This window comes from Arvicanthis niloticus, unplaced genomic scaffold, assembly GCF_011762505.2.
Source record: "Arvicanthis niloticus isolate mArvNil1 unplaced genomic scaffold, mArvNil1.pat.X pat_scaffold_886_arrow_ctg1, whole genome shotgun sequence".
Classification (NCBI taxonomy): Eukaryota; Metazoa; Chordata; class Mammalia; order Rodentia; family Muridae; genus Arvicanthis; species Arvicanthis niloticus.
Window position 1 is genome coordinate 1 of NW_023046463.1, and position 53,502 is coordinate 53,502.

Here is a 53,502-nt window from a genome sequence, read left to right on the forward strand (position 1 = left end):
TCCTGGAGTTGGGAGGAGCATCTCCCACTTTCTTTAGCTGTTGCACCGGCTGCGTAACCTCCCCTGCCCAGCCGTCTTTCAAACGGATTCAGGATCCCCCAATTCGCATGCCAGCACCAGATTCCTCACGGCAGACCTATGATGCTCTCAGACAGCTCTAGGTCTTGCTCTTGCTTCAGCCAAGGCAACCCTACACTACTGCTGCGCTGGCTGCGCCTTGCTTCCTTCCCACACCCCCACCAGATACCCCCAAAGGAAGAAAAAGCCAGAAGGAACAACCGCCTCCTGCTGGTGGATCAAGGTAGAACCTACCAATGACCTCGGAGAGTGTGACAAATCCTCGCACTCCAGCAAGAGACCAGAGACTTCACCAAAGTCGTCCCCTCCCCGCCCCCCCCCATCCCCCTTATGGAACAGAAAGCCATGTTTTTAAGCAGAGCCAGGGAAACCCAAGCCCCTCCCCTCTCTGGAGTTTCAGACCAATAAAGGAGGTGAAGGGGGACAAAAGGACTTGTTCTCTTGTGCCACAGTGGGAGGGATAAAGAGGTGCTCTCTGCACTCAGGGAGTCTCATTGTGACGCTGGGGCCCTAGTGGGAACAATAAAGAGGTCTGAGATGGAGGGTTCTGGGGCAGTCTGCAGGGTTCAATGATGTTTCCTTTCCATCACTCCCTATCTGGCCCTCTAGCCCTTTGGGGCAACTACCAGGAGGTCAACAGAGTTTTATTCAAAGCTGGCGATCTTCTGTGCCTGACCTGGGGGTCCTCTGGGCAAGGTGCTTAAATTCCTTGCCTGCTAGATTTGTTTTTTGTTTTTCTTCTTGCTATCTGCAGCAATCCTCCTGAGTACCACCCCTCTCTAGCCCATCCCCCTTCCCACTGCTTTGTGAAGCAGGGACTGAACACAGTTCACAGCCCAAGAGGTAGACAGGTCCTTAGTCCAGCTTTGGCTGTGGAAGCTGGCTTCTTGGGGCTCAAGAGGCCCACCGAGGCAGTGCAGGGTCGGTGCAGGGACAGATCTGGGCTGTCAGCAGCTAGGCTCCACATAGTTCCCTGGAAAGAATCCAGTGCCCTCTGAGCTGACACCCTCACACCAGCCATCCGAGTAGCGTCGAGTGACACAGATGACGGTGCCTTCAGAGAAGGAGAGCTCATTGTCCTTCTGACGGGTGTATGGGTACAGTGTCACCACTGTGGGGCAGGAAGAGAACCTTGTGAGTTGTCCCATCAGACACACACACACACACACACACACACACACACAGAGAGAGTGATACAGGAGCTATAATACCAGGCCATAGGGGCTTCGAAACAGTCTATTCAATACCAGGCCAGATGCTCTTTCCTAGCAGGCTTCAGAACTCAGCTAATCAGAAAGGAAGGGGATGGAGAACAGAGTAGGCTCACACCTTGACAGGGAGAGCAAACGCCCCTGGGATGGAGAGGTGAAGGCCAAAGCAACAGAAGCCAGAAACCTGCCAGTGGATTTAGTGTCTTTCAGTCCCAAGAGTACAAAAGTACCTTTTTCCAAGTAGGCAGCAGGGACCCAGCTGGGCTCATCGGGTCCAAAACCTGGTGGGGGCGGAGGCAGCAGCCCCAGTTCATCCCCCTCCACAGCTGGAGGAGGAGGCAGGAGCAACTCTGCTTCTGGGAAGGAAGACAAAAAGGTAACATGGGCCACCCCTACATCCTTAAGATCTAACCAGTTCCTGTCATCACTCATAATGCCTCTAGCCCACTGCTGGTGCTTAGCACAGGGTAGACAGATCCGGCCTGACAACCCCTAGGCAGGTGGCTGAAGCTATAAAGGTCCTGTTAAGAGAGAACCAGGCAGTGGTGGCACCCGCCTTTAAACTTGGGAGGCAGAGGCAGGCGGATTTCTGAGTTCGAGGCCAGCCTGGTCTACAGAGTGAGTTCCAGGACAGCCAGGACTACACAGAGAAACCCTGTCTCGGGGGGGGGGGGGGGGAGAGAGAGAGAGAGAGAGAGAGAGAGAGAGAGAGAGAGAGAGAGGCTTCGAACACAAGGCTAGTGTAACATAGTCTCGGTTCACTGCTTCCCTGGGGGTTCCTGGGGAACACAGGGCTGGACGAGAGACTCAAGGTGAATATTGAGAAGGTGGGACACATCTTACCCGGAGGGCGCGGGGACACCTCCAGCGGAGGGGGAGGGGGCGGCAAGAAGACCTCAGCAGACAATGGTGGAGGAGGTGGGGTTACAGGTGCTACAGGTGGAGGAGGTGGGGTTGCAGGTGCTACCTGTCCCTTGGACTGGGAGATCCCACTGGCACCTTCCGCACTGCTAAAAGACCAGACCATATGCTGATAAGGGACTCCTTCTAACCCAGCGTCCCCGAGGGTCCCCACCCCTCCTAGCAAAATCTGCCCTACAATTATTTTCCCCAGCCAGTGGTTTTTAGTTTTCTCAACCACAAGTCTGCTTGGAAGCCTCCTCTCAAAATCTACCTGCTGTCTACCCACCCACTGGACTCAAACGCTCACCCTGCTGAGGCCAAGGAAGAGGCAGAGGAGGCAGCGGAGAGCTTGCCATCGGGCACTGCCGGGAGCTGCACCGGCTCAGGGATCCGGGGTGGTCTCCTAGGGGGTGGAGTGGGGTGGCATAAGGAAGGAGGGGTCTCTGTTGAGCAAGGCTTAGGGTTGAGGAAGGGCGACTCGCAGAGGGAGAAGCTGGGCGCCAGGCGCAGCAGCATCAAGGCGTCAGGTGCTGCGGGTGAGGGGTGGGGGGAAGCAGCTGAGAACCACTGCTGAGTGGCTGGGCAGGGCTGGTTCACATGGCCTGAGGCCTCACCCCAGCGTGGCGGAAGCAGGTGTAGCAGTCGCCTTTATGCTCTTGCGAGACAGGGTCCCGGTCCGTGACAGCTGCGTGCTCAAGTCCTGAAGGGAGGATAGGGGTGACATCTGGGACAAGGGGAGCCATTCTTACCCTCATCTCTGAGAGGAAATGGGGGAGGGGAGGGCGACAACTGGGAGGGCCAGCCAGACTCAGCAAGTTCCTACTTCCACTTCTCAGCCCTCCTCCCACCCCACCCCTTAAGCCTGCAGCAGGTCCCCCAAAGCCATCCCACAGAAAGAAACCCGCAGCACAGACGTGCGTCTGAGGGCCACTTCCTCTGCATAGCCACAGTGACTGAGTTGGCCTTTGCACCCCCACACTATCTCAAATTCCCAGGGACCTGGGTAGCTTGGTGGGCCTTAGTTCTGATTAGGCTTTGTACTCTGCCAGGAGCTGAGTAGTCGGTGGAGACAGAACACACATCACACGAAACTCATCGTTTTTTCATAAACCTATGGAAGTGACCTCCCCAAATTCAAGGCAGGGGGATGGCAGAACCCAAGACACTTAGGAAAGTCTCAACGATAGGGTGCATCTCCCAAGGCATGAGACACCTAGGTAACTGGCCCCCCTCCCCCTCCCGCATGAGCACCTGGGGCTCATGGTCTCAGTCACCCTGCCCCACTAGAGACAAGACGTGAGAATAAAGGGTAAGTTGGAGGCTGGGCACATAGCTCAGGGATGGAACTTCTGAGTTTATAGAAGGCCTGGGTTCCATCCACAGCACCACCAAAAGAAAAACAAAGATAAGAAGGCTGGACAGGAAAGAGGGAGGTATAGGGACCTGGGAACTGAAGGAAAGAGTTATTTTCTCTTCTGGGGATCTGGCATAATATCAAGGGGTTAAGACCCAAGAAAGTGTCTAATCTAATCTGACATGAAGCAGTAGGGACAAAATGTGAAAAGGTCCCCTCCACTAACTCTGCTTTCTGTTGCTGCCTCCTGTGTCCCTACCACCAGCATTGTGGAGTGACTTCTTAGAGCCATGACCTCAAACCCCCAGACAGAGGAAGTTGCTGTTCTCATGTGGCTGAGGAGTGGTTCTCATGCATGCCCTGACACCCTTCCCCCTCTTCCCCGTCACATACACACACACACACACACACACACACACACACACACACACACCACACGACCCACTGGGGGTGGGGGCAGAGGCAGTTCATCATCTTCCAGAAGCAGTGTCTGAGTGCAGGGTAGAGGGTAGTCAAGGACCTTGGGAGCGTATGGAGTTTTTAGGCCGTGTGTCCTGGGGTGTGAGAGGAAGGGTTGTGAGGTAGCTTAGAAAGAGGAGAGACAGGAGGGAGTGACACGGCAGGACAGGGTGGCAGCAGGGAAGAGCAGGGTTTCCCTTACCTTGATCCCATGGCCAATGTCATCTAAGCAGGCAAAGTTGAGGGTTTTCTGCAGTAGGGAGCGAGGGGAGGCAGGCTCTCAGGAGGGATGACCTTCTGGCTAGGGGGCAGCCGCATGACAGTGGCCAAAGTGCCAATCTCCCTTCTGGCTACCTTCTCCATATGCATGTTCACCATCTGCACGACAAGGTGGGAGGTGGGAGGAGACCGTGAGAAACAGGCTGTTTAACACCATTCCTTCATTCCTTTTAAGAGAGAGAAAGCTAATGCAGAGGCAGAGGCAGAGAGGCAGAGAGGCAGAGAGGCAGAGAGGCAGAGAGGCAGAGAGGCAGAGAGGCAGAGAGGCAGAGGCAGGGCAGAGGCAGAGGCAGAGAGAGAGGCAGAGAGAGAGGGAGAGAGAGAGGCAGAGGCAGAGAGAGACAGAGAGAGGCAGAGAGAGGCAGAGGCAGGGGCAGGTAGATCTCTGTGACTTTGAAGGTAACCTGGTCTATATGATGAGTTCTAGGCTAGCCAGGACTACATAGTGAGACCCTGTCTCAAAACAGAGGAGGAGGGCTGGAGAGATGGTTCAGTGGTGAAAAGCACTGACTGTTCTTCCAGGTCCTGAGTTCAATTCCCAGCAACCACGTGGTGAGCTCACAACCACCTATAATGGGATCTGATGCCCTGTGCTGGCGTTTCTGAAGATAGCTATGGTGTAGTCATATAAAATAAATCTTAACAAACAAGGGAGGAGGAAAGAACGGGAGGTAGGGAAACCCAGAGAGAGTGTCATGGCTGTTCAGCAATTGGAGAAAGAGTAACAGGAGAGGAGGGAGCCACTTTAGATTGACTTCCTGGTAGAAGAGAATGAGAGTTTTTATTAGTTGTGCAGGAACCAGAAGAGAAGGGAGAAAAACACCCCTGGAGTTTCTGGGAAGCAACGAAGGACAGGGCAGGCTTTGGTGCAGAAGGGCGCACTGTGGAGGTGGCAGAGAAGTGTAACTAAATCAGCTCTCTCCCCTTTAGGGGACTAGTCTGTGAATTAGCTTCCTCTTGGAATGTGCCTTGAGGGGTGGGACCTTGGGTCTTCAGGAAGAGGAAAACACACCCCATACACTGACCCCTTGGGGACATACGGTCAAACCAAAAGTGTAACTCTCATAGGCTTTGTGGGGTCAAGGATCCAGGAAGGAAGGCTGAAAGTATTTATGAACCAAGGGTAGGTATTTATGAGCCAAGGGTAGGGACTCTACTGGGTTGGCAGGAACTCTTGTGGGGCTGAAGATGGGCTTGCCTAGCCTGAGTGGAGGGCATTTATTAATCATTGAATGTATTCCAAGGAAGACAGGATGGCCTTTGGTCTGTCCTGCTCTCTGCAGGTACTATGGAGAGCAAACAAAGCTTTTAGACATCTAGCATAACATTCAGAGAGAGAGAGAGAGAGAGAGAGAGAGAGAGAGAGAGAGAGAGGTCTACTTTCAGAGAACTTGGTGTCTTAATGGGGTAGCAAGAATCCCACTAAAACATAGCCATGATAGAAGTCTCCACAGTTCAGAACGTGCCAACCTTTTGCAGTTGAGTTGACAAGGTGGACAAGGAGAAAATGAAGGGAATTTTGTCATAGAGGCTATTTCCCCCACTGAAGAGTGGGGATGGGAAGGGGATGCCTTCCCACATCCTTACCTGGCCCAGGGTGCTCATCTTGGCTTCCACCTGCCGCAGGGCAGCACCCTGCAGATCCAGCATTCGAAGAGTATGCCCGGCCAGGTTACCCACTTGGTAGGCCACACTGGCCAGGGCCTGGGTGGTGAAAGCCATCGTCTCTTCCAGTGCCTTCCGCTTGTCTGTGGCCTGAAATACACACAGCCTTGGCCCGAGGCCAGCACATTCCACTGCTTCCTTGGCATGGAGGATGGAGCCCAAAGAGAATCTAAAGAAGGCACGAGCTGAACTTGGAGAAAGCTGTGGTCCTAAGATGCCTGAGGTAGCTTCCAGAAGGATGGTGTTGTAGTGAGAGGGACTTGGGAGGACAATGCAAAGAATACTGGGAAAGCACGTTGCAGCCTGAGGGAACTGGCTGTGGGGGTCGGGGCAGGAATCCTATCCTTCAGTGAGGTGAGGACAGAGTTGAGAGGACCCTATTGCCTTCCTCAGCAAGTGTTTGCAGGCTGGCTGGTGAGGGGAAGGGGAAGGGAATGCTGGCTAGAGGAGACATTCAGCCACTTAAAAACCAACCAGCCAAAACCAGGCTCTTACCTGCAAACCAAAGTCCCCAAACCGAAGTGACAGTCCCCTACTGACCTCACACTTCCTTAGCCCCAACCCTCAGGAAGGTGTGTGGGAACTGAAAGAGGGGCACCGAGTCCCAGAACCAAATGACTTCATCCTCTCCTTCCCTCTGACAGCTTTCTAACATGCTTCACTTCTTTTCTTTCTTTCTTTCTTTCTTTCTTTCTTTCTTTCTTTCTTTCTTTCTTTCTTGAAACAGGGTTTTATGTAGTGTAAGCTCAAATTCTCTATGTAACCTAGGCTGGCCTTGAACTCCTGATCCTCCTGCCTCCATCTCGCCTCCTAAGTGCTAGGATTACAGGTGTGTGCCAGCACAGTTGGCTTTATTATTGTTGTTGTTGTTATTGTTATTATTATTACTATGTTTTTCAAGATAGGGTAGCCTGGCTGTCCTGGAACTCACTCTGTAGACCAGACTGGCCTTGAACTCAGAGATCCACCTGCCTCTGCCTCCTGAATACTGGGATCAAAGGCGTGCAATACCGTCACCCGATCATTCACAGTTGGCTTTAAAGTACTGTCCTCTGCCTTCCACACACATCCCTTGCTTTTCTCCAGCCACACTAGATCCTGGTGTGCTAATCCCTAGCAAGAGAGATTGTTCCTGCCTTGGGGCCGTGATGCTTACACTGCTTGGAGCTCCTTTCACTAGATAGTTCCAGCTTCTCCCCTTCTCTCAGCGCCCTGAGCTTTTACCCAGCCCACCTTTATGACATATATCATATTTGCCCTGTTCTTTTTTTTTTCTTTTCACCCCTCCCCCATCCAAATATAAATAGCATGAAAACAGTGAGCTGGTCCCTTCTGTTCTGCATCCTATGCTGACATAGTCCCCAACACAGAGAAGATGTTAAATAAATGTGCATTTGTTGGCTGATTGACAGGTCAAAGGGGAACCAACCCTAGCTGGGCAGCTTCCTACTGCATGCCGGACACTGGCCAGTGCCATACTGCCAGTCAGTGGGAAAGGGATGGCCAGAGAGTGGCTAAAGACAAAAAGGATTTGTGTGTGTGTGTGTGTGTGTGTGTGTGTGTGTGTGTGTCCCAAACCAGACCTTCATGGCTGGGTAAACCTTTTTGGGTCTCTTGCTTCACCAGCAGCTTCCTCCTTCCCCATCAATCATGAGCTTGCTGCACTGAAGCCTGTCCTTTTGGGTGGTGGAGGGAGGCAGAGGTGAATCCAAGGCAAATTAGAAGGGGCAGTGTGCTGACAGGCAACACTGGGTGCCTGTGGCCTCCTGGCTTGGAACTTTGTGTACTCCACAGAACCCATCACTGGTGCTATCATAGTTTTCTTCCATTAGATTCCTCTGCAGTCTGCTCATGCAATCTGAACTATAACCTTCTGGAAACCGCCCCCCCCCCCTCCATGGTCTTTCCCTTTCCTACTTTTCTTTTCTGACAGCAGGAAAGTGATGTTCATTTGAGTGCCGATTTACATGTCATCTGCATATGCAATAAATTTTACATCTCATCAGCATATGCCACCCAAAGCATTGGCTAGGCAAAGAAGCTAGAGAGGACTGCAGGCTTTGCTCTAGGTCTTTGTTTCATGGGTAAGAAGACAGGTCCCCTCTGCCTGCTACCCAGCCCGGCACATGGACTTTGCAATCCAAACAAGAAAAATATCTGTTGGGCCCAGCTCTGTGTTCTTCTAGTCCAGATGTTTCTAACTCTAGCTTTAATCTTGGCCTAAAGTCAGGTCTGGAGGAACAAGGGTCTGGGATCCTTCACTTAGTCTGTCATGCAAATGACCCTGTTTTTTACACTCAGTCAACCCTGACTGAGAACCCTATAGCTGACCCATCTGCCTCCTGCATGGGCTTCTGACACTTAGTTGGGGAAAGATGGGATGGACAGAGGCCTTATTAAAGACATCGTCCACAATTTTTCCTCTGTAGACAGGCAGAGAGGGTTATTAATTGTATGGTCTAGGGGCCAGTGCTCTACACAAAGGAATCCAGGGATTCCAACCTGGGCCGTGGGGCTTCTGATACCCTGAGTGTGTTTGCAAAGGCTGTCACCTGGATAGAATGGGACTTCATCGCTTTTATCCTTAAAAGCATGTGCCTTTTATCCCTGTGAAATGAAAACAGGAACAGCAGCAGCTACATTTATTCTGCCCTTAAAGGATGATGGGCCCTGGGCAAATGGTTCAACTCATTGTTCCAATTAATACTTATAACCAGTTTGGAGAAGGTATAGAGTTTAAAAGGAACCTCATCTCACCCCCCAAATGGTGGCACAGGCCTGTAATTTCAGTCTTCTGGGGGGATAAGGGAGCTGAAGCAGGCAGGTCATAAATTCAAGGGCAGCCTGAGCTACAGAGTGGCAATATTGGAAGGAAAGAAGGAAGGAAGAAAGAGAGAGGGAGAGAAAGAGAGAGAGCGCCCGCTCAATGGGAAACACACCACATGTTCCTAAGTCGATAGGTGGCAGACCCTGTGACTCAGCTTTGCGGCATCAGATCCTGCGTGCGTGCGTGCACACCAATTGCACACATGGGATTACACCCACTAGCAACCACTTTGAGGTGTGGGAAGACACCACTGGAATGGAAAGGGGCTGTCTCCATGCCTGCATACCTAAGTGCTAGGTGGGCAGGACTGGTATATAAGCCACAAGCCAGATTATCTATCTACAGGCTGGTCACACAACACCCTGAAATGACACTCGAGGTAGCAGTGTGGCCTAAAGGGTTAAGAGCTGAGCTCAGGAGTCAGATTCCTGGCTGCTCTTTTATTTGGGATTTTGCTTTGCTGTTTTGGGTTGATTAGAGGTAGTGTCTTGCTATGTCATCCTGACTGACTTGGACTCACTGTGTAGACTAGAAGACAGGTAGAACTTTCTAAGATCACCCTGCCATAGCCTCCCAAGTTCACAGGTATGGGCCACTACAACCAGCTAGTGATCGGAGTTCGAATCCTGTCTCAGTGACTACCTTGGAGTCCTCTGGAAATACAATCTAACCCTTTCCAAACCTCAGCTTTTTCAGTGAAGTGTGCATAGTGCTTACCTGGCAGGACTGGGGAAGGGACAAGGAGAGGCTGTGGGAGGGTGCACAGAGAACTTGGCTATCATTGCCTCTTGGCTCTGCCATTTCCCATAGGCCTTCGGCTCTCTTGTCTCCCTAGCCTTCTTACTACAGGAGGAGGCCCCTGGTGTGGTCTCACAGTCCGGCTAGGCTCTGAGGCTATGGCCTGAGAACAAGAGGTTGCAGACTTGGCCTGTCACTCTTAGTGGAGCAGAGGAAGAGGACAAGGAGTGTAGATAAACTCAAGCCACACCGGGCAGTGGTGGTGCACGCCTTTAATCCCAGCACTTAGGAGGCAGAGGCAGGCGGATTTTTTAGTTCAAGGCCAGCCTGGTCTACAGAGTAACTCAGCCAGGGCCACACAGAGAAACCCTGTCTAGAAAAACAAACAAACAAACACCCAAAAACAACCCCCCCACCCAAAAAAAAAAAAAAAAAAACTGAAGCTATACACTGTATCAGACAGATAGTAGGCTGGGTGACTCCGGACAAGTCACCTTTCCTGCCACACACTCACACACACACACACTCACACACATCAGCGCACTAGTGCACAACAAGCTGCTGGTTTTCACATTCCTAAAACAGGAATTATAGTCTTCGTCTCACATGGTGGCTGTGAGGATTGACAACGGAGCAGGAGGGCAATCACAAAGTCCTCTCTGGCCCTCTTCTTTCCCCAGGAATCAATGTTATGTTGACTGAGACTACTCCAAACTGAAACAAAATGACTTGACACCAAACAATGGCCAGGTAAGGTTGTGGGAGCCTGTAATCCCAGCACTGAGGGAAGGCTTAGACAAGAGGACTGTAAATTTGAGGCTAAGCTGGGCTACAGGAAAACTCAAGGGCAGCCTGGGCTATAGTGACCTCAAGGCCAGCCTGAGCTACAGTAAACTCAAGGCCAGCCTAGGCCATACAGCCTAGGCCTGTCTCAAAAACCACACATAATGTAAAGGTCTGAGGCTGCTCTACAGTGCCCTCTCTGTCATTTCTCAGAAGCCAGACTGAGTCCCCTGCCTCTGCAGCATACCCCATTCTCTCCACAGGATCTGCTCCGACTCTCCTCTGTTCTCTCTCAAATACTAAGGAACAAACCCCTTTCCCGTGTGTGGGAAGTTTTCTGATTCCCCAGAGCTAGCTTGAAGACAGTAGCAGCACCCATGAGAGGATGAGCTGAGGCAAGGTGGGAGAACCGATTACAGATACAGTGATGTACACATATCCTCTACCTCTTGAGGCTACGGCCTGAGAACAAGGGCTGTGGCCTTTGGGAAGCTTGGGATGATGCTGAAGCCTGAAGATGGCTCAGCCAAGGCGGGGAACAGATACCTGTCAGATGAGCCTGGCAGAGGCGCTGGGCTGCAGGTCCCCGAGAGGTGTATCCTGACCTGAGCCCTCTCCACTTACCTGCAAGTAGTTATTCCTCGCAGTAGTTGGCCACCCGTAGCAGGGCGCTGTGGTTGCCCCGCAGAGCCTCCCGACCCGTGGGGATATCAAACTCCTGCAGCTGCTGCAGCTCCGCCATGGCTCGGCCTCGGTGGGGTTCCCTGGGGAGACTGCTGGGTTTTAAGCCTCACCCTGCCCCTGATTGGCCGCTCTGCCTTCCCTCCCTCTGCTTTTGGTTTCCTCTGCGTGAGAGACCCAAACCTGCCTGCAAAGGGGTAGGCATGCTCATTCCGGGACAAGAGGAAGTCAGAACCCTGAGCCCTGGGCCTGGGCCTCTCTGTCCCCTGCTCAGGAGAAGGGGGAAGCCAGGGGCCTGGTGGGGGCTCAGTCTCCCAATCTCACCAGGCAAAGGAAGCCAAGGTCGGGGCATCTGTGATTGCTCCCTGGTCCTGGAGAGGAAGCTAGTTGATGGGGGGATGGGGTAGTAGAGACAGGAGGAAGGGGCTGGCCTGCTACGGGGGTGGATTTTCCACTCATGGAAGAGGGGAGGAAAGGGCAGAGGGTGGAGGCTTCCTTGGGAAGCTTGGGATGAGTCACCATGGGATCGGGGAGTGGAAGGTGTTTAGGATATGGAGATAAGTCATACTGGGGGGGGGGGGCGGCTGGCAGTACAGCTACAGTGATAAACAGCTCACTGTAGCAGCAAGAAGAATCAGGGTTAGACACCAGGAAGACACAGCTAGAGTTCCTGAAGAATTGTGGGCAAGCCTGTGAAGGGTCAGGTAGGAAGTCCCGGGACCAGTATTTTGTGCCTAATGAAGGTAGGAGAAGATGAAATTGACCAAATAGCCAGAATGAGGACTGAGCCACAGGAAGGCCTCGTCTGTGGGATAACACCAGTCCGGATGGATGTGGTGGGCTTGGGAGAGCACCGGTGGCCTGAGTGCTGAGCCGGGCGCATGTGTTAGCCGGGAACTGGATGGGCCCATAGGCCTAAACTTGAGTTCAAGGAGATGTGAGTGGGATTTGATCCTGAGTCTGGGATGGCTTTGCAGAAACCCTCCCCCTCCCAGTTTGTCATTCTCCTGGCAGAAGAGGAACCTCAACTAACCACACTGGCTCCTTAACGTTTCCTCAAGAATGTCCCTTGCTATTGGACAAATGTCAGCCAGGGTCGGAGCTCTGCTCTGCTAAATGTCATAGTGGTGTCAGGTGGTCCTGGGAGAGGCAACAGGAAGGAGCAGGCTGTAGGGGAGTGTTGGGGACTGAAGAGAAGGGAGTTCCACACTCCAGGGAGGCCAGGGAGGCCAGGAAGCAAAGGACACGGGATCAGGGTGGACACGGCCACTGGATACTAACTGTTGAGCATTGGAACTGAGGGTATGTCTTTATGGAGCGAATGAAGAGCGAGCCTGAAGACCGTTGATCGGTGAGATTATGGAACCCCCGAAAATAGCATGGGGAGGGGGCTTCAGGATGGGGAAAGCTAGGAGCTAATCCCATGGGGCGGAGCAGGCTTTGTGATGGGAGAAGACAGGCAGGGCAGGCGTACAGTAGGGATAGAGGGAAGCTGTGGAGCAGGGAAAGGGGGTGTGGTCACTAAAGAGAGGCTGATGTGTGCTCAGGGACCCGTGGTGGAGGTGGCCTGTTTTAGAACCTTAGTGTCTGCTGTGGAGGAGTGAAGGGCTGGGAGGCTCAGCCAGGATCAGGACTTAGAACCCATGATCAGCTTAGGCAGCAGAGATTTGGCTTTGCCACCATCTGCTTTATCTGAAGATTTTCAGCTGATGAGGCGCTAGGAAGTTCAAACACCATTGTGTCTGGGTCCTGGACTGGTGATTTGGAGAGAGCTCTAACAGGTAAGGAGCTTTGGGGCACTGGGCTGGGATCTAGTCTTAGCTTTACTAAGTTTGAGCACCAGGCCTGGCTCCCTCCTGGTTACCTGGAGTCTCGATGGTAATAATGTTATTGTCAGAAAGAAGAAGAAGAAGAGAATGTGCCCTGGTCATTATGTGCCAGGCAGTATGCTTCCTGTGCATTGTTGTCTTTTTATTTCAGATGTATGAATGTTGGGCTTGCATGGATGTACTGTACCACACACACTCCTGGGTCTCACAGAGGTCAGGAGAGGGCATTGCATTCCCTGGAACTGGAGTTATATAGATGGTTGTGAGGCACTAGGAGGATGCTGGAACCGAAACCTCATCCTCTGCAAGAGCAATAAGTGTTCTAAAAGTGGGATTAAGGATGTAAATCAATCAACAGAATGTTTGCCTAGCATCCCCAGTGTCCTGGGTTCCATCTCCAGTAGCACACAAATCAGGTATTGTGGTACATGCCTCGTAATTCCAGAACTTAGGAGGAGGTGGAAGGATCAGGAGTTCAAAGTCATCCTCAGCTTCATACAAGAGTCTGAGGCCAACCTGGGCTACGTGAGACGCTGTCTCTAAGAACAAACAATGCTACCACTGTTACACTCATTTGCTGATGGGGAAACTAAGACCCAAAGAATCCGTGTGACTTGTCTAAGCCTGCACAGGAGGAAGCAGCAGAGTTGGGGGTCACTGCTGGACTCTGTGGGGCCTCCAAAACTCCTAGTCTTAACACTGGGCATACTGTCCCCTGTCGGGACCTAGAGACAAGGCATCCCCGAGTCGTCACTTAGAGCAGTCGCTTCTCCATTCCAAAGTTTCCAGCTTAACCTTCATTTCCTCCTCTTTTTCTGTTTCCTCCATAGAGGGGGTCTTATTCAAGGGCAAAGATTGTGCCACCCCCTAGCTCACAGGTCACTTCTAGTCCTTCTAAGCCTTTGCTCTCGATAGAGCAAGGCGTGGAGGGTACATTGGGTGGAGGGATACGTTGTAGAAATGTTGACCAACGAGGAACCTTGATTGTTCCTGTCTAAGAACAGGAAGAGTGTAGAATCGGAAGGGGGAAGTGCTCATGGGTGTGGGATCCTGTCAGGACCCGGGTCTCCCTCGAGGGCAGGATGGCCCAGGATCTCAGTGAGAAGGAGCTGCTGAAGATGGAGGTGGAGCAACTGAAGAAGGAAGTGAAGAACCCACGTGATCCGGTGAGCATGCAGTCACTCTTCTTGGCTTCCGTATCTCTTTCTGTTCAAAACTTGAGGAGACACCAGGCACAGGATGTATCACTGGGTTGGGGTGGGATGTAGAAGATATTTGATGTCCACCTCATGTCCCTGGGCACAGGAGAGACACTGAGAGCGGCGTCTCCAGGCTGGGCTGGCATGATCTCATTAGGGGTTTAAGGGTTGGTCCAAGGGACTCAGCTTCCTGCCTGCCTCTTTCTCCCACCTCCTTCCTCTTTGACCTCATCCCTACCCGGCCCATCTTCCTCCGATTGCCAAGTCATGGATTCTGAAAAACGAACAAGAGTTGTGACCATGTTTTGTCATCTTACAGATTTCCAAGACAGGAAAGGAAATCAAAGATTATGTAGAGACCCAAGCAGGGGCCGACCCTCTTCTCAAAGGCATCCCAGAAGACAAGAATCCCTTCAAGGAGAAAGGCACTTGTGTGATAAGCTGATGGCCCACCCTCACCACCGTCACCCTTTCTCTGTCCCTCCTTAGCCACATCCAAGTGTATCTGGGATACCTAGGGATCAATGTTTACTTCCTCTTAGACACAAATAAGATGCTGAGAAAAAACAACCACAGAGTGGGTTCTCAGTCCTGTTCTCCAGCATCTTCCTCCACCTGCCTGCCTTTGCCTATTCGACAGTGATGGGATACAGGGATACAGGAAGGAAGTGTTAAGCAGTGAGGGACCTCCACTGGGGGGAATGTGGCAGGGAAGAATGTAGAATTGAAGGCATGGAGAGAGTTGGACAGCTGAGCAGGTGGCACATGTCCTCTAGAAGTGCCTGCAATGCCCCAAGGCCCCAGAGAGGCAGTCCTAGTGAGCATTCTAGTCTCCTAGAATGGCCCCACACCCATCTTTTCTTCTTATCTATGTAGTTTGAGCTAGATGATGGGATGAGGGCCATCCTGCCTCATGCTCTATTCTGATAGCCCCTTCCTAGTTATTTAGACCACAATGTAGGGATAGGAGCTTAGTTAGTAATGTGCTTACCTGGCATGTGGGAGACCCAGGGTTCCATTCCCAGCACCACATAAGCTGGGTATGGTGGCCTTTGTCTAACGCATCAGCAATAGAGAGTTAGAGACAGGACGCTCAGGAGAACACAGGAAGCTTGAGTGGAAGACCCTGTTTTCATTAAAATGAAACAAATTAAAAAAGAAAACAAAAAACCTGCCTAGCTGGGATGGCTTGAAGACAAGAGGTGAGGGAAAGAGAGAGAGAGAGAGAGAGAGAGAGAGAGAGAGAGAGAGAGAGATCCATAGGGTCAGAATTGCATTGTTTACAGTTTATATAATGTATTGAGTGTCTGTTATGCATAAGGCAGGATAGCCAGAAGCATGAGAAAGACTAGCTGGTTCTTATTTTCATGGAATTTGGTGGAGAAAAACCAAAAGAATTCTCAGTGAAGTCAATAGAGGTCACATACAGAATGGGAGCTTCGAGAGCGGTGGAGAAGCACACAATGAACGAAGTCAAGGCAGCCACCAGCAAAAGAGCACAGTGTAAAGAGGGAGAAGCAGAGAGGGAAAGCCAGGTAAAAGTCTTGAAGGATCTTTCTGTGGCACCAATGATAAATTTTCTTCGTGAGGGGCTGGAGAGAGAGCTCAGTAGTTAAGAGCAAATGCTGCTTTTGCAGAGGACGCAGTTTGGTTCCCAGCACCCACACTGGGAAGCTCACAACCACTTGTAACTACAGTTTTAGGGGATCTGACATATCTGGCCTCCAAGAGTGTGCATGCATGCATGTTCACAGACACGCACATGCACACACAAACACACACAATTAAAAATAAAGAAGTAAAATATAAATAAAAATTTTAAATAATTGTTTTTATGATTTGGGCATAGTAGAACATGTCTATAATGCCAAGACTAGGGAGATGGAGGGAAGAGGATGACAAATTCAGATCCAGCATGGGCTACATAGTGTGTTCCAGGCTAGCCTGGTCTACACAGGGAACCCTATCTAAAACGAGAGGAAACTTTCTTCTTTACCTTAAGGGTAAACAGAAGCGGAGGAAGGTATTTAAGCAGCCAAAGAAGCAGGCTCAGTTAATAGGTCAGTCAGGTGCTGCTTAGGGCTGAGAATATAATCACAGGCACAGATTTGAGGCTTTGTCAGCTGACAGCTACTGTCTGAAAGAATCATAGACAAACATCCATGGTACAGAGTGCTCCCTGAAATAAATATCAGAGAGGTCTGTGGGATGTTACAGGAACATCTAGGAGGGCTACCTAATCCAGCTGAAAGGGCACACTGAGTCCTGGAAGAAAGGATAGAGGAATAATTCCTTGGAGGACTGAGCACAAAAAGGCTTATGTTATGAATAGATGAGAGATGATCCTCCCAGGGAAAAGGACATTGCAAACAGAGACACAGGATGAAGAGGAAGAACCATGGTCTGGTGTCTGGCATGATGGCATGTGTCTTAGTCAGGGTTTTCCTTCTGTCAGCAGACACCATGACCAAAGCAATGTTATAAGGACAACATTTAATTGGGGCTGGCTTACGGGATCAGAGGTTCAGTCCATTATCAATTTTCATCAACATGGAACGTGGCAGCATCCAGCCAGGCATGGTGCAGGCAAAGCTAAGAGTTCTCTACATCTTCATCTGAAGGCTGCTAGGAGAAGACTTGCTTCCAAGCAGCTAGGGTGAGGCTCTTAAAGCCCATGCCCACAATGACACATCTATTCCAACAGGGCCACACCTCCTAACATTGCCACTCCCTGGGTCAAGCCTATACAAACCATCACAGCAAGCAATTCCAGCATTGAGGAAATTGACATAGTTTATTTTGAGGCCAGCTTGGGATACCTAGTGGGACTCTGTCTCAAAAAAAAAAATGTGTGTATACACACACACACACACACACACACACACACACACACACACACACACATATATATATATATATATATATATATATATATATATATATATATATATATAAATTCTTAGTCACTGTTCTCATTGCTATGAAAAAGACACTATGGCCAAGGAAACTCATAAAAGAAAGCATTTAGTTGGGAACTTGATTACATTTTAGAGGTTAGTCCATTTTCAGCATGGTGGGAGCATGGCTGTATACATGGTGCTTGAGCAGTAGCTGAGAACTTCACACCATGATCTGCAGGCAGCAGGCAGAGAGAGTCAGGGCCTGGTGTGGGCTTTTAAAACCTTAAAGTCCACCCCTAGTGACACACTTCCTCTAACAGGACCACACCTCATAATCCTTCTAATCCTTTCAAATAGTTCTACTCTCTGGTGACTAAACATTCAAATGTATGAGCCCATGCAACTAGTCTCATTCAAACTTTTTTTTAATTGTCATTTTCCTTTCTTTTGAGACAGGAAGTCACTATGTAGCTCCAGATAGTCTGGAACTTGCTATTTAGACTCCTGAGAGCTGGGTCTAAAGCTGTGCTTCCCCATGCCCAGCTCAAATTGTATTTTAATGCTTTGCTTCTTGAGATTTACTTGTTTTATGTAAATGAGTATTTTGCTTGCATGTATGTATGTATGTATGTATGTGTGCATGCATGTGCCACGTGAATGCCTATTTCCCTCGGAGGTCAGAAGAGGACATCAGATTCCCTGGAGCTGGAGTTACAGACAGTTGTGAGCCACCCTGTTGGTCCTGGGAACCGATCTGAGTCCACTGGAAGAGCAGCCAATGCTTTTATCTCCTGCACTATCTCTCCAAACCCAAGATCTATATTTTAAATGGAACAGCAGTCAGGTTGGAACTGAATGTCAAGAAGTCCTGGGTCCGTGGCAGATTGGATGATCAGAAGGGTCTTGCTTTTGGGCTACACAGCTTTATCTGCTGAGAATGACTTACTGATGTTAGTTACTGATGTTTCTGTTTTGTGTGTGTGTGTGTGTTTGTTTCCTTGCTTGCTTATTTATAATAGAATCTCATACCATACCCCAGGCTGACCTTAAACTCAGACCAACACTTCTGCCTCTACCTCCTCAGTGCTGAATGACAGGTGTGAACCACCACACCTAGTAGTAATTTGCTCTTGACAAGATTGCAAGTGGAAAGAGAAGGTTGGAAAGGAACTAAGAAGTGGTTGTTCTTGGAAGAATAGGCGAGACAAACAGTAAAGGCCATAAGTAGTAGTGGGGATGGCTTGAAGAGTTTCCTTGGGAAGTAAAGTTTACCGAGCTTGATATCTGATTGGTGGGGAGGAGAGCATGTATTCACGAATAACAGCTGTATTAGTCAGCATGAGCTAAAGGAACTGAACTAATAGACTGTGTGCAAAGGGAATTTGCTAGCTGGTTTATAGCATAAGGGCTGGGCATTCCAACACTGTCCATCGTAGGTTAGAGAAGCTGGTAACATTGTAGCTACTCGGTCCACAAAGCTGGGTGCTTCACTGTGAGAAGACTGAAAGCTCTCTGGAGAGCAGCCAGGTTTCATTTAGTCCACCTTGGAAGGCTGAAGAAGCCTTTGATACCTGCAGAAGGTAACAATGTCAGAAAGAAGAAGCTAAGGCAGGTATCACTGCATTTTCTTATTCATCTTTCTAACTCAGCCACCATTTAGAAGGTGTTAATCTCGTATCATCTCCCCTCAGTTAATCCTTTATGGAAACTGCCAGAAACACCTAAAGTTGTGCCTCCAAGGTGACTCAAAATACCTCCAAGCTAAAAGTGAAGACCAAACAACAGCAATTAAAGGTCAGTACTGCTGAGTAGGATAGCACACACCTTTAATCCTAGCACTAGGAAATCAGAGATAGGCAGATCTCTGTGAGTTCGAGGCCAGGCTGATCTATAAAGTAAATTCCAGAACAGTCAGTACTAATTATATAGATTGCGCTGGTCTTGAACATAGACATCTAATCTGCTTCTTCAGTGTTGGGATTAAAGGTATGTACCACCATGCCCAGCAATGATTAAAGAATGGGGAAAGGCTGGAGAGATGGTTTTTCTGGCTACGAGCATTTATTGCTCCTGCAGAGGACCCAAGTTCAGCTCCAGCACCGGCATGGTGGCTCACAGCTACTTGTAATTCAAGTTCCAGGAGACCTGACATCCTTGGTAGCTAGGATTTCTATCCCAAGTATCTCAACCAAGTAGCTCCTCCCCTTCTTCTTGGCCAGGGTCCCAGTTAGAGGAGCCTTTTCTTTTGCACACCTTCACTCAGACTGTTGTACGCCACACGTTCTCTGAAGGCTGTGCTTTCCTAGCCACTCCAAAGCACAGTAAGAGTCACAAGATCTTCTGAGCTTCGAGCTCAGTCATTGGCCCAATACTGTTTTCTATTTGGGATATGTCTGTTTGCTTTGTTTTGCTGAGATATTCTCACTAGGTAGATATCTTAGTCAGAGTTTCTATTCCTACACAAAACATCATGACCAAGAAGCAAGTTGGGGAGGAAAGGGTTTATTCATTTTACACTTCCATTGCTGTTCATCACCAAAGGAAGTCAAGACAGGAATTCACACAAGGCAGGAACCTGGAGGCAGGAGCTGATGCAGAGGCCATGGAGGGATGTTACTTACTGGCTTGCTTCCCCTGGCTTGCTCAGCTTGCTTTCTTATAGAACCCAGGACTACTAGCCCAGGGATGGCACCACACACAATGGGTCCTCCCACCCTTGATCACTAATTGAGAGAATGTCTTACAGCTGGATCTCATGGAGGCATTTCCTCAAGGGAAGCTCCTTTCTCTGTGATAACTCCAGCTTGTGCCAAGTTGACACACAAAACCAGCTCAGGCTATGCTTACACATCAGATCCTCCTGCCCCAGCTTCTTGAATATGGAATTGACTAAAGGCATACACAGTATACAAGTGCACATACAACTTCTGTCTCTGTAGTACCATAAACAATGCCAGCTATCCAAGCACAGAACACATCTTCCACTTAATGGAATTGTGGTGCTGTGTCCTTCCTCTTGTGCCCAAGCCTCAGGTGAGCAGGTTAAAAGGATAGGAGTGGGGGATGGTGAGATGGCTTATCAGTAAAGTGCTGTCCTTGCAAGTTCAAAGCCAAGTTTTCAAAAAGGCAGGTGGTCTGTGGCAGCATGGTGGTGTATGCCTTTGATTCCACTCAGGAGGCAGAAGCAGGTAGATCTCTGTAATTTTGAAGGCCAGCGTGGCCTACATATTGAGCTACATGACAACCAGAGTGTTACACTAAGAACTTGTCTCAAAGAAAGATAGAAAGAAAAAGAGAGAGGGAGAGAGAGAGAGAGAAAGAGACAGACAGACAGACAGGACAGACAGACAGAAGGAAGGCAGGAAGCTGGCCACAGTAATGAACATTTGTAATTCCAGTTCTGGGGAGGCAGAAACACATGGAATGTTGGGCTCACTGGGCAACCTAGTTGACTTGCTGATTCCTGAGTTCTAAGCCAGAGACAGAGAAACTCTGTTTCAAAAACAAAACAAAATAAACACGTGACCAGCATCTGAAGAAAGATGTATTACCTCTGCTTACACATGCACGTACAGGCACAGGCACACACACCTCTCATACACACACTCATAGGTGCACTTGCACACACTCAAAACATGCACACAGGCACACACACACAAAGAGAAGGGGCATGATTATTCTGAGAGTGGGTCCCTGGTGGCATCCAGGCCACCCTTTCTGTCTTTGATTTCATAGATCTCTGAGGGTTTGAACCCTGAGAGGTTGGCACCATTGGTTCCTTAGAGCACACCAGCCAGTTCTTCCAATGACACCCAGCCTGGGCACAGTGGTGTCACCCAGCAAGCCTGGGACATTACACTGGGCCTTTCCCAAGTCCTCCCACCATGCTGCTGAAGCCACGGCTTGAAGATTCTGATCACATACCAAGAGGCCATCAGATCCTACCACCATTAGTTTCTTAGCTTTTTAAATTTTTCCTTTGGTAGTTTTATTTGTTTGTTTGTCTTATTTTATTTAGTTTTCTTGTTGTTTTTAAGACACCCTGACGGCAGTTTCCCCTACCCTCCACCCCACCCAGTTCCACCCGGCTCAGTGGTTTTATTTTGAACTATTTTAGATTTACAGACAAAGTGCAGAATTACAAAGTAACAAAATTCCCCTCTGTCCTTTCCCAAGCTGCCCAATGGTAACCTCTTGTATGACTATGACATTTATTAAAATAACGAGATTAAGAAATGGACATGGTGGTGCAAGCCTGTAACCCCAGCCCGTGGAAAAAAGAGGGTGAGGCACGAGGCCTGCAAGTTCTACATTGCGAGTTTCAGGTCAGCCAGGGCTACACCGTGAGACACTGCCTCACAAGAACAAGCAAGAGAGGGCTGGAGAAATACTTCACTGAGTAAAGATGTCTGCTGTCATGCTTGACAACCTGAGTTGGATCTCCACAAGTGGAAGAAGGGAATCAACCCTTGAGAGTTTTGCTCTGACACAGAGCAGTATCACAGAGAGGCCCTGAGATATTGACCTGTACACGAGTGAATGGATACCCACAAAAAAATGAACAAACAAACCCAAGAAACTAGCATCAGTACAGTGCTATTTATAAAACTCGAGACTTTGGATTTCTCCAGGTTTTTCACTAATGTAATCTTTCTGCTCCAAGATTCATCTATTGCCTTCTTCTCTCCCTCCCTTCTTCCCTCCCTTTCTTTCTTTCTTCCTTCCTTCCTTCCTTTCTTTCTTTCTTTCTTTCCTCCTGTCTTTCTTTCTTTCTTTCTTTTTTTCTTTCTTTCCTCCTGTCTTTCTTTCTTTCTTTTTTTTAGCTGGGAAGAGTTTTTTTGGTTAAAGACAACATGATCAAAGACATCATGGTTGTCTAGAAGACGTTCCATGGTCCACAGATATTGGCAGATACAACACTAACTCCTAAATCACTGTCTATTTCAGTGGGGACAATCTGTAGTTCTCTCTTTGATCTGCCACTAGAGAACTGCCTACTGTTTTCAGCATCTGGATTCACCCCCAAAGGGTCTAGTCTCAATATTTTCCTAGATCTCTTTGTCTTCAGTTCCTTAGTTATGCTCCATGACTTTGACCACCTGACCAGAACCTTTAAAAACTTCCCAGGAAGCAGAAATGACTTTCAGGGACAACTGAGAGCAGCAGTTTCCAGAGAAAGGGGAAGCAGTATAATTCAGCCATCCTCCCAGATGTGGTTAGAAGAAGGAACGGAGTGGAGGTAAGGAATAGAGAAAAAAAACAGACAGAGAAAAGTATTCAGAATGCTTCCTTCAACTTTATCATGGTCCTTGACGGATGAGTGAACAGTGATGCAACAGGTACAGACATCCTCCATCCCCAGCTCCCCACCTCCATCCCCAACCCTCTGTACATCCCAACCCATTCCACCCCCCAACTTGCTCAACCCCCTCAAACCACCCCACCATCCCAACCCCACCCCACCCTCTAAGTCTCCTCCACACACTTGCCCAGAGATTCCCCTCCACTCTTCCCTTTTAACTTCTGGACCCTACTCCAAATCATTGACAAATGGTAGCTGATCTTCCAAGACTGCTTGAGAAGGCTGTGCACCTTTGCAAGAAGAAGGCCACAAGGGAGAGCTTGAAGGAACCCCAGCAATTCAGGACAGCCAAAGGAGGAAGGGCAATGAAGAGGACTGAGAGCCATTGGGTCAGAGAAGCAGAGACCAGGGGATTGCCATTCAGAGGCTCCACAGCTGGGGAGGAGGCGTGCCCTTCTGCTTCTCCAAGCCCTGTTCCAGTAATATTGGGCTAAGTCATCTTCAAGTTTCAAATGCTTGTTTTCTTTTTGAGAGGGGTTCTGATGAGACAGGGTGAGTTTCTAACATACTAGGCAGCAGAGAATGGCCTAGATTTGATCAAGTTGTTCCTCCTCTCTCAATTCCTCAAGTGTTGAGATTATAGGCTTGTACCTGCTGTGGGGCGAGCTAATTCCTAGCTACACTAATTCTCCATGACCGTAAAGCCCTCAAGCACCCATCGGTAAAGGCTTTATTGTCTCCCTTTGCCACAGCCTTAGTTAAAGACCCTTAGTTAAAGGCCCCACAGCTTCCTGGGGAGTTCCCCTCCTGCCCAGGGCTTTCTTTGTCTCCAGTTCATTCTCTCTATAGGAGTTTGTCCTCACTTAAAGCCCTTCTTGGTTTGTTTTGGCTTTTTGTTGTTGCTGTTTGGTTTTGGTTTTGTTTCTCTGTGTAGTCCTGACTATCATGGACCTTGCTCTGTAGACCAGGCTGGCCTGGAACTCAAGAGATCCACCTGCATCTGCCTTCCAAGTGCTGGGATTAAAGGTGTAGACTACTATGCCCATCTTGTTTTGGCTTTAAGACAGGTTTTCAATACTTATCACAGGTTGGTCTGCAACTTGTTCTACAGTCTAAACTGGCCTCTATGTTCACCCGCCTCAGCCTTCCAGGGGTCAGGATTAGAGGTTCAATTTCAATATTTTCATCAAGATGAGATGGCTCAGCAAATAAACGTGGTTGCTGCTTAGGCCTGATTATCCAAGTTCAAGCCCAAGAACTCACAGTAGGAGAGAACTGACTCCTGAAAGTTGTCCTCTGACCTCCTTCTTACAAGTACTCCTCCCATGCACACGCACATCAACAAGCATGTGCACACATCATTCCCCCACAGAATAATAATACAGAATATTTTATTTTTAATTTTACATGTATAAGTGTTTTGCTTATATGCACTGTATACATGTCTGGTGCCTATGGAAGCCAGAAGAGGGCATTGGACTTTCCAGAACTGAAGTTATAGATGGTTATGACCTGCCATGTGGGTGCTGGGAATCGAACCTGGGTCCTCTGCCAGGACATCAAGCGCTCTTACCCACTGAGCTGTCTCTCCAGCTCCAATTTTTTTTTTTTTCTTTTCTTTTCTTTTAAGGATCTCAGACTCCTTGAGGACAGAGGTCAAGGCTTGCTTTATCTCATTGACCTTAAAGTTGCTGGCCAGCTGGTGTGAATGGAGTCTGTGTTCTGCAATTCACAGGCTACTGTGTGCTAAACTGTGTGAGAAGTGATGCAGGAACATTATCTTACCTGCCAGTGGAAGTCAAGACAAGGAAGGGACAGTCTCGGGAAGGTAAGATTCAAATGCAGCTTTGCTGGTGCCAGGGTGCTGCCCTCTGCTGGTGACTCAGACTGGGACATCATGCTACAGAAGGTATTGTTCTCTAGCACATTCCAGAAAATAGAGTCAATGTCCCCTTCCTGGGAAGAAAAGCATGAGAAGGGACTTCTCAGACTGTTGTGAGAAAAGAGAAGTTTTTCCCAAAGCTACAGGGGCTAGGAAATGAGAAGGCAGGGTTAGAGAACTTGGAGCTTGAGAAAGAACAGAGAGAGAGAACGGTGAATACTAGTGGGTTAATGGTGAATACTAGTGGGTTAATGGTGAATACTAGTGGGTTATTTGGGCTTTTGGAGACAGGGTTTCTCTATGTAGCCCTGGCTGTCCCAGAACTCACTCTGTAGTTCAAACTGGCCTTGAACCCAGGGATCCACCTGCCTTTGCCTCCCAAGTGCTAGGATCAAGGTGGTCGGAAGAGGATATTGGATTCTCCAGGAACTGAAGTTACAGATGGTTGTGAACCACCATGTGGGTGCTGAGAACCGAACCCAGATCCCCTGCAAGAGAAATGGGTGCTTTTATGCTCTTAGCCATTGAGCCATGTTTCCAGCCTCTGTGTGTGTGTGTGTGTTTGTGTGTGTGTGTGCGCGCGCGCGCGCAAAATATTTTATCTCACTGTCTTAATACCAATGAAAAAACAAAACAAAACAAAACAAAAAACCCAACAAAAACAAAAAGGGAAACTTTTTGTTTTCACCCTGGAAAACTGATTTGAAAGCTTATGGCCAGCAAAGCTCCGAGTTGGAAGTGAGGATTCCCTGCCAACAGAAGCTGAGAAGGCCTGATGAGAGCGTGGTGCCCAGTCGCCTCCCAAGCGCAGAAACCTCTGACACCATGGCAGATAGAGGACTTCGAGTTCTCCAGGAGATTTCTAGGCACCAGAAGCTCTATCTCTCAGAACCGTTTCCCTGATGAACAGCAAGATCACCAGAGTGCTCTTCCTAATTGCCCCTTGAACTTCCATCCATGAGTTCTCCATAGCCTCTGTTGCAACCCAGACTAAGAACACATAAGCAAATACATTAAGTAGCCGTCCGTGCTTTCTAAGTATTTCCTCTGTGCATTAGTGTTTCTTCTTTCTAGTATCTGAACTTCTAGAACTTCACTGTGCTGGTTGTCTTTCAAGAAGTCACCATTATTGGACATAGCACAGACATAGATCTGAGTACTTCTGTCTTCTCTCATATTGCATGTGTGTCTACACGTTCCTGACGAGTTTGCAGGGAGGTGGATGTGTGCCAGGGGTGTGTGAGGAGGTCAGAGGAAAACCTTTGGGTGTCACCTCTCTCCTTCCTCTCTAGGCAGGTTGCAGGCCACCAGGCTTGTGTGGTAAGTGAGCTCACCCACTGAGCCATCTCCCTGGCCTCTTTCTTTCTCTGACAGAATCTCATGCTTCCCTCAAGCTTGCTGTGTGGCTGAAGATGACTTTGAATTTCTGATCCTGCTGATCCGACCTTCCAAGTGCTGGGATTATAGGCGTGTGACAATACACCTAGCTAGGGCTTTTCTGTTTGTTTTACAAATTCTCCATACACTGGCAGGCAAAAGGCACCATGGTTATTCTTTTACCAAAGAGGCTTAATACATTCAAATTGCTCACCTAGCTAAATCCTGCCAGTTGAGGTGGGATAGGTTTTTATCCAGGTCTTTGTATGACACCTAGGCTTCAACCTGGTCTTGTAAATACATCCATATGTCTAGTAAAAGCAAAACCATATTTCTGGATAGGTTTTGTTTTAGACAAAGTCTTTTTAAAAATAGTTACTTATTTATTTTGAGACAGGGTCTTTCAGCACATCTGGGATGTTCTGGAACTCACTATGTAGACTAGGCTCTCCTCAGATTCGTGGAGATCTGCCTGCCTCTGACTCCCAAGTGCTGCAATTAAAGGCAGGCAGGCACCATCATGGCCGGCTAAAATAAGCATTTTATTTTTTGAGACAGTCTCTGCTGGATCCCAGGCTAGCTTCCAACTCCCTATTAGAGGCCCTGAGGATGGTCTTGAACACCCATTTGTCCTGCCATCACCTCCTAAAGATGCTCCACGCATCTGGTGATGGGAATGAATGAGGGGTTTTCTGCATGCTAAGCAAGCACGCCACCAAATGAGCTGCTGATTTATTTTTAAGGGTAGGAGTGTTTTGCCTGTGGTGCGTGCATGCGTGTGTGTGTGTGTGTGTACACCATGTGCATGCAGTGCCTGAGAAGACAGCATTGGGTCCCCTGGAACTGGAGTGACATACAGTCGTGAGCATCATGTAGCTCCTGGGAATCAAACCCAGGTCCTCTGGAAGAACAGCCAGGGCTCTTATTTTCTGAGCCTAGACAGTCTTAGTGTGTAGCCTGAGCAGGCCTCGAGACCTGTGGGGTCTCAGGTATTCAACCCATAATCATCTTAAGTAATTTTTAAAGATTTATTTATTATTTGTTTTATATGTATTAGTATTTTGCCTTATATCTGTGCACCGCATGTATGCCAGATGCCCACAAAGACTAGAAGAAGACATCAGGTTGCCTGAAACTGGAGTTACAGATGGTTGTGAGCTGCCACATGGGGCTTGGAATTGAACTCTGGTCTTCTGGAAGAGCAGCCAGTGCTCTAAACCAGTGAGCCATCTCTCCAGCCTCCAGATAAGTAACTTTTGAGCATCTAACTCTCTGTGTAGAATAATAAATATCCAGAACAACGTGGGACTCATACCTGGGTTTTGGGGTTTTTTTTGGAAATAAGGTTTTTGCTATTTTAGCAAAACTTGCTTTTGTTTGTTTGTTTTTCGAGTCAGGTTTTCTCTGTGTATCCTTGGCAGTCCTGGAACTTGCTTTGTAGCCCAGGCTGGCCTCAAACTCATGAAGATCCACCTGCTTCTGTGTTCTGAGTGCTGGGATTAAAGGCATGTGCCACCACCACGAGGCTCTATTTAGCAAAGCTTGCGATTTACCTTTGAACTTACCATGTACTCCAGGCTGAACTCAGACTCTCAGCAATCCTCCTACCTCTTCCTGCCACGTGCTGGTGTCGAGAGATAGTTGCCTGAGTCCAGCCATCTCACAACCTCCATCTTGCTGGCAGGGTCAAAACAAGTTTCATTCCCAGGCCTGGGGACCAATTCCTATCCTGCTTCAGGTGGTTCATGTTTGTTAACCAGTAAAGGACGTAAGAAGGAAGTTTCGGGTTATCTAAGCTAAGGTGTACACGTTGTAAAGGTATTGCCTGTCAGGACTTAAATTGACCACATGCAGCTTGCCCACTCCTTTTTCCCTTATCATTCTGACTTCTAGGTCAGAAGGGGGCCTGACTGCAAAATTGACTCAAGACCCTGAAACTGGGTGACCTGGATGAGGGCAGTCACCAATGTTTGCTTCCTTGCCCAACCCATGTCAAAACATGACTGGAAAATGCCACAGCCAGCTCCACTCTTCCTCACTTTGGGGTTCCATCCTTTAAAAATGCTGTACAATTTCTCTTCAGGGTCGCAGGCAGTTCAGTTCTAGAGTCTGTTCTACTGATCAATCAGTAGCGGCCTAACTGCAGTAAGATTTTGACATCTGCTTAAAATACTTACAAAATGAACGTTCAAAGACACAGTCAATTCCCGAGTTCGTGCTGTTGTCCCTGAGTGGCCAGTGTTTGCTACCTAATTCCAATAAGGATCTTGCTTTACTGGACTCTTGTGACTACTTGGGTTGTTTTGTTTTTTTCAGACCCCAACACCAGGAACTGGCATTATAGGGATGTGCCATGATGCTGAGCAGTACCTGTGGGTTTTGTCCTATTAATGTGTCTGTGCCTATGTGACTGAACCCATGTATGTCCAGGTGTCAGCCCAGGGCTTTGTGTGTGTGTTCTACTGCTGACCTACGCTCCCAGCCCATCTTATCCCATGTTCTCAGATACACTTAGCATTGTTATCGGGTGGGTGTGAGGTGTCCAACTTAGCTCTTTAGTGATATGCTACATCTTCTGATATGTGATGGTTGCTTTGGATTTCCAAAGTGAGGGGCCACTCAAGTCTGAGGCTATTTTCCTCTTGATTTTGCTGTTTAACAATGTGTGTGTATATGTGGAGGTGAATGTGGAAGCCAGGGGTCAATCTCAAGTTGTTTTATTTATTTATTTATTTATTTATTAAGACAGGTTCTCTTATTGCTGGCCAGTGACCCACTGAGACCCTTCTGCCTCTGCTTCCCAGGGATTACACACAATCGCCACCATGCCCAGCTCTCTGACATGAGTTTCTGTGGACGGAGCTCAGGTCTGCATGGTTGCATGCAAGCACTTTACCTGCTGAGCTATGCCCCCTAGCACATGGTTTTGATATATTTTTGTTGCAGGCAGTTTCCTTACAGGCTTTTAGAATTTATTTAGATTTATTTGCTATTTATGCATTACACCTGCATATTCCAAATCTGTGTCTTACCCTCTCTCTTAGTATGTCAGGCCCTGAGTGCCTTGCAGTTTACCATTGAGCAACACGCCCAGATATTTTCACTCTTTTGATAAGAACATGGGGTAGTACATTCAGCGTTTGTGCGTTTTATTCAAGCCTTGTTTAAACTGAGATGTAGGTATTCCCCTATGTCGTCAGCCAAAGCTCACTACTCCTGTCACTTTCAGGTCAACAGTTCTCGTGGGATTCACTGCTGTTTTTGGTGTAGACAGGAATCTGATCCCGGACTTCAAGTAGGTCCTTTCTCTTAACTCTGTTGTGCTACCTTTTATTATTATTTAAATTTCGTGACACCTTTGTTATTATAAACTGCCCATAAAGGTGGTGCTGCATCTTGCTTCTCTAGTCTCTTCCATCAGGATGTTTATCCATCTGGACATTATCTTAATTTCTTTAATGTACCATTAACAAGCAGCTTTATTTTCTGGTAGCACAAGTGAGCCTCCTGTCACGTCTTGATATTTTTGAGGCTGGGATGGTTCATTCAAATTGATCCATTCAGATGTTTTAAAGAGTGTGTGGGTCGTGTCTGCAAGAGACATGCTTAGAGAATTAATAAGAGAGCTGAGAGAGGTGCCTTTTTGTTTCCATGGCATCCTCCCAAGAGTGATAACCTATAGCCACAGTGCCAATCACTCTGTAGGGAGACCAGAATGCGTCAGCAGGCTCCCTCGTCATTTATCCCACGGGGACAAACATGTCTCAAACCCCAGATCTGATTCCAAAGAAGATATACTCCCTGTACATATTTTTCACTCGCGGCGCGATGCTGCTGGAGGAATCCTTAGTGATTCCTGCCCTTCGCTCTCAGAAACACTCCACGGTCGGTGAGAAACAGTACTGATCGACTGTCAGCTGACTAAGGGACTGTTGTCTAACTGAAACACAACCTCGCCGGGTGAGCAACGCAGAACCAAGACCAAAACACCGGTTTTTGACCCCTAAACGCACAAGCCTCCGGGAACCACTTGTTTGTATCCAATCAGAGGCCCCCTGGCACCAGTTGCCCGCCCCCTGTCCCTGTCCCGCCACTTCATTCGCGGCTCACAAAGCAATCCCGCCGCATGTTCCGTACAGCAGCCAATCAGAGAATAGGGGGCGGGGACTCCCAGGCGCGGCGAGTGCAGCGGTACTCAGACAGGAAAGCCTCGGGATCCTTCGGGTTCTTTCGTTTTCCCTCCAGGGTAAAGTTATGTTCAGTCTTCATCAACACGTTTATTTTTCCGCCCGACTCGGCGCGCGTGCGCAGTGCCTCCCAGCCCAGGCTGTTCCTGAATTGTAAGCGTGTTGTGACACAGGGAGGGAAGCTGAACGTCCATCCTACAGGTCAGTGCATCCCCCGCGGAGCCTCGGGTTGCTTGCTACTCCCTGCAGGCCCCAAAACAGGGATTCTAGGGCCAAAAAAAAGGTTCAGTGAGGTCCCACCGAGATTTGAACTCGGATCGCTGGATTCAAAGTCCAGAGTGCTAACCATTACACCATGGGACCTGCTGGCGGCTTTAGGCGCCCGGCAGCCTTCTCAAGCCACATGACGTTGGGTAACCTTTTCTCAGCTTCGCTACACTTGGCTTGGGCCCGTGGCTGGTGGCCGCAGTGGCGAGCAGACACGGAACCACTGAGATTCCCATGTTCTTACGAATTCCAAACATTCATGGGCCCCGAGGTGTCACCTCTTCCGGTGCTCCTCCAGGGGACCCGGCTCTTGACTCCGAGTCCTGGGGGCGGCTGGTTGTCCGATCGGACCAAGTCCGGAGAAAGCCGGCTCCGGTCCCGGACTCCGGGCAGGAGGTTCGGCGCACGCAGCCTGGGCTTTCTACTTGTTTCCTGCGTTTATATTGGAAGGGCTGTGGCGAGGACGCTTTGGCCCAGCGGGGAAGGACGCGGACTGGCACGTGGTGGCACAGCCGTTCAAACCCCGGACGAAGCTGGGTTGCAAACCGGGATGCTGGAGAGTGTGTCCCACATGGTTGCCGCAGCCCTGCTCGGCGTTATGCAAATTATCTATAGGAAGATTGGCGCTTCCAGTTCTGCACTTCCGCCCCACGCTTCTAAAGGCCGGACTACGGAAACTTCTAGCGCTCCCATCCTTAGTGAAACCCAGTCAGGTCAGTCAACAATTTGACTCAGCAATTCACCTTCGGAGCATTATCCTACTGGACATCTATCTGCCTCGAGGCTGCTTCGAGAAGGCTCTTGACTATATATTGTTTATTACAATACAGTGAGTATTGGGATGACGATTGTGTAGGTGCGCTACAAGAGTTTAAGAAATAACCTGTGTGTGAGGCACAGAAGTTTCTTCCTCACAGATAAGCACTAAGGAAACCAGGAATGTTAAATACTCAGGGATGTCTGTTCTGTGAGAGAGATGTATGACGTGTTTTCTGCCCAGAAGGCTGGGAGTAGACTATATATATAACCTGTGACCTGATAGCCTGAGACCTCACAAGTTCTAAAAGAAAATTTTATGCGTCCCATGAAAAACAGATATAAAAGGGCCTTATAAATTCTTTCTCCCTAGCCTGAGTAGCTAAAGTTGCCCCTCTGGTTTGCCAACCAGAGGCCAGTTAGTCCGTAAACAAAGAATGCAGAGTTACAGGACAATGGGCTACCGAGCCATCCCAGGAATGAAGATAAAAGATAAACATCCGCCTGCAGGAACTGCTCCCCGCCCCCATGGACCGGTTTGGGTTTGGCCAGATGTTCAAAAATTGGAAAACAACCAATCGTGTGCACCCGCTCGAAAGTTTCTCCTTTTCCTCACCCCGAGCTTATATTAACCCTAAACCTTGGAGCCACGAGGTCGATGCCCCTGTCTCCTACATTGAGACACATGTCGGCCCAGAACGTTCTGCCATTAAACTACCTCGTGTTCTTGCAGCAAGTTGGTCTTCCGTGTGTCCTTTGGGTGCGCGCCATCCTGTGACTAGAGTGGGGTCCCCTTTGGGGGCTTCCGGAGCCTTACAGTTCCTCCCCAGACCCTTATGTTGAACATGTTTTTCTCAGTCTATAGAAACTATCTTTCTGGAAGATGTTACATGTACTGTACTTTACAAAGAGTTTCAGTGAGGTCATGTCTTAAGCTTTGCTGTGCACAGGCAACCGGTTAGGTTAATCATCACCAGGAAAGTTTTCACCCAATAAACTACTTGGGGTCAGACTGGAAAAGTTTGAACCAACACTGGCTACTTAACTGTGTTGAATTGAACAACCTTTTTGCCTCCTACAGATCAATTACTCTGCTGACCTTAGTGATCACAGAAACACTCCCCCACCCCCAAACTTGTATTGAGACAAAAGACAAACCAAACCGAACAGCTCTGTTTTCTAGTTCTTATGTGTAAGATGCTGTCCACAAGCAAACAGAAGAGCTATGCACTAGTGCAATCTGTTTGCTGTATGACATTGTATTAGTCAGGGTTCTATAGGGTAGCAACTGATAGGATGAATATATATATATATATATATATATTTATATATATATATTATATATTATATATAATATATAATATAATATATATTATATATAGTAGACTATATAATATAAATATTTCTGTTTATAAGTGATTGTGTATTATATATATGGAGAGAGAGAGATTTAAAGTGGATATTCCTGCTTCAAATTGTGCAAAAGTCCCTCACAGGTACGTTCTTTTTGGACTTTGGTTAATCTTAGCTATAGTCAAGTTAACATCCAAAAATAGCATGTCTCACTTTCTCCAGAAACCCAATGTTTTTGCAAGTCTGAGTGATACTAGGCTGTGTCCAAGGTAGATATACTTATTCTCCAGGCTCAGTGTGTGTGCACGTGTGCACACACTCGCACATCAGACATCTGCCTGTCTATCTTTAGCTTGGCCAATTGGACTTAGTCCAGAGACTGACACCCAGAAGCCAGAGATTTTAGAGCTGGATCCAGTTCTGGTGGTGTCTCTGACACCATCGGCCTCAGTGCAGTAGGGCAGCCATACCATGTCCACTCGCTCCTCAGGTGATATCCCAAGCAAACTGGCCTTGTTGGGTTCCTGGTTGCCTCAGTCCTTGGTCTTGGCCACTTTCCTGAGCTTGTTTTGTCCACCCCCTTCCAGTATTATGAGCTGTCCACTCTTCTGCTAAGTTCCTCTTTTGTGCATGCAGTCAAGAGCATGGTTAGTCCAGGTCCAAAAGCCTGATCGGTGAGAGTTTGTCTCCGAGTAAATGTATAAGAACTTTTCTAGTGTGTGTGTATGTTGAAGGGGGGGTTACACACTCGGAGGCAGAGGCAGCACTCGGAGGCAGAGGCAGGTGAGTTTGAGTCTAGCCTGGACTACAGAGTAAGTTTCAGGTCAGCCAGGGCTGGGCTACACAGAGAAACCCTGTCTCAAAAAAAAAAAAAAAAAGAAAGAAAGAAAAAGAAAAAAAAAGAAAAATAGTTTGTAACTCTTGCATATTATCAGAAGGAACACTAAAGATTTTCAGTTTTGAGAAATAAACCTATCTGACATTGAGCTTCTTGAAACGTTATCAAGACAAACTAAGCAAACTCAAGACAAGTTAAAGTATAAAGGCAGGTTTATTGGGGCAGCTCTTGGACTCCTTCACCAATCCCAAGGACTGAGAGCAGGGAGGTCAACAAGGAGACAAAGGGAAAGGGGAAGAGAAATGCAGAGGAGAGGGGGTGGGGGGGGGGGGGGAGGAGAGGGGACAGGGAGGACAACAGGACACCCAGACCAAAACAAATGTCTGAATTGTATAGTGAAGGGTCTCTGAGGAGAGGCCCAGCTCCTGGGCCTCCCACTGAGATAGATGACTGAGAGGCCCAGCCCCTGGGCCTCTACCGAGAGAGATGACTGAGAGGCCCAGCCCCTGGGCCTCCTACAGAGAGAGATGACTGAGAGGCCCAGCCCCTGGGCCTCCCACTGAGAGAGATGACTGAGAGGCCCAGCCCCTGGGCCTCTACCAAGAGAGATGACTGAGATGTCCAGCCCTTGGGACTCCCACCAAGAGAGATGACTGAGAGGCCCAGCCCCTGGGCCTCCCACTGAGAGAGATGACTGAGAGGCCCAGCCCCTGGGCCACCCACTGAGAGAGATGACTGAGAGGCCCAGCCCCTGGGCCTCCGACCCAGAGAGATGACTGAGAGGCCCAGCCCCTGGGCCTCTACCGAGAGAGATGACTGAGATGTCCAGCCCTTGGGACTCCCACCAAGAGAGATGACTGAGAGGCCCAGCCCCTGGGCCTCCCACTGAGAGAGATGACTGAGAGGCCCAGCCCCTGGGCCACCCACTGAGAGAGATGACTGAGAGGCCCAGCCCCTGGGCCTCCGACCCAGAGAGATGACTGAGAGGCCCAGCCCCTGGGCCACCCACTGAGAGAGATGACTGAGAGGCCCAGCCCCTGGGCCTCCGACCCAGAGAGATGACTGAGAGGCCCAGCCCCTGGGCCTCTACCGAGAGAGATGACTGAGATGTCCAGCCCTTGGGACTCCCACCAAGAGAGATGACTGAGAGGCCCAGCCCCTGGGCCTCCTACCGAGAGAGATGACTGAGAGAGATGACTGAGAGGCCCAACCCCTGGGCCTCCCACTGAGAGAGATGACTGAGAGGCCCAGCCCCTGGGCCTCCGACCCAGAGAGATGACTGAGAGAGATGACCTAGAGGCCCAGCCCCTGGGACTCCCACCAAGAGAGATGACTGAGAGGCCCCGAAAGAGATGACTGAGAGGCCCAGCCCCTGGGCCTCCGACCGAGAGAGATGACTGAGAGGCCCTGAGAGGGATGACTGAGAGGCCCAGCCCCTGGGCCTCCCACTGAGAGAGATGACTGAGCGGCCCAGCCCCTGGGCCTCCAACCGAAAGAGATGACTGAGAGAGATGACTGGAGGCCCTGAAAGAGATGACTGAGATCTCCAGCCCCTGGGCCTCCAACCGAGAGAGATGACTGAGAGGCTCAGCCCCTGGGCCTCCGACCGAGAGAGATGACTGAGAGGCCCAGCCCCTGGGCCTCCTACAGAGAGAGATGACTGAGCGGCCCAGCCCCTGGGCCTCCAACCGAAAGAGATGACTGAGAGAGATGACTGAGAGGCCCAGCCCCTGGGCCTCTACCGAGAGAGATGACTGAGATTTCCAGCCCCTGGGCCTCCGACCCAGAGAGATGACTGAGAGAGATGACTGAGAGGATTTTAGTGGGAAGATTGAGAGGCCCAGCCCCTGGGTCTCCCACCGAGAGAGATGACTGAGAGGCCCAGCCCCTGGGCCTCCCACCGAGAGATATGACTGGAGGCCCCGAAAGAGATGACTGAGATCCCCAGCCCCTGGGCCTCCAACTGAGAGAGAGGACTGAGAGAGATGACTGAGAGGCCCAGCCCCTGGGCCTCCAACTGAGAGAGATGACTGAGAGAGATGACTGAGAGGCCCAGCCCCTGGGCCTCCCACTGAGAGAGATGACTGAGAGGCCCAGCCCCTGGGCCTCCGACCGAGAGAGATGACTGAGAGGCCAAGCCCCTGGGCCTCCGACCGAGAGAGATGACTGAGAGAGATGACTGAGAGGCCCAGCCCCTGGGCCTCCTACCGAGAGAGATGACTGAGATGTCCAGCCCTTGGGACTCCCACCAAGAGAGATGACTGAGAGGCCCAGCCCCTGGGCCTCCCACCGAGAGAGATGACTGAGAGGCCCAGCCCCTGGGCCTCCTACTGAGAGAGATGACTGAGAGAGATGACTGAGAGGCTTTGAGTGGGATGACTGAGAGGCCCAGCCCCTGGGGCTCCCACCGAGAGAGATGACTGAGAGGTCCTGAGAGAGATGACTGAGAGGCCCAGCCCCTGGGCCTCCTACCGAGAGAGATGACTGAGAGGCCCAGCCCCTGGGCCTGCGACCCAGAGAGATGACTGAGAGAGATGACTGAGAGGATTTTAGTGGGAAGATTGAGAGGCCCAGCCCCTGGGCCTCCTACCGAGAGAGATGACTGAGAGGCCCAGCACCTGGGCCTCCCACCTAGAGAGATGACTGGAGGCCCCGAAAGAGATGACTGAGAGGCCCAGCCCCTGGGGCTCTACGGAGAGAGATGACTGAGAGGCCCAGCCCCTGGGCCTCCCACCGAGAGAGATGACTGAGAGGCCCAGCCCCTGGGCCTCCGACCGAGAGAGATGACTGAGAGAGATGACTGAGAGGCCCAACCCCTGGGCCTCCCACCGAGAGATGTGCCTGAGATGTCCAGCCCTTAGGACTCCCACCGAGAGAGATGACTGAGAGGCCCAGCCCCTGGGCCTCCTACCGAGAGAGATGACTGAGAGGCCCAGCTCCTGGGCCTCCCACCAAGAGAGATGACTGAGAGGCCCAGCACCTGGGCCTCCCACCTAGAGAGATGACTGGAGGCCCCGAAAGAGATGACTGAGATCCCCAGCCCCTGGGCCTCCAACCGAGAGAGATGACTGAGAGGCCCGGCCCCTGGGTCTCCCACCGAGAGAGATGACTGAGAGGCTCAGCCCCTGGGCCTCCGACCGAGAGAGATGACTGAGAGGCCCAGCCCCTGGGCCTCCTACAGAGAGAGATGACTGAGAGGCCAAGCCCCTGGGCCTCCGACCGAGAGAGATAACTGAGAGAGATGACTGAGAGGTCCAGCCCTTGGGACTCCCACCAAGAGAGATGACTGAGAGGCCCCGAAAGAGATGACTGAGAGGCCCAGCCCCTGGGCCTCCGACCGAGAGAGATGACTGAGAGGCCAAGCCCCTGGGCCTCCGACCGAGAGAGATGACTGAGAGGCCAAGCCCCTGGGCCTCCGACCGAGAGAGATAACTGAGAGAGATGACTGAGAGGTCCAGCCCTTGGGACTCCCACCAAGAGAGATGACTGAGAGGCCCCGAAAGAGATGACTGAGAGGCCCAGCCCCTGGGCCTCCGACCGAGAGAGATGACTGAGAGGCCAAGCCCCTGGGCCTCCGACCGAGAGAGATGACTGAGAGGCCAAGCCCCTGGGCCTCCGACCGAGAGAGATAACTGAGAGAGATGACTGAGAGGTCCAGCCCTTGGGACTCCCACCAAGAGAGATGACTGAGAGGCCCCGAAAGAGATGACTGAGAGGCCCAGCCCCTGGGCCTCGCACCGAGAGATATGACTGAGAGGCCCAGCCCCTGGGCCTCCCACCGAGAGATATGACTGAGAGGCCCATCCCCTGGGCCTCCGACCGAGAGAGATGACTGAGATGACTGAGAGGCTCAGCCCCTGGGCCTCCCACCGAGAGAGATGACTGGAGGCCCCGAAAGAGATGACTGAGATCCCCAGCTTCTGGGCCTCCCACTGAGAGAGATGACTGAGAGGCCCTGAGAGGGATGACTGAGAGGCCCAGCCCCTGGGCCTCCCACTGAGAGAGATGACTGAGAGGCCCAGCCCCTGGGCCTCCGACCGAGAGAGATGACTGAGAGGCCAAGCCCCTGGGCCTCCGACCGAGAGAGATGACTGAGAGAGATGACTGAGAGGCCCAGCCCCTGGGCCTCCTACCGAGAGAGATGACTGAGATGTCCAGCCCTTGGGACTCCCACCAAGAGAGATGACTGAGAGGCCCAGCCCCTGGGCCTCCAACTGAGAGAGAGGACTGAGAGAGATGACTGAGAGGCCCAGCCCCTGGGCCTCCTACCGAGAGAGATGACTGAGAGAGATGACTGAGAGGCCCAGCCCCTGGGCCTCCGACCCAGAGAGATGACTGAGAGGCCCAGCCCCTGGGCCTCTACCGAGAGAGATGACTGAGATGTCCAGCCCTTGGGACTCCCACCAAGAGAGATGACTGAGAGGCCCAGCCCCTGGGCCTCCCACCGAGAGAGATGACTGAGAGGCCCAGCCCCTGGGCCTCCTACTGAGAGAGATGACTGAGAGAGATGACTGAGAGGCTTTGAGTGGGATGACTGAGAGGCCCAGCCCCTGGGGCTCCCACCGAGAGAGATGACTGAGAGGTCCTGAGAGAGATGACTGAGAGGCCCAGCCCCTGGGCCTCCTACCGAGAGAGATGACTGAGAGGCCCAGCCCCTGGGCCTGCGACCCAGAGAGATGACTGAGAGAGATGACTGAGAGGATTTTAGTGGGAAGATTGAGAGGCCCAGCCCCTGGGCCTCCTACCGAGAGAGATGACTGAGAGGCCCAGCACCTGGGCCTCCCACCTAGAGAGATGACTGGAGGCCCCGAAAGAGATGACTGAGAGGCCCAGCCCCTGGGCCTCCCACCGAGAGAGATGACTGAGAGGCCCAGCCCCTGGGCCTCCGACCGAGAGAGATGACTGAGAGAGATGACTGAGAGGCCCAACCCCTGGGCCTCCCACCGAGAGATGTGCCTGAGATGTCCAGCCCTTAGGACTCCCACCGAGAGAGATGACTGAGAGGCCCAGCCCCTGGGCCTCCTACCGAGAGAGATGACTGAGAGGCCCAGCTCCTGGGCCTCCCACCGAGAGAGATGACTGAGAGGCCCAGCACCTGGGCCTCCCACCTAGAGAGATGACTGGAGGCCCCGAAAGAGATGACTGAGATCCCCAGCCCCTGGGCCTCCAACCGAGAGAGATGACTGAGAGGCCCGGCCCCTGGGACTCCCACCGAGAGAGATGACTGAGAGGCTCAGCCCCTGGGCCTCCGACCGAGAGAGATGACTGAGAGGCCCAGCCCCTGGGCCTCCTACAGAGAGAGATGACTGAGAGGCCCAGCCCCTGGGCCTCCAACTGAGAGAGAGGACTGAGAGAGATGACTGAGAGGCCCAGCCCCTGGGCCTCCTACCGAGAGAGATGACTGAGAGAGATGACTGAGAGGCCCAGCCCCTGGGCCTCCCACTGAGAGAGATGACTGAGAGGCCCAGCCCCTGGGCCTCCCACTGAGAGAGATGACTGAGAGGCCCAGCTCCTGGGCCTCCTACCGAGAGAGATGACTGAGAGGCCCAGCCCCTGGGCCTCCCACTGAGAGAGATGACTGAGAGGCCCAGCCCCTGGGCCTCTACCGAGAGAGATGACTGAGATGTCCAGCCCTTGGGACTCCCACCAAGAGAGATGACTGAGAGGCCCAGCCCCTGGGCCTCCTACCGAGAGAGATGACTGAGAGGCCCAGCCCCTGGGCCTCCCACTGAGAGAGATGACTGAGAGGCCCAGCCCCTGGGCCTCCGACCGAGAGAGATGACTGAGAGGCCAAGCCCCTGGGCCTCCGACCGAGAGAGATAACTGAGAGAGATGACTGAGAGGTCCAGCCCTTGGGACTCCCACCAAGAGAGATGACTGAGAGGCCCCGAAAGAGATGACTGAGAGGCCCAGCCCCTGGGCCTCCGACCGAGAGAGATGACTGAGAGGCCAAGCCCCTGGGCCTCCGACCGAGAGAGATGACTGAGAGGCCAAGCCCCTGGGCCTCCGACCGAGAGAGATAACTGAGAGAGATGACTGAGAGGTCCAGCCCTTGGGACTCCCACCAAGAGAGATGACTGAGAGGCCCCGAAAGAGATGACTGAGAGGCCCAGCCCCTGGGCCTCCGACCAAGAGAGATGACTGAGAGGCCAAGCCCCTGGGCCTCCGACCGAGAGAGATGACTGAGAGGCCAAGCCCCTGGGCCTCCGACCGAGAGAGATAACTGAGAGAGATGACTGAGAGGTCCAGCCCTTGGGACTCCCACCAAGAGAGATGACTGAGAGGCCCCGAAAGAGATGACTGAGAGGCCCAGCCCCTGGGCCTCGCACCGAGAGATATGACTGAGAGGCCCAGCCCCTGGGCCTCCGACCAAGAGAGATGACTGAGAGGCCCAGCCCCTGGGCCTCCGACCGAGAGAGATGACTGAGAGAGATGACTGAGAGGCACAGCCCCTGGGCCTCCCACCGAGAGAGATGACTGGAGGCCCCGAAAGAGATGACTGAGATCCCCAGCTTCTGGGCCCCCCACTGAGAGAGATGACTGAGAGGCCCTGAGAGGGATGACTGAGAGGCCCAGCCCCTGGGCCTCCCACTGAGAGAGATGACTGAGAGGCCCAGCCCCTGGGCCTCCAACCGAAAGAGATGACTGAGAGAGATGACTGAGAGGCCCAGCCCCTGGGACTCTACCGAGAGAGATGACTGAGATTTCCAGCCCTTGGGACTCCCACCAAGAGAGATGACTGAGAGGCCCTGAGAGGGATGACTGAGAGGCCCAGCCCCTGGGCCTCCCACCGAGAGAGATGACTGAGAGGCCCAGCCCATGGGCCTCCTACTGAGAGAGATGACTGAGAGAGATGACTGAGAGGCTTTGAGTGGGATGACTGAGAGGCCCAGCTCCTGGGCCTCCCACCGAGAGAGATGACTGGAGGCCCCGAAAGAGATGACTGAGATCCCCAGCTTCTGGGCCTCCCACTGAGAGAGATGACTGAGAGGCCCTGAGAGGGATGACTGAGAGGCCCAGCCCCTGGGCCTCCCACTGAGAGAGATGACTGAGAGGCCCAGCCCCTGGGCCTCCGACCGAGAGAGATGACTGAGAGGCCAAGCCCCTGGGCCTCCTACCGAGAGAGATGACTGAGAGAGATGACTGAGAGGCCCAGCCCCTGGGCCTCCGACGGAGAGAGATGACTGAGAGGCCCAGCCCCTGGGTCTCCCACCGAGAGAGATGACTGAGAGGCCCCGAGAGAGATGACTGAGAGGCCCAGCCCCTGGGTCTCCGACCAAGAGAGATGACTGAGAGGCCCAGCCCCTGGGCCTCCTACCAAGAGAGATGACTGAGAGGCCCAGCCCCTGGGCCTCCGACCGAGAGAGGTGACTGAGATGTCCAGCCCTTGGGACTCCCACCAAGAGAGATGACTGAGAGGCCCCGAGAGAGATGACTGAGAGGCCCAGCACCTGGGCCTCCCACCGAGAGAGATGACTGAGAGGCCCAGCCCCTGGGCCTCGGACCGAGAGAGATGACTGAGAGCCCCAGCCCCTGGGCCTCCTACCGAGAGAGATGACTGAGAGGCCCAGCCCCTGGGCCTCCCACCGAGAGAGATGACTGAGAGGCCCAGCCCCTGGGCCTCCGACAAGTTCATGTAGGGACTAAGGATGATGGGAGAACCTGGAGGACAGGTCTGCTTTGCTATGTGAAATAGGAACCCCAGCCTCTCATCCTGGGTCAGAATCCCAACACTTCTGTTAGGCTTTACCTTCCCTCGAGGCTGAGCCTGAACTGTGGGAAGCGGCTCCACTCTCACCATTACAAAGTGACACGGCATAGGCATTGCTTGAGAGAAAAGACAACTCCATATCTGGAGTTGTATGTGCTGAGAGGTGTGGTTACCCGATCACCCCACCTCAGGTGATTGAGAGTGGCCAATTAGTGACTTCGTGGCAGCTGCTGATAGGATCAAGGCAATGCATATAAGGGGCTGCGGGAGCTGGGGAAAGAGGGAGAAGAGAAAGAGAGAGGAAGCGCGCTGTACAGGGATAGCTGAATAAACCGCTTGAAGAAGAACACGGTTGCCGTTGCCTTATTCCACGGGTCGGACGTGGGTAGCAACAAGTGGTGCTGAAAACCGGGATCCACCGAAACCTCTAGGGACGTGTTCAGAACTTCTTTCGTCTTCAGGACAATCAACTGGGTAAGTTTCCAGGTAAGTGGGACAAGTTAGGTTCTCGGGTAGGAGACAAGATAGGTTCCCGGTATTGGGAGGAGTTGAAAGCGAGAGTTGACAGCGAGAGTTGAAACTGACAGTTGAAAGTGAAAGTAGGTTCCCCCGTTAGTGGAACAAGTCAGGCTCTTGGAAGAGACGATAAAGCGCTAAAGTAAAACTAGCCAATAAAGTTCTGGGTTTTCAGACAAGTTTCTTATAAGATGGGAACTTCACAAAGTCACCCAATTTTTTTTGCCCTGAAAGAGCTTTTAAAAGCCAAAGGGCTGGGGATAAAGTTCTCTACATTAGAAAAATTTTTACAAGAAATTGATAAAGTGGCCCCATGGTTTGCAGTTTCAGGTCTCTTGACACTTAAAAGCTGGGATAAGCTTGGGAGGGATCTTGATCTTGTATGGGAGCAAGGAGAGTTAAAAGGTGGTGTCCGCCCTTTGTGGAAGTTGGTGCATAGCTGCATCCAGGATAAAGAAGGAAGATGTCAGAAGAAACTTAAAAAAGGATCCGAAGCATTAAAGCAATTAAAAGAGGAGAGATCGGCAAAGTCAGAGGAATCAGAAGAAACAGATGAGGAGGGAGAGGATACTGATACTGAGGAAGAGCTAGAAAAATTAGTAAGAAGGCTGGAGAAGGCAGAACTTAATGTGGAACCTTCTGCCCCAGGGCTGCCAAATTTGCGGCGGCCACCACCCTATGTCCCAGAAATAGCTATGTCTAACGGATGGAATTTCTGTCCAGAGGCCTGGAGAGAAGCTAGGGCACAGCAGTGCTTCCCCGTATTTCAGGATGGAGGGGGAAATAGAGTACATGAGCCCTTGGAATTTAAAATAATTCAACGGCTCGCAGAGGGGGTCCGTGCTTATGGCACTACTAGTGCAGCTTTTGTCATAGCACAATTAGAATCTCTTCATCGATTTTGCATGACCCCAAGTAATTGGATGAGCCTAGCCAAGGCCTGCTTAACTCCTGGGCAATATCTTAATTGGAAAGCATTTTTCATAGAGTTCTCAGCAGAACAGGCCGTTGCTAATGTGGTTGCAGGCCAACAGGCCTGGAATCAAGACATGCTACTAGGACAGGATAGGTTTGCCAACCAACAGATTAATTACCCAATGCAGGTATACGAGCAGATTAATCAATTAGGCACCAGGGTGTGGAAGGCCCTTCCTAATAGGGGAGAAATACAAGGGAACCTAACAAAGATAACCCAGGGGTTGGCTGAGCCTTTTGTTGACTTTGTGGCCAGAATGGTAGAGGCCGCTGGTAGAATTTTTGGAGATCCCGATGCAGCCATGCCATTAATCAAACAGCTAATTTTTGAACAGTGCACCAAGGAGTGCCGACAGGCTATCAACCCCTTTAAAAGTAAGGGATTGGAGGTCTGGATGAAGATATGCACAAAGATAGATGGACCGCTATCTAATGCTGGTTTAGCAGCTGCAGTCATGCAACTTATGAGGAAGCAAGGAACCAATACTGGGAATTGCTTTAGGTGTGGTCAGCCCGGCCACCTAAAGAAGAACTGCCCCCAAAAAGGAGGGAGTGGGAGAGTTTCTAAACCCTCCCCAGGGCTCTGCCCTCGATGCAAAAAAGGGAACCATTGGGTCAATGAATGTAGATCAGTCAAGGACATAAATGGGCAACTGCTTGCTCCCGGGTTTGGTGGCACTAAGCCAAAAAATGGGGCACGGGGCCCCCGTCCTCAGGGCCCTCAAATATATGGGGCAATGGAGGAGGAGAGATCCTGGCCATCCCTGAGAAGGCCAATGGCATGGAATCAGCAAGAAGGGCAACAAGAGGAAGTGCAGGGCTTGACCTCTGTGCCACCACCAGACTTGTACTAACACCCCAAATGGGACCCCAGTTGGTAGACTCAGATTTCAAAGGACCCTTGCCTGAAGGAACAGTGGGACTCTTGATTGGTAGAAGCTCTACCACTATGCAGGGGGTCATTGTTCACCCTGGAGTAATTGATTCTGACTATACTGTCATTGTAAAAATCATGGTATCTTCTCCCAGGGGAATAGCTGCGATCTCCCCAGGGGATAGAATTGCAGAATTACTTGTGCTACCAAGCTGCCACTCTTTGTTTCCCTCAGCTGATAAAGAAAGGCAAGATGGAGGGTTTGGATCCTCAGGCACGCCTTATATAGGCTATGCCATAGATTTAGAACAGAGACCCCTTATTGAGTTACAGATAGAAGGAAAAAGTATTCTTGGCCTCTTAGATACAGGAGCAGACAAAAGTATTATAGCCATAAAAGATTGGCCTACAGGTTGGCCTATTCAAAAGTCAGAACAATTATTACAAAGGCTAGGATATAGCAAATCCCTTGATATAAGTGCCCGATCTTTAACATGGAAGGATGGAGAAGCTCATTCTGGCACTATTCTGTTGGGAGCCGTGTGAGCGTGATAGCATTCAGCATTACAAGATGGCGCGGGCATCCTGTCCTCCCACAAGTAAACAACTAACTACGCAGGTTTTCGTTGCTTTCGCTTTTAGCTTATTTGTGTTGTAAAGATCCAACTCACAACACAGCTATTAGTGCAAGTCAAGAGGTTTCAGGAGAGGTCCACTCCAGAGTATCAGAAACAGGGTGTGTTAGCTGGCATCAGGCCAAGGAGCCTGGAAAGGAGAAGCAGGCAAAAAAGCCTGGGCAACAGAAGCAGGCCAAGGAGCCTGGTCATAGGAAAGAGTACTCAAAAGGAACAGGGGCCACTGCAGGGCCTGTTAAGGTTAAGGACCCTTCACCGGCTGGTGAAGAGAGAGTGGAGTTCGGGGGGACCCCCCTGTACCCCATTAAGGAGCCTGCTTCCATAGACCTTAGCAGCTCTGAGGAAGACCTAACGCAAGGAGAGGAAGAGAGCCTAGAGCAGGAAGCAGCCGCCTATGCAAAAAATAGCCGTTCTGGGATAAGATTAAGAAAGACCTTGAATCCCTCGGCCCCGCCCTTGCCTCTGGCCTATGCCTCGGGCAGCGCCTCTAATTCATTTCTCAGCCCAGGAGATCGGAGACAACTACAGCTTGCATTTCCGGTCTTTGAAGCGGCAGAAGGCGCTCATGTCCATGCCCCAGTAGAGTATAGACAGATCAAAGAATTAGCTGAGGCAGTATGTGCATATGGAATTGGGGCTAATTTTACTATATCCCAAGTGGAGAGATTAAGTACAGCTGCTATGACGCCAGGAGACTGGCAGGACACAATGAAGGCCATACTTAACAATATGAGCCAATACCTAGAGTGGAAGGCCTTATGGCATGAGGCACTACAAGCACAAGCCAGGATTAATGCAAATACTGAGGGACAACAATTATGGACTTTTGACATGCTGGCTGGAGTTGGCGTACACGCGAACGACCAGACCGCTTATTCCTGCCAGGTCTACGTACAGATAGCATCAGCTGCAATAAAGGCATGGAAGTCCCTCCCTAGGAAGGAAGGCAGTAACCTTTATTTGTCCAAGATAATTCAGACATCTAATGAGTCTTTCTCTGACATTGTGGCCCGCATGATTGAGGCAGCTGGCAGAATCTTTGGTGAACCAGAGCAGGCAATGCCATTGATAGAACAGATGATCTTTGACCTTAAAACTAGACCCACCTTACAGTTAGCAATAGAGGGGAAGAACTTTACTGGAATTCTGGATTCGGGAGCAGATAAAAGTATTATTTCTTCTAATTGGTGGCCTAAGGCATGGCCTATAAAAAGATCTTCCCACTCCCTACAAGGATTGGGATACGAGGCCAGTCCCGCAGTCAGTTCTTGCTTGTTGACTTGGCAGGCACCAGAGGGTCAAACAGGAAGTTTTATACCTTATGTGCTTCCTCTCCCTGTCAGTCTCTGGGGAAGAGATATTTTACAAGACCTAGGGCTAGTTCTGACTAGTGAATACGCCCCACAAGCTATAAACATTATGAAGAGCATGGGATTTAAAGAAGGGCAGGAACGAACAAGGAAGGTTAGATCCTGTCTCACAAGAATCAAACACAGGAAGACAAGGCCTGGGTTTTCCCTAGTTGCCATTGAGGGTTCTATGCCCATACCCTGGCTCACAGAGGAGGCCGTGTGGGTTCCTCAGTGGTCCCTATCCTCTGAAAAATTGGAAGCTGCTACAAAACTAATTAAAGAACAAGTGCAGCTCAGTCATCTAGAACCTTCTACCTCTCCCTGGAATACACCCATATTTGTCATTAAAAAGAAATCCAGAAAGTGGAGACTTTTACATGATTTAAGAGCCGTCAATGCACAGATGCGACTATTTGGCTCTGTGCAACGAGGCTTGCCTTTACTCTCTGCCTTGCCTAAGCAGTGGAAAATTGTAATTATAGATATTAAAGATTGTTTTTTCTCTATTCCTTTGTGTCCACAAGATAGACCAAGATTTGCATTTACACTACCTACTATTAATCATTTTGAACCTGATAAAAGATATCAGTGGAAAGTTCTGCCTCAGGGCATGGCCAACAGCCCCACTATATGTCAGCTGTATGTACAAATGGCCCTCGAGCCAATTAAGAAACAATTCCCCTCGCTGCTGCTGGCCCATTACACAGATGACATTATTATGTGTCATAAGGATTTAAGTACTTTACAGACCTCATACCCCTTATTATTAAACACCTTGGAACAGTGGGGTCTACATGTTGCTACTGAGAAAGTTCAATTTTCAGAAATTGGCTCCTTTTTAGGGACGGTTATCTATCCAGAAAAGATAATTCCTCAGAAATTGGAGATTCGTAGAGACCATTTACATACTTTGAATGATTTTCAGAAATTATTAGGTGATATAAATTGGTTAAGACCATTTTTTAAGATTCCCTCGGCCAAGCTGAAACCTTTATTTGATATTTTGGAAGGGGATGCTCATATTTCCTCACCGAGGGCCTTAACACCGGCTGCGAGCCGTGCTCTGCAAGTAGTAGAAAATGCTTTACAAGATTCCCAGTTAAAACGCATAGATGAAACCAAAACCTTTGATTTATGTGTTTTTAAAACTAGACACTTACCAACTGTGTATTATGGCAGGAGGGGCCCTTGTTATGGATTCATCCCAGTGCTTCTCCCGCAAAGATTATTGAAAGGTATCCAGATTCAGTCCCTCAGCTTGCCCTTCATGGACTAAAAGCAGCCATTACTCATTTTGGAAGGGAGCCTAAGGTTTTGATAGTGCCTTATACTGCCCATCAAGTCCAAATATTAATGGTGACCTCTGATGTTTGGGCAGTGCTGGTTACTTCCTTCAATGGTCAAATAGATAATCATTATCCCATCTTACAATTTGCCTTAACTCAAGCTATCATATTTCCACATATTGTGTCTCAGGAGCCACTCCCAGATGGAATGGTAGTTTATATGGATGGGTCAAAAACAGGAGTGGGTGCCTATGTGGTTAATGATAAGGTTACATCCAAACAATACCATGAAACCTCACCTCAAATTGTGGAATGCTTAGTAGTGTCAGAGGTTCTGGAAATCTTTCCAGGTCCCTTAAATATTGTTTCAGATTCCTTCTATGTGGTTAATGCAGTAAAAGCATTAGAAGTTGCTGGGTTAATTAAGACATCTAGCAGACTTGTAGAAGTTTTTCAAAAGATTCAGCTTACCCTGGCTAAGCAAAGATTCCCTGTTTTTATAACTCATATTAGAGCTCACTCAGGCTTACCGGGACCTATGTCCCGTGAAAATGACCTGGCAGATCAAGCCAAATTAGATTTGGCTAAAGCCTTTCATAAAAGGTTTCATGTGACAGCTGAGACACTACAATGTCGGTTTAACATCTCTAGAAAGGAGGCCAGAGATATCGTGACTCAATGCCAAAACTGCTGTCAATTCCTAACTGTTCCCCATACAGGAATTAACCCTCGGGGAATTAGGCCATTACAGATCTGGCAAATGGATGTTACTCACATCCCATCCTTTGGCAAATTACAATATTTGCATGTCTCCATTGATACCTGTTCTGGAGTTACGTTCGCCTCTCCATTGACTGGAGAAAAGGCGGCCCATGTTATTCAACATTGTCTCGAGGCTTGGAGTGCCTGGGGAAAGCCTAAAATCCTTAAAACTGACAATGGACCAGCCTACACTTCTCAAAAATTTCAACAATTTTGTTGCCATATGGAGGTGACACACCTGACTGGTCTTCCTTACAACCCTCAGGGACAGGGCATCATTGAGCATGCTCATCGTACCCTTAAAACTTATTTGATAAAACAAAAAGGAGAAGTTGAGGAAGCTCTACCCATGGTGCCACGAGCTACTGTTTCTCTGGCACTTTTTACCCTCAACTTTTTGAATTTGGACAGTCAGGGCAACACTGCGGTTGATCGCCATTGCCTAGAACCAACTAGGCCAAAAGAAATGATAAAATGGAAAGATGTTTTGACTGGTCGATGGAAAGGCCTGGATCCTATTTTAATAAGATCCCGGGAAGCGGTTTGTGTTTTTCCACAGGAAGAAAACAACCCATTTTGGCTGCCAGAGCGACTGACGCAGCGACTCACGGTTCCTGAAAATGACCCCCCGAAGGATTCACCTGCAGATGCTCTCAGTTCTCATTTGGACTCTCCTAAATCGGGTTCCTAGTATATATAGTGAGTTTAGATGGCTATCCTATCTGCTTTTCCAAAACCTATGCCCTTGCCTTCTTAAAAGGCGCCGCTTCTGCTAACTTGTACCAATGTAACTTGCTTTATGTCCCAGTGCTGGTCTGCTCTCGTCTATAAGCAGGCCCTATAGCCAGTATACCACTATGGATCCCTATCCCCGTTCAGACGTCTGGGACCTTGACTTTATTTCGACAGAAGAGAAATTTTGATATAACTGCAGCCATTATCATTGCTATTACCATCTCTGCAGCTGCAGCTGTGACAGCTGGCACAGCCTTGGCTAATCAAGTTACAGCAGCTACTGTTGTTAATCAAATTTCAGAAAGGACTTTTGAGGCTTTGACCACTCCACAGAAAGTGGATGCACACCTGGCATCAGACATTCTGTTGGTCAATCAGAGAGTTGATTTGCTCCAAGCCCATGTAGAACAACTCACAGATGTGGTTCAAATGAGCTGCGTGTCAGCAACCCCACATCTATGTATTACACCTCTGAGATTTATGAATGATACATTTATTCAAAGCCATAATCTTTCTGCTTATTTACAAGGGAAGTGGACTAGGGAGCTGGACCAGATGCAGCAGCAATTGCAGATCCGGATTTCGAGCCTTAATGGAACACGAGTGGACCCTGTTACCCCTGGCGATTTTACTTCTTGGCTTACCTCTGCCTTTTCTTTCTTTCTTAAAGGGTGGGGATAGGCCTGTTTGGTGCAGCCCTATGTTGTGGATTAGTGTTCATGTTATGATTGGTCTGCAAGCTCAGAGCCCAACAAAAACGTGACAAGGTCGCTATCGCCCAAGCACTCGTAGCCTTGAGCAAGCATCTTCCCCTGAAATTTGGCTATGTAGGCTAAGAAAGTAGCTGATGACTGAGACCCCTCAGTCGATGCACCCCAAGGGTTCAGCCCATTGCACTGGGTCGATGAGAGGTCTAAGTCTAGCCAGCCCTTGCCTGAATAACTGTGGTACCTGAATATTTAGAGGTGTTGTGAGTGGGTACTCGACAGGGAATGTTCCACGAGTGTGGATAGATTTCCCGAAAGTATGCCTGATTGCACAAAGGTTTGATGCCAAGAAACCTCCTCCCCTGGTGGCACCCCAGGGCGGAAGCTCCCTTTCCCCGTCAAAAGGCATCGAGATGGGTATGGGAAGTATTCCTCATTGCACGACAACGAGCGAAGAAACCCATTACAATATCTCATTTTGCACAGGGGATCAGGCCTCTGCTTTCCCTCACTGAGTTGGTGCTGCGCTTGATAGGCAAAAGGCTGTTCCATCTTAATAAAATTGATAGGGGGAGATGTTGGGAGCCGCGTGAGCATGATAGCATTCACCATTACAAGATGGCGCGGGCATCCTGTCCTCCCACAAGTAAACAACTAACTACGCAGGTGCAAAAGGCAAAAAGCGCGCCAAAGTCACTGCCCATCCAGGGGCGTATTATGAGTAATGAGTGAACAGCCAATCAGAGGTGAACCACACCACTCTAGGGTACATATAGCAGTGCCTTTTCCGGGGCTTGGGGTCTTTCCGCTTCTGCTGATACAAGAATAAAGCCTCACTGTGGTAACCACCCGAACACTGCCTCATGTGTCTCTTTCGTGGGCGAAGGGGACATGGAGGGGCTCAGAACACTATGCAACCCTATGTTTTAGAAATTCCTGTGTCATTGTGGGGACGAGATCTGTTAAAAGACATAGGTTTTATATTGACTAATGAAGCAGATTATGGAACAGCTGCCCCAAAGCTTGTGAAACACATGGGGCACCACCCTGAACATGGGTTGGGAAAGTATCTACAGGGCAGGAAATCCCCTATACTACCCAACTCGAAAAAGGGAAGAACAGGGCTGGGTTTTTCTCAGGGGCCGCTGAGGAAGCATTACCCATAACATGGAAAGTTGAGGATCCAGCTTGGGTTCCTCAGTGGCCCTTCTCCTCAGAAAAGCTACAGGCAGCCACAGAATTAGTAAATGAGCAATTGGCTTTAGGACATATTCAATCATCCACATCTCCTTGGAATACGCCAATTTTTGTTATCAAAAGAAATCGGAAAATGGAGATTATTGCATGATCTTAGAGCCATTAACGCCCAGATGGAAGTTATGGCACCTGTTCAGAGGGGCTTACCATTGCCCTCTACCTTACCAGAGGAATGGCCGCTTATAGTAATAGATATACAAGATTGCTTCTTTTCCATTCCCTTGTGCAAACAAGATGCCAAGCATTTTGCCTTTACTCTTCCTCCATTAATCATGCCCAACCAGACCGGAGATGTGAGGGGTTGTTTTGCCTCAAAGTATGACCAACAGTCCTACCATGTGTCAACTCTATGTGGATAAGGCATTAGTTAACATTAGACAAAAATTCCCAAAGCTTTATTGTTATCATTATATAGATGATATTTTATTGGCTATAAAGAGTAAACAAATTTTAGAAGAAGCATATACATTGATGGTTGAGGAATTGAGACATTTTGGCCTAATTATAGCCCCCAAGAAGGTACAACAAGACAAAGTAATTAATTATTTGGGATCTGTCATTACTACAAAAGAAATAAGGCCACAAAAAATTCAAGTACGTAAGGATGGATTGTGTACCTTAAATGATTTTCAGAAATTGCTAGGGGATATTCAATGGATTCAGCCTTGTTTAGGATTGTCCTAATAGCCAATTACAACCACTATATGATATATTGCCAGGAAATGTTGATTTGATGTCTCTTAGAAGTTTGACACCTGAGGCTCGAGTAGCCTGGATGGGGTAGAAAAGGCCCTGTCAGACTTCTTACTTGCGTAGGAGGGTTTTAACAGCCCCTTTAGAATTGTGTATCTTATCTACCCCAAAGCAGCCCACTGGAGTTCTTTGGAAGGGAGGACCTTTGCTTTGGATACATCCAAAAATATCACCTGGAAAGATCTTGGAGTATTATCCAAGTGCTGTGGCTGCTTTGGCCTTACAAGAGTTACAACAAAGCATACAATATTTTGGACGTGAGCCACAAAAAATTGTGGTGCCCTATACAGCCCAGCAACAAGAGGTATTATGTTCCACCATGGATGATTGGGCTATATTGAGATGTTCCTTTTTAGGTATTATTGATAATCATTTACCCAAGGATCCCTTATTACAATTTATAAAAGAACATCCAGTGGTTTTTCAAAGATGACTAGCGCTGTTCCGTTAAAAGATGTAAAAATAATATTTACTGATGGATCTAAAACTGGCTGTGGCTCATATGTGGTTTCTGGTGATAGCCCCAAAGTTGTCCAGTTTGCCATAGAGTCCCCTCAGGTAATTGAATTACGAATTGTATTAATGGTATTTAAAAAATTTAAAGAATCTTTTAATTTAATTTCTGATTCCCAATATGTGTTAAAATATTCTTAAGATATTGGAAGCAGTAGGAAAAACAAATGTTAAAAGTACAATTCGAGAAATTTTAATTCAATTACAGCAGGAAATTTTAAATAGGAAAAATCCATTTTATGTATAACATATTCGAGCTCATACTAGACTTCCTGGTCCATTGGCAGATGGAAATGATTTGGCAGATAAGGCTACCAGAGCTATCTTATATTCTCTGCTCATACTCCTGTTCAAAACGCTAAGACATTCCATGAACAATTTCATGTCAATGCACGAGCATTGGTTACTCGATTTAAGATCTCTCGCGAGGAGGCTCGTAGCATTGTGAAAAGCCGTAATTCCTGTCTGCCATATATTGCTATCCCAACTGTGGGTGTTAATCCCTGGAGTTTATGCCCTTTGCATATTTGGCAAATGGATGTTACACACTTTTCTGAATTTGGAAAATTAAAGTATGTACATGTATCTGTAGACACTGCCTCTGGAGTCATAGCCGCTTCGGCAATGACCAGAGAAAAAGCAAGACATGTCATTGTGCATTGCTTTGAGGCATGGAATGCCTAGGGAATGCCAAAGTCCTTAAAAACAGACAATGGCCCAGCTTACACCTCCTCCCAATTTGAGAGCTTTTGCAAAGCCATGGGAATATCTCATTCCACTGGACTCCCATATAACCCAAGGCAGGGCATAGTTGAGCGTGCCCATAGAACCTTGAAGGAGTGTTTAATAAAACAAAAAGGGGAGTAGGTATGGGAAAGACACCTAGAGAAAGACTTGCTCTTTTTACTCTCAATTATCTTCAATTGGACAAAGAGGGTAAGTCCGCGGCAGAGTGACATGCGCAACAGTCTCCAGCAAATAAAGGACAAGTGTTATGGAAGGATATCCTTACTGGTCAGTGGAATGGCCCAGATCCAGTGTTGGTGTGGGCGAGAGGGTCTGTTTGTGTTTTTCCACAGGATGGGCAACAGCCATTGTGGGTTCCAGAGAGACTTACTCGGCCAGCGCAAAGCCGACAACAGAAGCTCCTATCTAATCATGATGTTGCTAGTGAGATGATGCTCATGCTGATGGTGATGGGGGAAAAGATCCTGACCCTGCAGGGAGAAACTAAAGAGTTCAGATGGGAATGCCTAGATTAGTTCCTTGGCCAGTGGAGGCCCCATCAGCTATGACCCTGTTTAGGACATGCAGGGATTTTGGTATTACTGCCGCCATTGTGACACCTATTGCAGTGTCAGCTACTGCTGCTACTGCAGCAGGCCAATGCGGCTATGGCCCTGGATACACAGAGGCAGATTATTCTCATTGAGAGCCGGCATTATGCTGGTGAATCAAAGAGTGGATCTAGTCCAGGAGCAGTAGACATGCTCATGGAATTAGCTCAGTTGGGCTGTCAGTGGAAGTATACAGGTCTTTGTGTGACATCTGTAAGATATGAAAATGCAAGTCAAGCAGCTCATTTGTCTAGAAATTTGTCTCAGTATTTTACAGGAAATTGGACAGAAGATTTCGATGGCTTGATGCAGAAGCTGCGGCTAGCCATGGTGCATGTGAATTCCACCTGTGTTGACCTGTCTGTTGCTGAGGGTCTGGCTTCCTGGATCCGATCTGCAATGAACCACCTAAGAGAATGAACAGGAATTGCAACCCTTAGCTTTTGCCTTGTTCTTGTCAGTTGCCTAGCACTATGGTCCATTCTGAAGATGCGTATGCAACAGCGCAACGCTAATGCCATGATTGTTCAAGCATTTACTGCTCTTGAAGGAGGCCAGTCCCCACAAATCTGGCTAAGCTATTTGAAGTGCTCTGAGTTATAACATGCAGCAGGATGTAGGGCATAGCACCGCAGAGGGCGCTGTACGTCCTCGGAACATATGTCTGACTGCATAAAGGTTTTGCCATAGTTCCTGTCCCCTGGAAAACAGCATTGGGTTGGGTCGCCCATGGTAACCATACTGTAGACGGCAGGTGGTGAAAATGGGGTTGACAATCTCCCTTCAAATACAGGGGGGTCAGACCTCTGTGTCCTTCTGCTTGCATAAAACAAAAGAGGAGGAGCTGTGGGAAGCGGCTCCACTCTCACCATTACAAAGTGGCACTTGGCATAGGCATTGCTTGAGAAAAAAAACAACTCCATATATGAAGTTGTATGCGCTGAGAGGTGTGGTTACCCGATCACCTCACCTCGAGTGATTGAGAGTGGCCAATTAGTGACTTCGTGGCAGCTACTGATAGGATCAAGGCAATACTTATAAGGGGCTGCGGGAGCTGGGGAAAGAGGGAGAAGAGAAAGAGAGAGGAAGCGCACTGTACAGGGGACCGATAGCTGAATAAACCGCTTTCATGAAGAACACACGGTTGCTGTTGCCTTATTCCGCGTTGGTCGGACCGTGGGTAGCGACACTGAACACATTTGTAGACCTCATTTTTTTTTC

The 53,502-nt window shown here is 49.6% G+C and overlaps 2 protein-coding genes, 2 long non-coding RNA genes and 1 other non-coding gene across 5 annotated transcripts; 2 read left to right on the top strand and 3 right to left on the bottom strand.

Moving 5' to 3' along the window:
* Positions 1-492: 492 nt before the first annotated feature.
* Positions 493-11,556, bottom strand: LOC117702510 (ABI gene family member 3-like). Its single transcript, XM_034493619.2, is given in 11 exon segments — positions 493-1,189; positions 1,520-1,645; positions 2,133-2,299; positions 2,500-2,595; positions 2,807-2,892; positions 4,208-4,248; positions 4,251-4,383; positions 5,872-6,039; positions 10,922-10,933; positions 10,935-11,070; positions 11,303-11,556. Coding segments are annotated over 10 exon segments (1,098 nt in total). The 5' UTR covers positions 11,040-11,070; positions 11,303-11,556; the 3' UTR covers positions 493-1,025.
* Positions 11,557-13,889: 2,333 nt separating this feature from the next.
* Positions 13,890-14,552, top strand: LOC117702509 (guanine nucleotide-binding protein G(I)/G(S)/G(O) subunit gamma-T2). The gene is made up of 2 exons (XM_034493618.2): positions 13,890-13,973; positions 14,326-14,552. The coding sequence occupies exons 1-2, from the start codon at positions 13,890-13,892 to the stop codon at positions 14,449-14,451; spliced, it is 210 nt and encodes a 69-aa protein (XP_034349509.1). The 3' UTR covers positions 14,452-14,552.
* LOC143433937 (uncharacterized) lies at positions 13,967-16,820 on the bottom strand. Its single transcript, XR_013070433.1, has 3 exons — positions 16,519-16,820; positions 14,998-15,132; positions 13,967-14,280 (listed from the first exon to the last, which is right to left on the bottom strand). It is a non-coding gene; the product is annotated as an uncharacterized LOC143433937 (long non-coding RNA).
* An 11,825-nt stretch (positions 16,821-28,645) lies between these two features.
* LOC143433946 (uncharacterized) lies at positions 28,646-31,413 on the top strand. Its single transcript, XR_013070432.1, has 2 exons — positions 28,646-28,762; positions 29,341-31,413. It is a non-coding gene; the product is annotated as an uncharacterized LOC143433946 (long non-coding RNA).
* Trnaq-uug (transfer RNA glutamine (anticodon UUG)) lies at positions 29,946-30,017 on the bottom strand. The gene has a single exon. It is a non-coding gene; the product is annotated as a tRNA-Gln (tRNA).
* Positions 31,414-53,502: the final 22,089 nt, after the last annotated feature.

Coding starts and splice junctions, on each gene's coding strand:
- LOC117702509 (XM_034493618.2), top strand. CDS start 13,890: ATGGCCCAGGATCTCAGTGAGAAGGAGCTGCTGAAGATGGAGGTGGAG. Junction 13,974..14,325: donor TGAAGAACCCACGTGATCCG/GTGAGCATGCAG, acceptor GTCATCTTACAG/ATTTCCAAGACAGGAAAGGA.